We start from the raw sequence: 72089 nt of genomic DNA, 5'->3' as shown, positions 1-72089 counted from the left end.
GTAATTCTTGTCAGAAGGATATAAAATATTCAGGAGAATCACTGAGTTGTCAAACATGTAAAGCGGCATTCCATTATGCTTGCTTAAACATTACGTCGGCGCAGTTTAATAGTAAGCGGCAGGAGTTAGTGAAAACATTTACCTGCCCGAAGTGTAGCTATTCTGCGACAAGGCGTAATAATGAAGAACTGCCGATTCGTGTATCTATCGGACCGCAATCTGAATATAGCGGTAAAGATGACTCCATCAATGTTAATCTGGCCCCTAGGGGAGGTGGATCAAAGGGGGATGATTTAAGCCCTGAACACACTAACCCAGGCGGTGCCAAAGTACAAGAACTGCCCTCGCCAAAATTGAATGATACAAAGACCCCAGTCGACGATTTTTCGGCCAGTATGCAAGTATTTCAGCGGACGGTTAATACTCTTACATTGAACATGGACTCTCTCGTTGCCTCTTTAAACCAATGCCGTGAGGAAGTCTCCTCCTTTCGTAGTGAATTAACAGAGATAAAAGAAAAGTTGGCAAAATTTGAGCAATACGAAGTTGAAATCAAGGAACTGCGTGAAGAAGTCACCGAGTTGCGTACTCAACTAATGCACCGAGATCGTATGGACGTAGTTAACAACATAGAGATTGCGGGCGTCAATGAACACAAAGGCGAGAACTTAACTCATGTGGTGGGAGTAATAGCAGCAAAACTCGGTGTGGATCTCGACCCCCGTGACGTTGATTACGTGTCGCGTGCTGGCGCGACGCAAAGCATTTCACAGAATGACGGCCAGCCGATGCGTGCCCGCCATATCGTGGTGCGCTTTACTCGACGTGCGCCACGGGATGAGATGCTGCGAGCAGCGCGTGTTCGTCGTTCTCTACGTAATGAAGACATCGAGGTATCTGGACCCAATAACAATGTATACATCAACGAGCGTCTAATTAAATCAGATCGTCAGCTTTGGTGAACGACTCGTAAACTTGCTAGAGAGAAAGGTTTCAGATACGTGTGGCGTAAGAACGGAAGAATCCTTGTGCGAAAAGTAGAGAATGGCCCTGTGTTCTATATAAAATCTCAAGATGACTTGTTTCGCTTGGACGTTAATTGATATAGAAAAACCCGCATGTGCTTTCGGTAGATTATTGCACCTGTGTGCACTTTTGCATGTAGCATTGTTTTTATTTCTATTGTATGCTTGTTACTCTTTTCAATCACTTTGCGAAGTATTAAGATTTTGCTCTATTCAAAAAAATGTACGAAACTTTTGTTATACATACCTGTTCATATCTGTTGTAGAAAATATAACAGGACTCGTGCTTGATGAACATTATCATATCTTCTGTGTGTACTTATTGGTGAAAGGGACTTTTATACTCATTAACTTCTGGCTATTTAACAGAGTAACGTGTTTTCTACAGTTACATCTCATTATCTTTTTTGTCAAGTGTCATTGTATTATTATCGTCATAAATGTGTGCACTTTTGAATTATGTAATATACAAGATAGCTGCGCTCTAAACCATAAATGTCTAGTTATACAAATCAATTTTGTATATTGTACACTTCTCTCTCTACTGAGATGCTTATTACTAATTAGCTTTAAACTATATGAAAATGATTGCGAATAAAAAAAAGTTTGCTATTAGCTTATATAATGCTCAATCGCTTAATACATGTGGAGATGAATTTGTATTGGCTGTAGAGCGCTTTAAACCGGATATCATTGCTATAAACGAATCATGGATTAAGGCTGGTTGTGAGGCTTTAGCGCCTGCCATACCTTCTTATAGGCTTAGGATGATACCTAGACCCCTAACCATATGCAGGGGTAGAGGAGGAGGTGTGGCTTTTTATATTCGTGAGGGTATAACGGCAAGAAAAATTAAACATCCTGTTTCAACTGTGGAGCAGTACTGGGTTCGTGCTACTATAAATGGACTTCGTATTGTGATTGGTACCACATACCGTCCGCCAGATCAGTCAGTAGATTTATTTTTGGACGCTATTAGTGATACTATTGCTGCTTTAGCTAGTTATGACCATATTATACTGCTTGGCGATTTTAACATAGATCAACTTACTCCTGAGACAAGTGCATTTCGCAAATTCCAATCTTTCTTACAGAGCACCGGCTTATCTCAAGTTGTAAACGAACCTACACATTTCACGGAGGGCAAGAGATCTACACTGATTGATCTAGTCTGTTCAGACTGTAACGTCAAAAATGTGGAACTATATAATGTATCTAATACAAACTCTATCAACGGCCATCGCATGGTGAACGTTACGCTAAATATAAAAAAACCCAAATTTATACCGAAACATGTGACTTATAGACCTATCAAGGACATAAACGTAGATAATTTTAATCGTGATTTAGAGAGTTTGGATTGGGCTAGCATTTTAACTTTTTGTTCAATTGACGACATGGTAGATCGTTTTAATAGTTTATTTTTTGACCTTTTTGACCTTCATGCACCTTTGAAAACGACTTATATAAAACATAAACCTACTCCTTGGGTAACAAGCAATACGAGATACCTTCTTGAATTGTGTCACGAGGCGCTTGATAGATCACGTAAATCCCGCCTTGATGAACACAAAGACTATTATAGAGGTCTAAGAAAGCATGCTAATATAACTCTGTTTACTGAGAAGAAAGCTTTTTTTACCTTATCACCATAAGGTTCATCATATCCATCTTTGGACTTCGTATCAACAGTGGCTGCAAGTTGTCTTTGATTACTTGTGGCTCTGCCCACCCCATTAGGGATTACGGGCGTGAGTTTATGTATGTATGTATGTAAAGCTTTTTTTAATCAATCAATTAATAGATTGTCTCATGACCCAAAGAGCCTCTGGAAAAACATATACAATAACATATTTTCTGAAAGTAAAGATGCTAGTACTCTACCAGACAACATTAGAGATCCAGATAACATTAACAGACATTTTCTCACTCTCCCCTGTAGCAATTCAGCCCCTCCTCGCGAAATAAATTACTTTGAAAGTAATAAGTTTAATAAAAACGCTGTTTTCAAGTTAAAATTAGTAAGTGAATTAGATGTTTACAAAGCTATACAATCTATTAAATCAAATTCGCAAGGAGTAGATATGATTGACTGTGAAATGATCATGCTTACTTTACCTCATACATTGCCGTATATAACAGCCATTATAAATCATTCCATCTCGACTTCTACATTTCCGCATGTATGGAAGACAGCACTCGTTGTCCCTATCCCCAAAATTATTAACCCCACGGATTTTAAAGACCTCAGGCCAATTAGTCTCTTACCATTTTTATCAAAGGTCCTGGAGCGAATAGTGTGCTCCCAACTCACTAAGTACTTAGAAGAAAACAAGGTTTTACCTGAGGTGCAGTCTGGTTTCCGTCAAGGTGTAAGTACAGCTACCGCTCTATCTGAAGTCATTGATAATACACTAGTCGCGCAAGACAAAGGAATGGCTACTATATTGTCCCTCTTAGACTTTTCCCGCGCGTTTGACTCTATAGATATTCCACTGTTACTTGCTAAAATGTCTTACTATGGCTTTGACCCAGTAACTGTGGATTGGTTCCGCAGTTATTTGTCCGATAGAGCCCAGATAGTTAAAGTGCAAGCTCCTGATGGAAGTATCTCTAGGTCGGATGTACAAGATGTGATCAGAGGTGTGCCGCAAGGCTCTATATTGGGCCCTGTGCTTTTTACTTTATATACTGCCGATATTATTAATCACGTAGCACACTGCAAGATTCATCTCTACGCCGACGATGTCCAAGTATACTTCCACACTAAGCCACAGGATTTGGAATCCTCGCTTTTAAAAGTTCAGTCAGATCTAGACTCCATTGCTAGGTGGTCTAAACGTAATGCCCTCGTACTTAACCCTATCAAAACCAAGGCAATGGTGCTAGGATCAAAAAAACAAGTAACCAGGATCTTATCATGCAACCCAAAGATTACTATACTGGGGTGTAACATTGAATTCGTATCTCAGGCGAGAAATCTAGGAATTGAGATGGATAGTAGACTGCGTTTTGAAAGCCATATCGCTAGTGTGGTCAAAAACTGTCTCTACAGATTAAAGATTCTTTATAAAGTCAAGAATTTGCTTACTGAAGATGTTAGGAAGAAAATCTGTGAGACGCTTATTTTATCCAAGCTTAATTACTGCGATGTCGTTTTGGGACCTTCTCTGCTAGCCTCATCTAAGCGAATGATCCAACGCGTTCAGAATGCCTGCGCTAGATTCTGTTTCAGGGTACCTCCTAGAACCCACATCACTCCGATTTTAAACAATCATGGCATCTTGAATATGGAATCGAGACGAAATTTGCACTTCGCTACCTTCCTGTTTTCTATAGTGAGATCTCAGTGGCCTCCATATCTCTACAAAAAACTGAAGTGGGCAGAGTATTCATATAACTCACGAAGGACAAATAGTTATTTACTCGTGTCTCCTTTTCACAAAACGCGAGCCTTTGAAGGAAGTTTCCGCCATCAAGCGTCAAAATGTTGGAATGACCTTCCTCCTCCGCTAAGGCTGCCTATGTCCAAATCAACTTTTAAAAAGAAATTAAAGTGTTTTATTTTATTAAAACAACAACAGACTTTGACATGATGGTGGTATAATCGTATAACCGTTTATAAATTAAGCATGTTGCAACGATATTTACGGTTCATATATTTTTATGCATGCTTACTGTTAGTCCGATAATTTAAATTATCACAAGTACGTACCTATTTTAGTTATATTGCTTTGATTATTTCATAATTCGAACAGTGTTAATACTATAGTATAGTTTTCTCGGCTTGTGATCTGACTGGCAAAAGGGGTCGACTGAAAAAACAGCGTTCACCTCAACGTGTTGAGATGAACTTATGCTGAGTCGGTTCCTTTTTCACAGTTGTGTCACATTACTCAAAAAATCTACTTCTTACAAAATATATTGTACAACTAACAATCTATGTAACTAAATTTAAGTTTGTGTAGTGTGACATAATTGGGTGAATAAATGATTTTTCTTTCTTTCTTTTTCTTTTGAGAGAAGTTAATAGTGAGACAGTCGTGCCCATCAGTGGAACATTAAATAGGTACTTTAATATCTATCACTTTACTTTTATTTTATTCGAGATAATTTTACGCTATTTGCAAATACAACTTACATATCCCCTATCTCTACCCTTTTGAGATACATGCAGAATTATATGTTATGTTATGTATCTTGATTAATAGTAACAAAAGTAATATAAAATAATGTAATGGGTATAATGAGCGTTCTAATTAGAAATCGTAGCGCACGGCGGTAACACTTGCATCGTTTCAATATAAACATTATTGTTACAGTTCTAAAAAGAAGTCGCGGTCGAGCGCCAACGACGAGGCAGGCGCGACCGCAACGTATTCATCGAGGTATGTAACAAAACCTAATTTTCTACATATTTTGTCTACATTATTAATTTTATAAATAGGAAAGATTTGATTGTCAAATTGTGTATTTGGATCGAATAGACTCCGAAACTTACTGGATCGATTTGAAAAATTCTTTCACCATTAGAATCTTACATTATTTCTGATGAACATAGGCTACTCGTATACCTATGTATTTTGTCCACCCGAGCACCCGTGCGACGCCGGGGCGGACAGCTGGTTCAATAATTGTGTAGATATCTTTATTACACTCCATAATTCATTATACACATTACGAACAATATTATTATGATGAACATAGTTCAAAATAAGGTGACGAAGACGTTTGTGCAGCTATTCCTTTGTTCCTTTAAACCTATATAAATTATTACTTATTCGTATTTTTCGGTTTCCAGTACTGGCCCTGGAGGACTCTTCGGGTTTGAGACGGGAGCAACTTCGGGGACGACGAAGTCTGCAGTGCTGCAGACTTATTTGACCAGCCGCGTCCCCAACGGTCGAGTGCGCCGGGAGCTCGTCAACCTGTCTGGCGAGTACTATATAGAGTTCCGGGTGTATAACACCGAGAAAGCTGTTGCCTCTAAACCAGATCAGCGGTGGAAAGAGGCTGAAGTTACTCTTAAAGTTAGATCGGGGGACTCCGCAGTGGGAGAAAATGCAATCGTTTATGCAGCGGATTCATAATTTATTTGAAGATTGTGAGCCCGTCTTTATAAGCGAATAGTAATAAGTACCTACTACTCAGGTACTTATTACAACCTTTTCTCTCACTGCTGCTGTTCATTGATATAACTTCACTTTAAGGTACTTTCCACTGCATTTTCAACCAAATACCTATGAAATTATAATTGTATATCATTCATTGTGTATATTGCAATTTTATGTCGTTAGCGTATGAAAGGCGAGGCATTTTCTTTGTATATTTAAAGTATACTTATCAAAAATGGTGTTTTGTACAGTTTGTAAAGTCTCTGTAGATCGTGTTCATTGGGTGGGGCATTTACGAAGCACTAACCATAAAAATAAAAATATTTCTCCTTTTAGCGACGGGATTGAATTAATTGAGTCCGCATTTCGCAACCGAATAGCTTCATACAGAATATTATCACCAGATTTGGATGGTCATAATTCTTTAGATCGGTTTCTTGATGATATAAAAAATAAAATCAAAACATTAATTGATTTGTCTCTCAAGGAAAATGACTGTATAAAACTCAATTTTGAACATTTTGCTGTTTTTCTTTTAGTAAAAAATGATTCTCAGGAAATAAAGTCTTTTGGAACTAAAAATTATACTCTCTATCAAAATTATGACCTTGATAGTTTAATGAACAAAGTGAAAATTAGTTTGATGAGAAAAAAATGTGAATTTCAAGAACGTGATAGTGGTTGGACCTTCTTACATAATTCCCATTTAGAATTGCATATTGATGAAATCTAAGGGAATGCAAACAGTGCCTGACAAAACTTGAAGAGCAATGTCACGCTTATTCGTAACGTTCTTGAAGTATAGACAGGCTTGCTCTCTGTCATCGACACGTCATACACGCAAACGTGCGTTAAAACACGCGTTAAAAGAATATCTAATTAAAAGTGTTAATTACAATCAAACGGGGTTTAATTTCATCAGGTTATGGGCCGCCCCATGCCTACAAAGTGGAGTTAGTAAAAAAAAACAGTGAAACTTAAAGTAATTCAAAAAAGTATAGTGACTTAACCTCAAACGCATATCTTCGGAAATCGAATTCTCTTTTTTCCGATATTTCAGCCAAAAATAATTAACTATGGCATCTAATTACATGAGTATTGAAAAGCTAACAGGAAGAGATAACTATTCAACATGGAGTTTTGCCGTAAAAGCATATCTCCAGCACGAGGAATTATGGAAATGTGTTCAAGAAGAAAAAATCACAGATGCGAAGAAAGATATAAAAGCTAAGTCAAAACTTATTCTTTTGATAGATCCTATAATATATGTACACGTACAAACAGCCGAAACCGCAAAACAAGTATGGGATAACTTAGTAACTGCTTTTGAAGACTCAGGGCTCACCCGCAGAGTAGGACTGCTGAGGGATTTGATTAACACTACTTTAGAGTCAAGTACTAATGTAGAAGACTACGTTAATAAACTAATGACGACAGCACATAAATTAAGGAATATAGGGTTCAAAGTAGATGACGAATGGCTTGGAACATTAATGTTAGCCGGCTTACCTGAGGAGTATAAACCGATGATAATGGGGTTAGAGAGTTCCGGTGTGAAAATTAATGCAGATTCGATCAAAACCAAATTGCTACAGGAAATAAAGTCTACAAGTAAGACAGATTCAACTGCTTTTTACACAAACTCAAAATATACTCCGAAAAATAAACCAACACAGTTAAAGTCAAAAGGACCCCGATGTTATAATTGTAACAAATATGGACATTTAGGTAAAAATTGTTGGTTTAAAAATAAGTCGCAAGATAAGAGCAAAACTAATAATGGATTCATAGCTGCTTTTTCAGCCACAAACATGAATGACACAAACAACTGGTACGTTGACTCAGGAGCATCCATGCACATGACCATGCACAGGGACTGGCTTCAAGATGAGATTGCTTCACCTATTAAAAGTATAAGAACAGCAGATAATAAAGCACTGGAAGTTGTGAGCTGCGGAAATGTAATAATAAAATTACCAGCCCAGAAAGCTGCTAGTGAAGAAGTAATTCAGGTGAAAAATGTGTTATTTGTACCAGAATTGTCTACAAATTTATTATCCGTTAGTAAAATAATAAAAAGTGGCTGCAGGGTAGAATTTAAAGATGATGGCTGTCACATTTTAAATCAAAACAGACAAATTATTGCAACAGCTGATCTCATTAATGATACTTACCGATTAAACACACATGTTAAAAAAGCAAAAGCCATGACAGCTGTGACAGAAGAAGACACATACTTGTGGCACCAACGAATGGGTCACCTAAATTTTAGTGATGTGTCTAAATTACCAAAATGTACCAAAATGTACTACAGGTGTGAAGTTTACTCCACAGAAAGAAAATTGCATTTGCATATCTTGTCTTGAAGGCAAGCAGACCAGGCAACCATTCCCAAGTTAAGGCTCCCAGGCACAGGACTTGCTAGAGCTGGTTCACTCTGATGTGTGTGGGCCAATGCAGACTGCATCTTTAGGAGGTGCCAAGTATTTCATTACTTTCATCGACGATTATTCAAGAAAAGTAATGGTATATTTCATGAAAAATAAATCAGAAGCTCAAGAAAAATTTACAGAATACAAAAATTATGTAGAAAACAGCCTAAATAAAACAATAAAAATTCTGAGAAGTGATAATGGCACAGAATATAAAAATAAAAATTTTGACAGGTACTTAAAGCAGTGTGGTATACATCAAACATCCAATCCTTACACACCAGAACAAAATGGGCTTAGTGAGAGGATGAATAGAACTCTCATAGAACGAGCTAAATGCATGATGTTAAATGCTGAATTACAAAATAACTTCTGGGCTGAAGCGGTTGCAACTGCAGCTCATATTGTTAACCGCTCGCCGACGCGCTCGCTTTCAGACATTACACCTGAAGAGGTTTGGACTGGCATTAAACCAGTGAAACACTAGATTTTTGCTACCTATATAAAAGGTAGGTGAATAGGAAATGGTATGATGAAAGTTACATATATGTTTCAGAAAATTTATAAAGTGGTGTTTACCTGAAGGGCACAGCTAGATGTTATAGACCGGTGAGCATGAGACAAAGAAAACTCCCTTGAATTTGTACAATGTATATTTTACAATTATAATTATTAAAGTACAACCATGGGCAGGTAAAAACCCTATGGGGGGAGACAGGTCGCGCTTTGGTCCGTCAGGTTAATTGTCACTCCGTAACAACCATGGGATATCACTATATTTAAAAACACTGTCCGTACACCTGTAGGCACCTCACTTACTCGAGGACCTCCGACTATCAGGCCTACCTGAGGCGTTCCGGAATACCGTACAGGTGATGAGTTGAGGCCGGCTCAGGCCAGGGCGTGCTGGACGATGGCGGCGCAGCGGGCCAACTGTTACGCAGCTGGCGGGCTGCACGTCCACCGGTCAACCTCGCAGACCTTCACCGGGCCTTATCCGGTGTGTTGACAAAAGGAGAGGCGCGGCACATCCACATGCGCGCCGCACAAAGGAAAGCTTCGAAGTGCAAACAACCAAGGCAAGCTCCGCCGTAATGAAGCTTGAAATAACTTGCAAACACAGAAGAAAACAGTAGGAATCTTCATTCACAAAACCATTGTTGAAATCATCTGATCCAATCATAAATTTCTTCTTACTTTAAACTAGCAAAACGTTAGACGTTAAAAACTTGCAAAACGTTAAAACTTTAAAACGTTAAAAACTTAAAGAAAACAAAAACCCCATCTGCAACAAGGAATGGCAATGATTAGCATGTGGTTCAGCTGACAGCGTGGCAAGGCAACTCACGAGTGTAAAACAAAGAAAATAACTTACAGGTTCATCCGGGATAGTTGGGCATCGCTCGGATGAAACCTAAACCCACCCACTGGACCTTCGGCGATGGGATTTCAGTGATGTTGCTGAAAACAAGGACCTCGAGGTTATCACAAAGTTGGTGCAAAAATATGCACGAAGAATTGCGAGGACTCACCATCTCGGTTAAGTTGTTTATTTAAATTGAGACATCGGCTCTTGATGTCGCCGATAAATCGTGGCTTTTAATTTGCCCACATTATAGTTACGGCAGTGGAGTCTCCGGCGCTCTCGCGACGTCCCCACTTTCCATAACCTGTCTCTCAGCTCAGCCAGCTGTCAGTCTGACACAAGAACCACGAACAAAGTTGCCAAACTAGAAAATCTACCAAACCATAAATTCGCCGAATCAACGACAACAATCGATCGACTTGTTTGATCCCAAAATTTAAACAATATAATTATAATATATCAAAAATAAATCTTTAAATAAATGTTGCAGATAATTTAATTTACCAAATTTTGAAGAAAATAAAATAATCAAAAATATTCGGGCCCATCGATAACCCTGCAGCGCCATCTGTGATTTCCTGCGGGTAAAATATAAAAACAACGTTATATCGCCAGAAACCACAAGATGTCGCTACAAGGCTCGTTGGTCCGAAATGCTTCGTTACAATACCCCCCTACCCACGAGAGGTTTCGAACTGGGTGAGAAACACGGCTGCCCTCAGCCATAGAGCCTGGGGCGCACAACCAGTCTAAATTAAAAAAACTGTCTCTAAAGACGACACGACAAAACAATTCATAAAACAAAACGTAACGAAGCACAACTCAAACATCTAAACAGCACAATCCTAAGCACAATAATTACCCCAACCTGTTATTCATCACCATTCATTGATCACCTTTCACTTCTTTCATATAGTAGCACCCAGTATCAATTTCACTGGATGTTACCCACATTCATACCCCTGTTGAGCTGACGACTCTCACAGTGTCACTCCATACCCCAATTCTAAAGACAAAGACAAAAAACAAAACAACAGTTGCTAGAGGCTTATTTAAGGAGTCACTACCCGCTCCGTCGAAAAGGAAAAAAACAATGAGTAACCTAAAGAGGTTTCTAATCTTAATTTAATTTAAAATAATGGCTACCATAAAGCCTAAAAAAATGTTGTCACGAGCAACATGAATAAACTATATTAAATAGTTGGCTATAACCGCCTAAACAAAAAATATGGAACGCTAAAGTGGGCGTTCATAAAAACGCTGCGTTGCAGACGCTAGTGTGTATGGGCCTTATCAGCGCACCATAAACACACTAAAAAAAACATTAAACATAAACAACATAAAACATTTAATGGTAAATGTAGTTATTTTAAAATCAAAAGACTTAATTAATAGTCTTTAACTACATAAAAAAAACGTGTTTGTCATAAACAGGCTGTTACTAGGCCACTTACGACACAAGTAACCACACCATTATTTTATACTAGCTTTTGCCCGCGACTTCGTCCGCGTGGCGTCTTATATAAGAGAGAGATCTTTGTGTGTGTGGGAGTGCATACTTATGCAGTTTAGATGTTTTCATACAATGTTTTTCCCAATAACTCCCATTTTTCAAAATACAGCAAATATAAACTTTATATTTACTAAGGTATGCATGCATGCTAGATTGAATCAATTGATTGAATTGATTTTTTTTTAATTGATTGTTCATTGAGTTTTAATTTTAATACACACTTCCTCTCTTCCCTTCAACGTTGCTGTGCCCTACAGGGTCCATGTTTTAGTTCCTATGCCTATGTAACACCCCATTGTACTACATGGAATGCAATAAATAATTTAATTGAATTGAATTGAAAACATCTATCTTACGCGGTTTCGATTTTTTCATGCAAATGTTTTTTTCCCGCTAACTCCCGTTTCCGTGGGAATTTTGCAATATCCTGTTGCAACTAAGCTTTAAGTTAACTAAGGTACCTGCATGCCAAATTTCAAGCGTCTAACTTAAGCGGTTTAGATTTTTCACACAAAAGGATTTTCCCGCTAATTTCCGTTCCCGTGGGAATTCCGGGAATTCCTTTCTTAGTGCATCTCCACGGTACCTAAGGTATCTGCATGACAAATTTCAAACGTCTAACTTGAGTGGTTTAGATTTTTCATACAAAAGGATTTTCCCGCTAATTCCCGTTCCCGTGAGAATTTTGGGAATTCCTTTCTTAGTGCACCTCTACGGTACCTATGGTACCTGCATGCCAAATATCAAACGTCTAACTTGAGTGGTTTAGATTTCACATACAAAAGGATTTTCCCGCTAATTCCCGTTTCCGTGGGAATTCCGGGAATTCCTTTCTTAGTGCATCTCCACGGTACCTAAGGTATCTGCATGACAAATTTCAAACGTCTAACTTGAGTGGTTTAGATTTTTCATATAATAGGATTTTCCCGCTAATTCCCGTTCCCGTGAGAATTTTGGGAATTCCTTTCTTAGTGCACCTCTACGGTACCTATAGTACCTGCATGACAAATTTCAAACATCTAACTTGAATGGTTTAGATTTTTCATACAAAAGGATTTTCCCGCTAATTCCCGTTCTCGTGGGAATTTCGGGAATTCCTTTCTTAGTACACCTCTACGGTATTTAAGGTACCTGCATGACAAATTTCAAACGGCTAACTTGAGTGGTTTAGATTTTACATACAAAAGGATTTTCCCGCTAATTCCCGTTCTCGTGGGAATTTCGAGAATTCCTTTCTTAGTGCACCTCTACGGTACCTAAGGTATCTGCATGCCAAATTTCAAACGTCTAACTTGAGTGGTTTAGATTTTTCATACAAAAGGATTTTCCCGCTAATTCCCGTTCCCGTAGGAATTTCGGGAATTCCTTTCTTAGTGTACCTCTACGGTATCTAAGGTACCTGCATGCCAAATTTCAAACGTCTAACTTGAGTGGTTTAGATTTTTCATACAAAAGGATTTTCCCGCTAATTCCCGTTCCCGTAGGAATTTCGGGAATTCCTTTCTTAGTGCACCTCTACGGTATCTAAGGTACCTGCATGCCAAATTTCAAACGTCTAACTTGAGTGGTTTAGATTTTTCATACAAAAGGATTTGCCTTCACTACTCTGCTCCTATTGATTGTAGCGTGATGAAAAGTATACTATAACCTGTCCAGGAGTGTGAAGAATAATTGTACCAAGTTTCATTAAAATCCGTCCAGTAGTTTTTGTTTCTATAAGGAACATACAGACAGACAGACAGACAGACAGACAGATAGACAGACAGACAGACAGACAGACAAAAATTTTACTGATTGCATTTTTGGCATCAGTATCGACCACTTATCACCCCCTGATAGTTATTTTGAAAAAATATTTAATGTACAGAATTGACCTCTCTACAGATTTATTATAAGTATAGATTTTCTAAATTAAAAAAAATGTTATGAAGCTAACCATGAAAACAAAATGATGTTACTTACTTTATAAACGTGATTTTTGAAATTGAGCCAAATATACTGATCCAAGCCGGAAAAAATTGTTTTAAAAAAAAAATATGACATGAGGAACACGGGGCAATTTGGAAATTAAATTTTTAAATCTTTTATGTGCCAAGAACCTAAGTTCTTGCCACTAAATGATACTAATTCGTATACCAAGGGCGATAAAACCTTTTTAATTACGCACTGCTCGTATTTTGGGGCAAGTTTCGAGGCTTTAAAATTTGCGGCGTCACTCTGTACGTACGTTTTCCGCCACACTACTTGACCTTCGCGCAAAGTATTGACGTTACGGCGTCGCAGGTTGTAGTACTTCGCGTTTGTCGTGTGAGCCTTCTCGATATTAACCCGAACCTTATTAAAAATATCCCGAAGGACCCCAAATTCACCCGCATACTCGTCCCTTGGCATAGAGACCTCGTATTCCCTTTCGTCATTTTGATAAAAGGAACCGTTAATAATTGGTTCCCGGCCATGGACCAAAAAGAAAGGACTAAACCCAGTGGTTTCGTTCACCGCACTATTTAATTCCAATTGCACCTTAAATAAATTAATATCCCATGCCCTATGATCGTCAGCTACATAAGACGAAACAGCTGTCATGACTGTTTTGTTGTACCTTTCCACCATGTTAATCTGTGGCGTATACCTAGGCCCGTAGTGAACTCGTGGAATATTGTACTTCTTGAGAAGGCCACTGAATTCTGATCCCGTGAATTGAACCCCATTGTCGGTAATTACGGTTTCAGGAATCCCGTGAGCTAGAAGCACTTGATTCTCAAAGTTTTTAGCTACTGCAGCACTAGTCGCTCGACGAATTGGAAATAACATGGTGTACTTTAAAAAACAGCATGTTACTACTAAAAGGTGCATGTAACCCGAACGTGATCGTGGAAGAGGTCCTACCAAATCTACGGATACAGCTTGAAACGGCCTATAACACTGCTTAGGCTGACCCATGATCCCAGGAGTGAGTTTGGTCCTGTGCTTATAAGCAGAACAAATACGGCATTTGTTGACAAAATCAAGCACGTCGCGGTACATTCCTGGCCAGAAATACCTCAAACACAACCTACGGTGCGTTTTAAACACTCCGAGGTGTGCCGAGGTCGGTGGTTCGTGGTTTTCGGACATGACCTGCAGACGGTTTGACTTTGGCACAACAATCTTCCAATCAAACTCCTGAGTCAAGGCATACTTACCCTTGCTGTATCGTAGAAGAGTACCATTTTCGACGCGATAATTGGGATAATTTTTGGGATAAGCCGTACATCCAGAGTAAACCTTATCATACCACTCATCACCGGTTCCTGCATTTGGAGCATTGATGGCATCCACATGCAGCAATCGTGAGAGGGCATCAGGGACGACATTATCCTTCCCTTTCCTATGCTCGATTGTAAAATTAAATTGGGATAACCTACAACCCCAACGAGCTAAGCGTCCCGTAGGATTCTCTAAATTCATGAACCACCTAAGCGAAGCGTGATCTGTTACGACGGTGAATGGTCTACTACCCAAATATGGTTCAAATTTCTCAACCGCGTACACAACTGCTAACGCCTCCCTTTCGGTAGCACTATAATTACGTTCGTTTTTATTAAGGGATCTGCTGATATAAGCGATAGGGCGGTCATGGCCATCAATATTCTGCGCTAACACACCTCCTACGCCAAAATTCGATGCATCGCAGTGAACTGAAAATGGTTTACTAAAATCAGGGCAGGCTAAAATTGGAGCTGAAACTAATGTGTTTTTTAAAGTAACAAAAGCATTTTCTGCGTTTTGGTTCCAAATAAATTTAGTTTTTGAGCTGGTAAGAGCGTGTAAGGGTGCCGCAATAGTGGAGAAATTTCTGATAAACCTACGGTACCAAGAACAAACACCTAAAAAGGATTTTAGTTCCTTCGAACTTTTGGGTACCGGAAACTCCAGAACAGCACGAACCTTATCGGGATCCGTCCTAAGCCCAAACTCATCCACTACATAACCCAGATATTTTAAAGAGCTACGGAAGAATTTGCTCTTTTCAAAGTTAATAGTTAAATTGGCGCTGTGTATCCTTTCGTGAAGCCTTTTTAACAGAAGTATGTGCGTTTCTAGATCCTCAGCAACTACTATAATATCGTCGATGTACACGAATATCATGCCTTTAGTTACGTCACTGCAGAAAGGATGTCCAAACAACATGTCCATGAGCCGTTGTTGGCGAGCAGGAGCTCCGCATAGGCCGAATGGCATAACTTTAAATTTAAACAACCCCCTACCAGGCACTGTAAAACTCGTCTTCTCCTGTGAGCTAGGGTCGAGTGGAATTTGCCAAAAGCTCGATTTAAAATCCACAGAACTGATATATTTGGCATTCTTGAGGCTATCCAATATCTGGGGTATGTAGGGAATGGCATAAGCATCGCCTTTCGTCACAGAGTTGAGCCTCCGGCAGTCCAGACAAAATCGCCATGTACCGTCAGCTTTAGGAACCATAAGGACTGGATTGTTCCAAGGACTCTCGCTCGGGGCGACAACGTCCAACTCCAGCATCTTGTCCAACTCCTTATGTAGTTCCTTCTGCTTTTCCGGTGACATGGGATAAGGTCTACACTTGACTGGTGGCGCAACCCCAGTGTCGATGACATGCTGAGTAAGATGCGTCCTACCTAAACCCTTGCGCTCAAAAGAAATGTCATGAAATTTCGATATCATTAGCTCCGCTAACTCTTTGTGTTCACTGGGAAGACTGTCATAAGCTTGTATAGAGTTGACTGGCATTTCTAAAAACTTTTGTGGACCTCTCATGTAGGAAACACTTTCAAAAATTTCTGGCATCAAATTGTATGCCCGCCAAAAGTCCACGCCTAAAATAACATTTAATTTAATACTGGGTATTATAAAAAATTTCAAAATTTTGGTTACTCCATTAAATGTAATGGGCAACATTAAAAATCCAATTGAAGTACACTGGGAACCATCCGCTACAGTAACATTAGTGTCTTTACCAGATTGTACTGTGAAACCTAATGACTCAAAATATGTATGTGCTCCATTACCTAAAATAGAAATTGCTGCACCTGAGTCCAGTAATCCATAAATTGACAAATCCAGGACATTAAGTTTTAAATATGGTCGAACGTCATCATCATTGGGCTCGAACAAAACGGAAGCTACGTTGTTCAGCTTAAAATAATTAGTTACTACCTGTAACCAATGTTTCCAATCTCCATCTTCGACCTTCGATGGAGGGTCGGCGTTATTGTCCGAGCAACCTAGTTTTTTGGGTTGTTACATTTAGGGCACGACCTTACCGTAAACCCTAAATGACCGCATTTGAAACATTTGACTGTCTTGTCCCTACACCTTGCGGTTGAGTGAGTAGACACCTTACATCTTTTACAAAAAACTGATTTGTTAGCCGCAGATTTTGTATTAGGATAACTACTAGGCTTTTCATTACTTGGCGGTTGTCGCTGCCTAAAAGTTTGAGCCTGAATTGGTGGCTCAACTGCCGAGACATGTTCGGTTTCCCTAACGTCAGCGGATTCGCTGACTGGCATTATAGGTTTTGTTTTGCCTTTGTACCCGAAGTCACTGTTTAAACTAGACTGCTTAGGTGGTTCGACAAATAGCTGTGTCATTTGTCGCGCAGATTCTATTTTACGGCATTTTTCCTTAAGTTCAGCTATCGTAGCTATGTCGTGCAATGCTAACTGCTCTCTAAAAACGGGCCTAATATTGTGCGTTAAAATTTCCAATTTGTCATTATCCGAAAGTGGTCGTTTCAATTGTGAAAACATACAGTTCATAACTGCAAAATAGATGTGTGTTGGTTCATCCTGTCCTTGGGTGCGAGCTCTAATCTCCCCCAGCAAACGATAATCAAAATCAACGGGTGCGAATTCTTGGACTAAAAGCTCACTCAATTCCTGCCAAGACGAAACCTGCTCCTTAACACCTCTGTACCATAGAAGACCTTGGTCCGAAAAGAAACAAAAGGCGGACCTGAAAAGTACACTGTCACTGACCCCGAACGCTGAGGCGCGTTCACCTATCGATTGCAAGAACGTATGTGGACTCATACGGCCGTCGAACTTAATATTCCATTTCATGAGATTAATTGCTGAACCATCTGTCCCTTTTACCCGGTTTTCCTCTTCTGGGTCGATGACGTTTTTTGTTGTCAACAATTTTTCCAATGAGTGACTGCAAGCTTTAAGATTTTTAATCAGCTTCGATTGGATGTCCCTATCGACAGACTCCGTGCATACTACACGCTCAAGACGGTGATGAAGATGATTATATAAAGCCCTAGCACGCATAAGGTGATGACGTTCCCTAGACTTCACTGCTAAATCAAGTTTTGCCTGCAGCTCCTTCAGCTTTTCGGTGATGATTGGGAATTCTGCCTGTGGTTTTCGTTCATCGTCCATTATTTCATCCGGAGAGAAACCAGTGATCAACTCCCTAAGCTGTTTCTTCAAATTGAGAACAGTATCAGCCGGTGCTTCTGCACGAATACTTACTTCATATATTAATTCATCACGGAGCAGTGAATGTAAATAGACAGTTTGGATATCCATGGTTGTGTTTCAGAGTTATAATTTCAAGATTGTAAAGTGGTTTGAAGTAAACTGAAGTAAATTTATGTTTCAAAATGTACCCGTCTGCCTCCAAAACTTATTATCTAATATATGTACAAAATTTTTCATTAAATATAAACCAAATAAGTGTAATTATCACACAACATCAATTCTCAGTCTATCCCTGTAAATAATTTTCAAAACAATAAAAGAAACAACAGTGTTTTATATAAATTTTGTTTTAGGTTATGTTTACTATGAAGTAAATGTTTATTTTCAAGTTGTAATATATGTTATCAATCAATATGTAAAGATGGTAAAGGAAATTTACTACTGAATACTCAATAAAGTTGATGATGAAAGACAGTTCTATAATTATTTCTATAAAAACAAATAAAGCAAAATATTTGCCAAGCAGCGGCACAACTATCAATATGATGATGAAGCAAAGTTACAGAATATCAATTTTTTAACTAATGTCCTGTTATAAATGTATTAATTAAAAACTACAAAGTAATTTATTATAATTGTTTTTAAATGTGAAATTGTTTTTTTTTTTTAATTAAATATGTTAAGAAAATTTTATTGTTGGTAAATTATTATAAGTCCAAATTTTACCCAAAAAAAACAATACTGTTTAAAAAATTACTAGTATGCATCAAATAGTTTTAATAATTGTTTTTAACCTGTAATTTTAAATAAAAGGTTTATAAAAAAAAACAAAAACAAATGTAGTAGGTACCAAAATGACAATAAGCCCTAGACCATTTAGGCCATAAAATTGGGTTTAAACTTACTGCAAATAAAATAAGTACTTAAGTTAGGTCTCTGTAGGAGGCCTAGAACCTTACTTATGCTAAGACAAACACAACTTAACCTAAGATGCAAACAAAACACAAACAATTCACACAAAATCCCATCACTTTTAATAATAAAAAAAAAAATACACTGTTTTCACAAAATTTATTCTTAAAGTTTATGCCAACACCACTTATATTCTAAAATGGTTGTACAGAGCGACAATTTCACCAAGAAGGGCGCCACTGAAACACTAGATTTTTTGCTTATTCCAATAGAATGGACTTCAATAAAAGAGAAGTGGGCCGTTAGGTAAAATATCTCTCTGCAACATACCATGTGCTAGCACTATGTTTAAAACACTATCGTCCGTCCATCTTGAAGGCACCTCACTTACTCGAGGACCTCCGACTATCAGGCCTACCTGAGGCGTTCCGGAATACCGTACAGGTGATGAGTTGAGGCCGGCTCAGGCCAGGGCGTGCTGGACGATGGCGGCGCAGCGGGCCAACTGTTACGCAGCTGGCGGGCTGCACGTCCACCGGTCAACCTCGCAGACCTTCACCGGGCCTTATCCGGTGTGTTGACAAAAGGAGAGGCGCGGCACATCCACATGCGCGCCGCACAAAGGAAAGCTTCGAAGTGCAAACAACCAAGGCAAGCTCCGCCGTAATGAAGCTTGAAATAACTTGCAAACACAGAAGAAAACAGTAGGAATCTTCATTCACAAAACCATTGTTGAAATCATCTGATCCAATCATAAATTTCTTCTTACTTTAAACTAGCAAAACGTTAGACGTTAAAAACTTGCAAAACGTTAAAACTTTAAAACGTTAAAAACTTAAAGAAAACAAGAACCCCATCTGCAACAAGGAATGGCAATGATTAGCATGTGGTTCAGCTGACAGCGTGGCAAGGCAACTCACGAGTGTAAAACAAAGAAAATAACTTACAGGTTCATCCGGGATAGTTGGGCATCGCTCGGATGAAACCTAAACCCACCCACTGGACCTTCGGCGATGGGATTTCAGTGATGTTGCTGAAAACAAGGACCTCGAGGTTATCACAAAGTTGGTGCAAAAATATGCACGAAGAATTGCGAGGACTCACCATCTCGGTTAAGTTGTTTATTTAAATTGAGACATCGGCTCTTGATGTCGCCGATAAATCGTGGCTTTTAATTTGCCCACATTATAGTTACGGCAGTGGAGTCTCCGGCGCTCTCGCGACGTCCCCACTTTCCATAACCTGTCTCTCAGCTCAGCCAGCTGTCAGTCTGACACAAGAACCACGAACAAAGTTGCCAAACTAGAAAATCTACCAAACTGTAGGTGTAATGGGGTCTTACACCTAGCAAATAAAAGACTCCATTCGCGTAGTGAAATGAATTGTTCTTGTTATTTCCGGGATATCTAATTATGTGTACAAAATGTCTACGCAACTAGTGGTAGGTTTGCACATTATAAACTTATTATCTATCAATTAAAAAAGGACAATTTAAAGTAAAATATGCAGTACGCGCATGCGCGGCGCAATCGTTCCTCTGCGCCCGCGCGTCGCTTTCCACCCCGGAAACTTTGCGCGAGCTATAAATACGACCGGCCTGACCGCGTCTCGGTTTTAGGATTTATATTTAGGATTGCTCTGTCTACTCTCCGTGTACGGGAGCCACAAATCTTCGCCTACCCACACACTGACGCCGTTGGCGAAACAGAAGCAGGGGGGGGTATTTTTATTTTAAAAATACCCTCCAGGATTCCGCGGCTCCAATCGGCATCACCGTTGTCGCACCTACCACCCCCGGCCTCCCACCAGCGGGTCTCACCGGGGAGGGTGTGATAACGCGTGCTCTGCCAGGCGGACCGCCAGGCTCCGCACAAGTGGATCAGCAAACAGCCAGTCGCATCGCGCCCATATCCAAGCGGGGTGAGCAGGGCAGGAATGGCTCCCCCAATCGCCGCCGGAGTGACGAAGCGCAGGGCGCGTACCTTCCTACGCACGCGCGTCGTCACGACACCAGCAGCCGCCAACCTACCGCCGCCTCCGCCTCGCCTTACCGGCCTAGGCACCAAAATGTCCCCCTTCCCGCTGACTCCGGGAGCAGGAGCTGCCGCAAGGAGGACCACAACGCCACCTGAACACCAGCGACACCCATCACAGCCTGTGGTGAGGACCACGCCGCCCGTCGCACTCTCCATGCCCTCACTGGACATGGAGACAACGCCACCGCGCACCTTCTCTTTCGCGCCCACCAACCCCTTTTCGCCGCCCTCCATGTCCAGGCCGCACATGGAGACAACACCGCCGCGCTCATACGCGGCGGTGCTCAACACCAACCCCGACTCGCCGCCGCACGCGCCTCCGCGTCCGTCCCTCCGGACGACGCCCACGCCGTCGCCGAAGCCCGTCCGCCTTCAGCCGCCGCTCGCCCCAGCGAGTAAGAAGATTCCGCCCATCGTGGTGGACCAGCTGCCCGACTGGCCGCACCACTTCCGCAAGCTGCGGGAGGTGCTCGGCCACGTCCCCAACGCGCGCCCGTACGGGAAGGGTGTGCGTTTTATGGCGAAGACCAACGAAGAGTTCCGGCTTTACCAGCGCTACCTTGCCGGCCTGGAAAAAGCGACGGGACTCTCCTGGTTCGCCTACGCCCCCCCGGCGGAACGCGCCTTGAAGCTGGCCATCAAGGGCCTGCCCACGGACACCAGCACCACCGAACTGGAGGGAGAGCTGCGTAGTCGCGGCTACGACCCCCAGTACATCCGCCCCATCCAGGGCAGGGTGGGCGGAATCTTCTTCGTGGAGATCAGACGGACACTGGGCTTCGAATCCATCTACGCCACCACCGAGCTCCTCTGCATGCCCGGTATTAAAATCGAAGCCTGGAGGGGACGAAAAGGAGCTCCTCAATGCCACCGCTGCCAGCAGTTTCGGCACAGTAGCCACAACTGCCACCGCCCGGCGGCCTGCGTTCGCTGTGGCGAAAGCCACGCAGCGAAGGACTGCCAGCGACCCCGGGAGGTACCGGCCACGTGCTGCAACTGCGGAGGTGCACACCCAGCCAACAGCCCTTCTTGCCCTGTGAAGTCGCGCGAGTTGCGCAACACAAGGGCAGGCACCGCGCCCTTGACCAGTGCAAGAAGAGCTGCACCTGCGACCTCCATCGTGGACCCGAGCAGCGAACCGACAGCGAGGAGCTCGCTCATGGCCGCGGCGAACGGCCCGAACGGGCCCAAACCGCAAAGGCAGAGGCGCGCCCGTAAAAGGGCAACCCCTGCCCCCACTGCCACCACCACCGCCGAGCCCATCGCCGTGGAACCCGTCCCGCCGCAACCCTCGACGTCAGAGACAGCAGCCGCCGCCCCTCCCAAGGGGAAGAAGGCGAGGCCCCGAGCGGAGGCACCCCCAGCTCCCTCCAGCGAGAAGCTGGAAGTGTTGGAGCAGACCATACAGCTGCTCCACAACATCTTAGCCGCCATTCGCTCAAGGACTGACCCAGTGCCCATCATCGTGGGAGGCCTGGCTTCACTGCTAGGCCAACTCACCGGTGGGCACTGAACACCAACACCGGACTGGACAGGGGCTGCCCACATCCACTACTCCCCGTCGAGTAGTTAGGATTGTGGCCACCCCCCGGGGGATGAGTTGACGCTTCCAGTGGCAGTGGAAGCAGTCCTCTCCCCCCCTCCAGCCGACTCGACACCAGCTGCCCCGGCGACGGAGCAGCTCACCGGACCTGACACCACCGCTAGCTGACGGGCGCTCACTGGGCCTCCCCCAACGGGGAATCACCCGGTGGGCTCGACCTCGCTAGCGGCTCCACGGACTGACACACCATCGGGCTCACGGAGGGGCGATCTCGCCCGCCGTGTCCCACCCCCGTGCCACGCCCGCTTTCGCGGGCGGCGAGTGCGACCACGCCAAGGGGGCATAGCCCCGAGGGCGTCTCCCCGTCGCGGGCTTCGCCCGCGACGAGAAGAAGCAACCAGCAAACCAGCGTCTCGGTTTTGCTCGTCGCGGCGTCGAAGAGTGCGGACGTGCGCGGAGCGCGCCGCTACAGTACACCCCCTCAAGCGAAGCGTACCGGCCTCTTGACAATGCGGCCAGACTGCGTCTTCTTCTCTTCTGTGCTCGATGTAGGTCGATTCGATGGTGGAGGACTGGTATGATGAGCGTTCTTCTCAGGCGATGCAGGTGTAGTCGTATCTTCGGTCGGTTCGTCTTCATTGAGAATGTAGGCCGGTTTCAGGCGGTCTATCGACACTGTTGCTTGTCGATTTGGCAACTGGAGTGTGAAAAACTTATCCGTGCGCGATAGTACACGATAAGGACCTTCATACGGCGTTGTTAGAGGTTTCCTTACGGCATCTACTCTCATGAATACGCTCTCGCAAGTTTGTAGGTGCGGATGGATGAAAACTGCTCTGCTGTTGTTATGTGGCTCTGTAGGTATTGGTCGTAGGTTGTTGATTGCTCGGCGTAGGTCTTCTACGTAGGCGTAATCCATAATGGTAGGTGTGGCTGACGGCGGAGTGAAAAATTCACCGGGTAAGCGTAGTGTGCAGCCGTATGTTAGCTCGGCGGCGCTTACACCGGTGTCGCTTCGTGTGGCTGCGCGTAGTCGGAGTAGCACGGTGGGTAACTCGATAATCCAGTTAGAGTTAGGAGTTAATCGAGCTACTATAGCTGCCTTCATGGATCGGTGCCATCGTTCGACGATTCCGTTCGATTGCGGGTGATAGGGCGTAGTGCGAATTTTCTCTATTCCCATTGTACGAGTGAGACAGGCCATCAGCTGACTCTCGAACTGTCTTCCTTGGTCTGTCGTTATCTTCGCGGGACAGCCAAATCGTGATATCCAGCCGTCGTACAGTGTCTTCGCGGTTTCCTCTGCGGTGATATCACGGACTGGATAGGCTTCAGGCCAGCGCGTCGCACGGTCGATCATCGTGATAACATATCGATATCCGTCGGCTGAGGTAGGTAGCGGTCCGACTATGTCGATGTGCAGATGGTTGAAGCGTTCCGATGGCGGAATTGTAGAAAGTGCGCTCGACGTGTGTCTATGTACCTTCGCACGCTGACAGGGAATACATGTTTTCGCCCATTTGCCGATGTCGCTGTTCATTGATGGCCAAAAGAACCGTTGTTGAAGCATTTTTCGAGTAGTCCGGGTACCAGGGTGACTTAGGTTGTGTAGTGCGTTGAATGCGGCTACACGGAATTCCGTCGGTAGGTATGGACGAATGTTGCTCGTAGATACTTCACAGTATATAGGCTTGGTAGAAGTAGGTAGTAGTATTTTCTTCAGTTTGATGTTATCTTGCTGAGCGAGAGGTGCGATGTTGCTGTCTCTTTCTTGCGCGTCTGCTAGTTCCTCGTAGTTGGAGATAAGACGGGCTTTCAGGGCGTCGTATGGCTTCTCGTCAGGCATATGGTAGAGGAGATCAGCGACTTGCTCAATGTCGTGTTTTTCAAGTTGAGCGACGACCATCTGGGCAAGCTCCTTCTGGCCTTTCTTCAGCTCGTGGGTGACAGCTTCGAAACTTATGAACCATAGTCGTACTCGGTCGCGCCAGAACTGGGGGATAGTCGGAGTTGCAATTTCCGCACGCACTTCAGCTGTCTGCGCACGCTCGTACTTAGTGTTCGTGGAAGTGGCAGGCATCTCCCCCCTTCCGAAACCCCTCGACAAAGTTCGAGGTTAGGGCTCGTTAGGTCCGGCTCGGCCCCCCGACCCGCGACAGGTGGTCGCGACTAAGTGCCGGTGAGCTCCCGGAACCCCACACTTCGGCACTGGTCTGCCGGGTGTGGTTAGGCCGGGAGGGAAGCCGGCGGGAGCGATCGCCTGGCACGGGTAAGATTGGGTGTCGGTCGGCTTCCGAGAGGTTGGGAGGTCTTTGCCCAGCGGGCTGGGGACGCCTGGTGCGCCAGGTGTCCCCCGGTTGTTCCCCCGGCGGGAAAGGAGTTCTGACTCCGCCGCCGGGTGAATCGTCAATTGGGGTGGTGGGGGGTCATGCCGCCCCCCTCCCTCCCCAAACGGCGCCCTAAGCGCCCCAGGGTCTTCCGCAGGAGCGCGGCGGCTTCCCTACTTGGGATTCCGCACCTGCGGGAGACCCTGGCGTCATTGCGCCAACCCGCGCGTGACGCAGTGCGTCCCTCCCCCCCCTCCACGCCGGGAGCAGGGGAGACGTACTTCGACGCGCCCCTCGCCCCCGCGGGCGAGGGCCCCCCGTCACCGGGGCCTCGGCGGACGCCCCCGCTCTCCATGCCGGAGCTGGGGCCGCCGCCGCCGCGCCGGACAGCGCCGCCGCTGCACTTAGTAGCAGCCGCCCCGCTGCCGCAGCGCCCCTCTCGCGCGAGCCGCTCCCCGGCCCGCTCGACGTCCCCGCCGCCGGCCAAGGTGCTCGCCGCCCAGTCCCCGTCTTCGGGAGAGGGCAGGCATGCACTTCGACTGCCGGTGCGCGGAGCCCTATCTCCCCCCCCGTTCCGAGGAGGGTTGAGACAGGTCGCGCCCACGCCGGCGCCACGCCAGTCGCCGGAGGCGATGGATACGCAGCCGTCGTACGCGGCTGTGGCCTCAACACCTCCCGCGACTTCTCCACGGCTAATACCGCAGCGGGACGTACATTCCCCGCTCCAGGCCAAGCCCGCGTCGCAGCCCGCTCCGCCGAAGCGAGAGCGTTACCCCCCTTTGGTGGTGGAGGTACTCCCGGACTGGGCTCGGCACTTCCGAGCCCTCCGGGAGAAGCTCGGACACCCCCCTAACGCCCGACCATACGGGCGGGGGGTGCGCTTTATCCCGCGCACAGGGGAGGAGTACAGGACCATTCAGTCCTACCTGATGGCCCTGGAAAAGGAGACCACGATATCGTGGTTCTCCTACTCCCTTCCGGCGGAGCGCAACCTCAAGGTTGCCATCCGAGGGCTGCCGGTCGACACCGACCCAGCCCTCATTGAGGCCGAGTTACGCCGACTGGGGTACACCCCTGAGTTCGTGCGCGCCATCCAGGCGCGTTTCGGACGACCCGGGTGTATTTACCATGCCCAGCTCGAGCGTAACGCTGCGACCATCCCGGGCATTTATGGAGTCACGGAACTCCTCAACATGCCCGGGGTGAAGATAGAGGCCTGGCGGGGCAAAAAGGGACCGGCGCAGTGCCACCGGTGCCAGCAGTTCCGCCACTCCTCGCACAAGTGCCACCGCAAGATTGCGTGTGTGCGGTGTGGGGAGGAACACGCGGCCAGGGACTGCCCCAGACCTAGGGAGCAACCGGCGACCTGCGCCAACTGTGGTGGGCCACATCCCGCCAACCATGTGGCCTGCCCGGCCTTCGTGCGCGAGGCGCGCAACAAGAAGGCCGGAACCACAGCCCGCACCTCCTCGGGGCAAGCGACCAAGAAGGTCTTGGTCGCGCCCACAGGCGAGTCGAACGCCCAGGGGTCGCTCATGGCGGCGGCCAACGGCCCGAAGAGTGGCCCTACGAAACGGCGTAAGAGGAGGCGCGGCAGGGAAGGAAAAGGTCCCTTCTTGCCCCAAATCCCGCCGCGACAGCAGCCTAAGGAGCCGGCGACATCGTCTGCTCCAAAGACAACCCCCTCCATCCGACCCCCCGCCCCAAGCCAGGGGAAGGGGAAGTCGGCCGGAACTGGCGATCCAGCCGCCGCCAAGAAGGCGGCACTACTGGTCGCCATGGGGGTACTCCAAGATGTCCTGAAGGCACTGGAGCAGGATCTCGATCCTGTTACAGTGCTTTTGGACGGGATGAAGAGGTTGTTAACGGCATAAAATTTATGTCGTTAAGAATCCTTCATTGGAACGCCGAAGGCCTGTCTAGAAAGATAGGTCTTCTACGTGTTCTCTTGAGGGAGCAGAACATTGATGTCGCCCTGATCTCGGAGACCAAGCTGAGAGGCGCAGACCGACTGAAGATCCCCAACTTCTTCGTATACCGGAAGGACGAGCTCAGTGACCTCGGTCAGGCTTATAGAGGCCTAGCCGTCCTGGTAAGAAGAAGGTTGGTGCACCAGCCTCTGCCACCTATCGCTGGTCTTCAGTCGATCTACGCCCTGGGAGTGGAGATCGCTCTCGGAGACGCCCCAACACGTGTGTTTGGGGTTTATAAGCCGCCGGCGGCGCGCCTTGTCCTCGCGGACGTTCAGAAAATTCTGGACAGCCCGGGGCCAACGATCGCGGCCGGTGACTGGAACTGCAAGCACGTTGGTTGGAATTCCACGTGGACCTGTCCAAATGGACGACGTCTGTTCGATGACGCCAACGGGGGCGGGTATGTGGTTCTGGGGCCGGAGACCCCGACCCACTACCCGCACAACCCCGCTCATCTCCCAGATGTGATAGACCTCGCGGTGGTCAAGGGGCTCCGGCCCGATCCCACCGTTGAGACGTTAGACTATCACACAGGCTCCGACCATCAACCAGTCCTGATGGTTATTTCAAACCATCCTACCAGGACGAGGCTGCTGCCGCCGCGGCGGAAGTACTCCTGGGATAAATTCGGCCAGTACATGGTAGAGAACACTCCCATGCGACCAGTCTCGACCCCCACGGATGTCGACGAGTTGGCAACCGAGTTCGCCTCTACAGTCCAGCGGGCATTGCAACATGCCGCGCTCGAAGCTCCCAAACCGGGAGCCGCTCCTCCCACGCCGAAGCATATTGCGAATATGCTCGCGGAAAAGAGGCGACTCCGCAAGCAGTGGAATACCACGCGTTGCCCCACCATGAAGTCCCGGCTGAATGCGCTGGCCGAGAAGATCTCGGCCGCGCTCGATAGTGCCTCCGCCGACTCTTGGCAACACACTATCGACTCAGCCGGCGAGGATTGGACCGGCATCCATAGAGTGTGTCGACAGCTCTCCGGGAAGCCGACACCAGTGCGACCTCTCCTCGCTCAGGACGGGACACCCCGTTTTAGAGCTGAGGATCGAGCGGAAATCTTCGCTGAGTGTCTGGAGAGCCAATTTCGGCCGAACCCAGGCGCCGACCACGACGAAGAAGAAGTCTCCCGAAATCTAGCGGGCTATTTCGGTCAGCCGATAGCCCCTGATGAGGATCCCGTCGTCTTTACGCCCGGACAGGTGCTCCGGGCGATAAGACGGACTCCGCTCCGGAAGGCCCCCGGCCCGGATGGCATTACCAACGAAATGCTGCGTCACCTTCCACCGCGTTCAGTCGCAGCGGTGACGCGCATTTTTAATGGCATCACGCGGACGGGGCACTTTCCGGATTGCTGGAAGCTTGGGCGAGTTATCATGCTCCCCAAGCCCGGGAAGAATATCCTGAAGCCTGAGAGCTTTCGGCCAATCACCTTGCTACCGAACATCAGCAAGGTGTTTGAGAGACTTCTTCTGCGTCACATGATCCCACATATCATGCCACGCGAGGAACAATTCGGCTTTCGAGCCGAGCATTCCACGACCCTTCAACTGACAAGGGTACTGCACGATATGACGGCGGCCCTCAACAAGAGGGAGACCACCGTAGCGGTATTCTTGGATATGGAGAAGGCGTTCGATCGCGTATGGCACCCGGGCTTGGTATATAAGCTGTCCACGTCTACGACTCCACGTCGAGTCGTTAAGACTGTGGCCACCTTTTTAGAGAATAGGCGCTTCCAGGTGGCAGTGGAAGGCGCCCTCTCCCAAGTCCGAAGGATCGCTGCGGGAGTTCCCCAGGGTAGCTGCCTATCTCCGGTTTGCTACGCCAGGTACACGGATGACATCCCCGTGGAGGGAGGGTCCAAGCTGGCGCTTTACGCCGATGACGCTGCCTTCTTCGCGACGTCCTTGAACGCCAAGCACGCCGCGAAGAAGATGCAGCGAACCTTGGATGCCCTCCCTGCCTGGCTGGCAAAGTGGAGATTGACGGTGAACGTGGGGAAAACCCAAGCGATCACTGTGGGACGTGGTCGGCTACACCCTCCGAATCTGACGCTGCATGGTGAGGAGATCGGGTGGTCCTCGCAGGCTAAATACCTGGGTGTGACCATAGACCGCCACCTCACCATGGCCCAGCATGCGAGGAATGTGATCGGACAGGCAGGTGCTGCCACTGCTCTGCTCCGCCCCATTCTTTGCTCGAGTCTCCCGTTGCGCATGAAGCTCGGCGTGTATAAGGCGTACATTTATTTATTTATTTATTTATTTATTTATTTATTTATTGCAACACACAACAGGACATTGACAATACATGATAAAATATACAGTTACAAACAATAATAGTCAGTCAACATCCCAAACAGGGTGCGTTGACAGCATGCAAAATCATATAGCAACTAAAAAGAGGTAAGGAAAAAAAATAAAAATAAGATTACAAATCAAAAAACAAAACGACTTCAGTTTTTGATTGATTTTAGACTTTTGATAATTTGTGTTCTAAATGTTCCAAAATTATTAAAAATATCCAAATTTTTATCCATGGAGGCGACATTATTGTAAAACCGACACATGCGTATGATAGGATTGTTCGAGTCTCTTTGTGTTCCGAAGTTACGCAGCCAGAAAGTGAGGTCACGCTTAGCCGCACGAGGTAAACGAGACGGTGTGGTTATGAATATTTCTGAAAGAAGACTAGTGTGAAGTGACCCATGCAAAATTTTATGTAATGTGCATAAATCTATTTGTTGCCTTCTTAATTGCAATTTAGCTATATTAAAATATGCTAAGCGCGACTCATAGTTTCTGTGCGTACGAATTAAATTAAAACGATAACATAATGATCTTAAGTATCTGGCCTGAATACCCTCAATAGATTCTATATGAGTCTTGTAAAATGGGTTCCAAACTACTGAACAATACTCAAGTTTGCTGCGAACAAGGCTATTGAAGAGCATTATGTAAGTGCCTGGATTTCGGAACCCTTTGCAGACTCTCAACAAGAAACCGATTAATTTGTGACATGAACTTATAACATCATCAAAATGACACTTAAAACTGAGCCCTCTATCGAAGGTCACTCCAAGATCGCAAAAAGTATCCACTTGTTGGAGAGTCTGATCACCAATTGAATATACAAAATCATTGCAACGATCAACTGTCGTTGCAAATTTCATGACAAAGCACTTCGCTACATTTAAAGACATGTTGTTTAGCTTACACCAGTTCGTCAAATATTGCAGATCCTTTTGAATCGCCACGCAGTCATCAACAGAGGACACAGGATTAAATATTTTGAGATCATCAGCGTACATTAAATGTTCACATTTGAGGCCCTCTGTCAAGTCATTTATGAATAAATTGAAAAGAAGAGGGCCCAAATGAGACCCTTGGGGCACTCCGGATGTAACTTTGACAGGGGCAGAGAGATAACCTTTGACAGCCACAAGCTGAGATCTGTTTAGTAAATAAGATGATAACCAGCGCAACAAACTGCCATGCATGCCGTACCTAGCGCCCAACTTAAAGATTAAACGATTATGGTCGACTTTGTCAAATGCCTTTTGGAAATCTGTGTAGACAGCATGAACTGGAGTTTTTTTGTTAAAGGATGTATATAGCAAGTTAACATACTCTAGCAAGTTCGTTGTCGTTGATCTACATCTGATGAAACCATGTTGTTTGTTGGATATCAAAGGGATAACGTGGGAATATATTCGGTCATAGACCAGACTTTCAAACACTTTTGCAAGACATGACAAGATGCTAATCGGTCGATAATTTTCACACTTACTCGAGTCTTTAGATTTAAAAATTGGAACTATATGAGCAACTTTCCAATAATCTGGAAAAATGCCCAGAGCAAGTGAGTGATTGAATATAATCATTAATGGAAAAGATATTTCCTCTGCCAATGACTTCAGGATGTAAGGAGGCAACTGGTCGGGGCCAGCACCTTTATTTGGGTCAAGTTTCTTTAGTATTTTACGAATCTCATCTTCAGAAAGTTCTATATTACTAAGAGTGTTTGTCATAGAACCATCACTGTAGTCGGACAGAGTATCCATACGGTTCGGTTTTTCAAAAACAGATCCGAAGAATGAAGCGAACATATTACATATCTCAGTGGGATCAGAGGAGGAATTAGGTCCTAAATGAATAACATTAGGTATTGTGATTTTGGCTTTTTTACAGTTGACGTACGACCAAAAGGGTTTCGATTCTCCAGAGATCAGTGACCTCTCTATTCGCTTGGTAAAATTGTTGTAACATTTGTCCAATAACAACTTGGCCCTTTCACGCAAAGATGAGAATGTATCGTAATCTCTTGGATTGCCAAATTGTTTATACCTTTTATGATATCTGTGTTTTTCCGCTAATACATGTTTCAAACTTTCGCTAAACCAAATTGGGTATTTGTAAGAATCATTTTTCTTTTTCAAAGGAGTATTTTGAACAAGTACACTATTAATTTTTTCGTAAAACTTAGAAAGAGCCATGTTTACATCATCAAGTTCAATAATATCAGACCAATCCATGTTAAGAAGTTGATTCTTACAATTGTCAATATTAGTCTTTCTAAAATTAGGTATCTTGTTATTTTTCTTCATTCTGATACCGTGCGTCTGCATATCACCAATTCGAACAACGATAGGTGGATGGTGGTCATCAATTTTACATAGAGAATCAGCAAGTGATACATGTACATCTGTTAAGTTAGTTAAGAATAAGTCTAAGATGGTACCATTTTGTTTTGGTATGTGATTAGCTTGACCCAACCCTCCCAAGGATAGAAGATTCGACAATAGAGTGCTTTTTTTGGTGTCTTTAATGATGTTAGCAGATAAAAAATTTGAGTCTTGAAGCTGTGACCATTGTATGTTAGGTAAGTTGAAATCTCCTACAATAATAAATTTTCCGTCATTATCGACAACTATATCGCTACATCGCTTAAAGAAACTCTCCACAGATGACATCTTACAATCAGGAGGTAAGTATACTAGACCCAAGTTTAATTTTATGATAGAACCTTTATGTTGTATATGTTTAGTGACGAAATTGGCAAATCAATGGGTTTACAACTTAGCCATTTCTTGAGGCGGGCAGTAATTAATAATTGTATGCCGGGTGCCTCCTATTTAGACATTTTAAAAAGAATAATTTCATATCAATTCTCACAAAATAGTACAATCATAATCTTGGCTGGTAGGAGAGGTAACGCGAACAAAGAACTACTTACTCATTATATTTCCTTACTTAACAGCCTACCGAATGTAGCACAAGTGATTTTGTTTGCATTGCCTTTCAGCCAAAGTCAGCTAAAAACCGAAAATAAGTTTAGACATGATCTAAACCTGACGTTGCATACTTTAGTATGCGATTATTATAATAAGTTTCAGTTTATTGATACGAATTCCTATGTTAGGAATTTTTATTTGACCAAAGATAGATATTACTATCTATCTAACTTTTACAAAAGACAAATAGCGAAGTCGCTATCCTTTTTTTTTACAATAGAATCAGCCAATTCGTTGGCTTTTAACGCGTCTGCTCCTATTGAGCAGCCTATTTTTATTTCTGACATTTGTAATTTAAATTAAATTTAATGACAACAGAGAAAAACTTTGGCTGTAGTAAGTTAAATGAGGACATATTAAATATAAAATGCAATAAGAAAAATACAAATGTAATCAACCTGGTACACCAAAACATACAAGGAATATTGGGCAAGGAACTTGAAATTGAACTTTTTTTAAACAGTAATTGTGTTGATATTATGTGCGTAACTGAACATTGGCTAAAAAAACATGAGTTCGTTTGCTTCAATAATCACCAGGTTGCCAGCTCGTACAGCAGGGAGACGGCTATCCGTGGCGGTTCATTAATATTAGTACGTAATTGTTTAAAATATAAGGAACGAACGGATATTGTAAGTCTCTCAGTTGAGCGAACTGTTGAGCTAGCCTGTATTGAACTCAGCCGGCTTATTGTATTGAGCGTATACAGACCCCCCGCTTCATCTTATGATCTATTTGAGAAAGTTATTGATGAAGCTTTATGCAAATTATGTAATAAAAGCAAACATGTTATCGTCTGCGGTGATTTCAATATTGATATTCTGGAAAATTGCTCATTAAGTACTACATTCAAATCTTTATTTCTGTGTTATAATCTTGTAAATCTTTTTTCAGAACCAACCCGAATCACGTCACAGTCCGCGAAATGTATCGATAATATTTTTAGTAACTTAGAACCTTGTGATAAATTAATAATTAATAAATTAAAGTCAGATCACTGTGGTCAACAAACATCTTTCAACTTATTTATTGACCGCTCTCTGAAAAAGGATGTTACATGCAATCCCATATCAAGTAGTCGTTTAGAACAATTCAAAGATAATATGTCAAACAAATTACCAGAACTTCCTTACTGTGATGACCCAAATTTGTTATATAACTCCCTATTTAATCTAACAAAATCGGAAGTTAGTAAAGTATTTAAGGCAAAAACAATTAAGAAAGCAGACACACCAATTTTTAGTGACTGGGCGACGGTAGGAATTTATAAGAGTAGAAACAGGTTGTATGAACTTTATGAAGAAAGAACATACAATCATAGCGTAGCTTTTCACGACTATGTAAAACGGTATTCAAAAGTTTTCAAACGTGTTTGCGTTACCGCGAAGGCAATGTTTGTTAGCAGTAAAATTAAAGGTAGCTCAGATATTATTAAAATGACTTGGAAAGTTATAAATAGCGAAAATGGGAAAGTCAAAGCACGCGATCTCGAGTATCAATTACAAATTGACGGTAAACTACTCACAAATGATAAGCAAGTTGCTGAAGCTTTTGAAAAATTCTTTACTGACATTCCATTTTCGACTACCAAGGACTTGAAGTCATCTCCTGCACTCGCTCAATCACTTGTAAAGGAGCACATAGATACGTCCAAAGTAGATAAACTAACATTTACACACGTGAGTCCTAGGGACGTCTTAAGAGCTTTTAAATCTTTAGAAATGAAAAAGACTGCAGATCTTCATGGTCTCTCTGTTAAAGTCATTAACTCCGTGATTGATTGCATAGCTCCCTATCTATCATGTATATTTAATAAATGTGTAGACAATGGTGTGTTTCCAGATTTAATGAAGCACAGTAAAGTCATTCCATTGTTTAAAGCTGGTAGTACTTCTGACCCTACTAATTTTAGACCAATATCTATACTACCCACGCTTAGTAAAATATTTGAAAAAATTTTATTACTGCAATTACTTCAACATTTCAATTTAAACAATTTAATGTCTAATAAACAATTTGGTTTCACAAAGGGTCGCTCAACAACCGATGCTGGTGTTGAGTTAATAAATCATGTTTTTCAGGCTTGGGAGGAGTCCAAAGATGCTATTGGTGTCTTTTGTGACCTTTCCAAAGCCTTCGATTGCGTTTGTCATGATATATTGATCGCGAAACTTCGTCACTATGGAATAACAGATAATGCCATCGCTCTTTTGGAGTCGTACCTTAGTGGCCGCGTTCAGAGGGTTGATGTGCATGGCTCCAGATCGTGTGGATCTAACGTCACTATAGGCGTCCCGCAGGGCTCAATTCTAGGTCCATTTCTATTCCTAGTTTACATAAACGACCTACCTAGTCTTGTAAAACATGAAGTGGTGCTGTTTGCAGATGATACCTCCTTACTTTTTAAAGTAAAGAGACGACAAGATTCCTTTGACGATGTAAACAACGCCATTTCAGAGGTAGTGGATTGGTTTACTGTAAACAACTTGCTACTTAATGAAAATAAAACAAAATATGTTTATTTTACGTTATCGAATGTTAGTAGGCCGCTCGATTCTATTATTGTAAAAAATAAGGAATTGGACCTCACGGATACTGCTGTATTTTTGGGAATTACTTTGGACGCTAAGTTGCAATGGAGTCCTCATATTGATAAGTTGTCCAAAAGGCTCAGCTCAGCAGCATTCGCGGTCAAAAAAATTCGTTTAATAACCGATGTAGAAACCGCGCGATTAGTTTATTTTGCCTACTTCCACAGTCTAATGTCGTACGGCATCTTGCTGTGGGGTCATGCTGCAGATGTGAACAGCATTTTTGTTCTGCAAAAGCGGGCCATTCGGGCGATTTACAAATTGGGACCCAAGATGTCACTTAGAAATAAATTTAAAGAAATTAATATTTTAACTATGGCATCACAATATATCTTTGAAAACTTAATATATGTAAAAAAACATATAGGATTATTTGCAAAAAATAGCGATCGGCACATTGTTAATACCCGGAATAAAAATAAACTTGCTTTACAAGTCAGTCGATTACATAAGATTACTAAATCTTTTAAGGGGCAATGTATACGTTTTTACAATAAGATTCCCATTGACATTCAGAATTTGCCTTTCAACTGCTTTAAGAAAGTAGTTAAACAAAAACTTTACAAAAAAGGTTATTATAAAGTTAGTGATTATTTAGAAGATATGAATGCATGGGATTAACTGTCTGAGAACTGATATTAGGCAGCTAAATTACTCAATTGTATATCAATATTTTATGTTTATTTTATTTTTTTTAAAAAGAACGTCTAGGGCCCTGTGCCGAGGTTTTTCTTGCAGCTTCTTTTCCCCGGCTATACAGGTTGTGAGAAGCTGCAGTAGTTTTAGGCGGATGAGACGTTCGTTATGTAAAAATTGACGATTCAAAGTGTAACTATGTTACCTACTGAATAAAGATATTTTTGAATTTGAATTTGAATTTGAATTATGTATTGACAACCATAGATCCTCGGCCCCGGTTTCCCAGGTCGATAGGCGGACAACATGGAAAGATTTCTTTATTGCCACCATTACTCCACCACCCTCATTCTTGTGACTGTCAGTAGATTCTCGATCCCTCCTAAATATATTGTATCGATTGTCTATAATTTCATTATCGTAAAAACCACTATTAAGATTTGTCTCAGTCAGACATAAAATATCGTAATTGTTTGACAAAACACTTTTATAAATTTCACAAGTCTTAGTCCTTATCCTATTAACGTTTTGGTAAAACATTTGCACCATGATTAACATTCATTAGTCTAAACAGCTTGAACAGTAAATATCATTAAACATTATATTATAAGTTTCAAAGATTCTTCATTCTTGACAAGAATGGGCTTAGACTCTTCACACTTGCGCACGTAGATTTTGCCAAACTTCACCCACACAAACTTGTAGCTCTTCCCCTTTGCTAATTTTCGTGCTTTTGCTTGAAGATTCCGCATTTCAAGAGATAAGTTTTCCGCTACATATATTGGCGTTTTCTCGCCAGCTATACCGACGTCCAGCGAATTTAGTTTGTCATCTTTGTTAGCTTTGTTGTATCTGTAGACATCAGATAGCAGTTCATCTCTTTGGCGAGGAGTAGGCAATGTTAAGAGTATATTACGTGGTCTCGTCGATTTTGGATTTTGTTTAGCCACTCTACGACAAGCTACTATCATTTTATCTGCTGATGGATTGCCATTTACGACCTCGATGATTTTCTTGGCTATAGTGACCACATTCTCACCATCCTTTTCAGGGACACCCTGAAACTCAACATTGCAACTGCGAGATAGTTGCTCCATGACGGTAACCTTCTTTGTCAATTCATTTACCCTGATGTTCAAAGTGAAATTTTCGTTTTTCAGCTCTTTGATGGTATCTTGTTGATTGGACACAAGATTTTTCAGATCTTCATAGGCGTCAGCAAGGAAAGTTAAAGATTTTTCAGTTTCAGATATTGCATTTTTGAACTCATGCGCAAGTTGAGCTCGGAGAGTGGCGAGTTTAGTATCCAGTAATGCTCCCAAATCATCTGTCGTCATTACTGGCATGGTTTGAGCAGCAGGTGAAACGATAGAGGTAGTTTCAGTCTTGTTGCTATCTTTAGTTTTTATTGGGTCAGTAGGACTCTTGATGACTTTGTTCCCTCTCTTGGTTACGTTTGTGCACCCCTGACAGCGATAGTCTCTTCTATAAATGTGATTATTCTCCCTAAATTCACTGGAAGTTATGTTCAGGCAAAGGTAGTGATGATTAGATTTGCATCCCACACAGTGCACCAATTCATAATCATATTTAATTGCTTTGCAACAAGCCGCACATTTCATTTTAAAACTTAAATACAACAACAAACTCGAGTATTTTGTATGACGCTCGATGCCAGGACTGTGAATAAACCGGCCCTGCAGCAAGGTACCTATTCGCCGCCGGTCCGCTGGCCCGCGTTCGTCGCGAGAAAAGGAGCTTAAGCGCCGTGAAATCGCAGGCGCTTACGCGTTTTAACACAACACTTCACTTATGAGTCGTATTTTTAAGTTTAATGCGGATTAAATCTTTATAATCATATAACACTTGTTGAATTCAGTTAATTAAGGTGTCAACTCACAATTTCACAAAAAATCCAATCAATTTCGGCACTATTTCACTATAAAAACAATATTTTAAGACAGAGCAAGTTAAAAAGATGTTGCTAGGACGGTAGTATGACGGTGTTATTAGGTACATTAGGACACGGCTTACCTATGCCGCCCCCGCGTGGTACGCATTGGTCTCTGAGACCCATCGCCAAAGACTGCGGGCACAGCAGTCCAAGGCGTTGCGCACCATCGCGGACGCGCCGAGATTTGTCCGCAACGAAGTAATTCGGAGGGACCTAAAAGTCGAGACCTTGGATGAGTTTATCTCCAGGCTCTCGACTGGGATGTTCGCGCGCGCGGACGAGTCAGATTTCGTGCACCTACGAAATCTGGCTCCATACCACGCGCGACCCCCGGACTGGAAGCCGTATCCTCGCGAGCTGGCTGATGTGGAGGAGCTCGACGAGGATACCTACCCAGCAACGGACTGACCCAAGCCGCCGGTTTGAGGGCAACCGTCATTGTTGACGGTTTCGACCTTGCCGGCGGACTCATCGGACTGACCTCACTGGACTGACCCCGCCGGCTCGAGCTGACCTGGAAACTTCGGGTCAAGCTCGCCGGCCACCTACTATGACGAGACACGTACCGCCTGGCTGGAGTCGCTCACTGGGCCTCCCTCAACAGGGTCTCACCCGGTGGGCCGACTCGCCGGCGGTACCATCCCGGACAATAAATTGGGCCTTCGGAGGCGCGAAACTCGCCCACCGTGGCCCGCCCCCGTGCCCCGCCCGTTTTAGCGGGCGGCGAGAGCTATCGCACCAAAGGGGCCAAGCCCCGAGGGTGCCTCCCCGACGTCCGCTTCGCGGACGTCGAGAAGACAACTGCTTTGCAGAACTTCGGAATTCTCATTTGCAGCGAAATAGCGGAGATTTCTTTCGTCGGTCCTGCTTCGTCGGCTCGTTTCATCTCTTTAGTAATAGGAGATTCCATCGTGATGAAACTTGCAGGGTTGCAGTAGCAGGAAGGTGCGCAGATTCAGACTCGGTGGTCACCAGTGTAGGTGTAATGGGGTCTTACACCTAGCAAATAAAAGACTCCATTCGCGTAGTGAAATGAATTGTTCTTGTTATTTCCGGGATATCTAATTATGTGTACAAAATGTCTACGCAACTAGTGGTAGGTTTGCACATTATAAACTTATTATCTATCAATTAAAAAAGGACAATTTAAAGTAAAATATGCAGTACGCGCATGCGCGGCGCAATCGTTCCTCTGCGCCCGCGCGTCGCTTTCCACCCCGGAAACTTTGCGCGAGCTATAAATACGACCGGCCTGACCGCGTCTCGGTTTTGCTCGTCGCGGCGTCGAAGAGTGCGGACGTGCGCGGAGCGCGCCGCTACAAAACCATAAATTCGCCGAATCAACGACAACAATCGATCGACTTGTTTGATCCCAAAATTTAAACAATATAATTATAATATATCAAAAATAAATCTTTAAATAAATGTTGCAGATAATTTAATATACCAAATTTTGAAGAAAATAAAATAATCAAAAATATTCGGGCCCATCGATAACCCTGCAGCGCCATCTGTGATTTCCTGCGGGTAAAATATAAAAACAACGTTATATCGCCAGAAACCACAAGATGTCGCTACAAGGCTCGTTGGTCCGAAATGCTTCGTTACACCAGACCTAAGTTACATAAAGATATTCGGATGTAAGGCGATGGTGCATGTTCCAAAGGAAAATCGTCGCAAACTTGATGCCAAATCGCAGGAGTTAATTTTTGTTGGTTACAGTGACTGCACCAAGGGCTACAGATTCATAGACCCCAAATCTAGACAGGCAACTATGATAGCGCGACAGCGAAATATTGAAAATCTAAATATTATGTTAACTGTAAACAACACGTGCGGCTAGCAAACAAACAACACCTGCACTTGTTTACGACACACGTGCAAGGTACGGTAGTGGGGACAACCCTTATAAGAAGGCGAGCCGCACGAGTTGTACCATTGGATCGCTTGTCCAACCGCACGCGCACGGAGACCTCGAATTTCTACGTCTACCGACACACTGCTGCCTGACGCAAAGAAGCTGGGGGGGGTGTTTTTATCTTAAAATACCCTCCAGATTCCGCAGGTCCAATAGGTAACACCGTTATCACTCCTATCCACCCCCGGCCTCCCACCAGCGGGTCTCACCGGGGAGGGAGTGATAGCGTGTGCGCTGCCTAGCGGACCGCTCGGTCTCGCGCAAGTGGACAGCACCACCATCGCGCCCAAACCAACGGGGTGAGCAGGCAAGGATGGCTCCCCCGTCAGCCGGAGTAACGAAGCGCAGGGCGCGCACATTTGTGCGCACCCGCGCCGTCACGACGCCCATCGCCGCCTACGCACCGCCGCCTCCACCGCGCCTCACCGGCGCAGACCTACGGCAGTCCCCCTTCCCGCTGCCCCTGCCTCGACTTCCGGGAACAGGAGCCGCGGAAAAGAAGAGGGCAACGACGCCGCCAGAGCGGCCTTCACCGAAACCCAGCGCGAGGACTACCCCGCCCGTCGCACTCTCCATGCCCACACTGGACATGGAGACAACGCCGCCGCGCTCGTACTCGGCCATCCTGAGTACGAACCCCTTCTCGCTTCTCTCCATGCCACCGCCGGACACGAAGACGACACCGCCGCGCTCATACGCGGCGGTGCTCAATACGAATCCAGATTCGCCACCGCACGCGCCTCCGCGTCCGTCCCTCCGGACGACGCCCACACCATCGCCGAAGCCCGTCCAACTTCAGCCGCCGCTCGCCCCAGCGAGCAAGAAGATTCCGCCCATCGTGGTGGACCAGCTGCCCGACTGGCCGCACCACTTCCGCAAGTTGCGTGAGGTGCTCGGCCATGTCCCCAACGCGCGCCCGTACGGGAAGGGCGTCCGTTTCATGGCGAAGACCAACGAAGAGTTCCGGCTTTACCAGCGCTACCTTGCCGGCCTGGAAAAAGCGACGGGACTCTCCTGGTTCGCCTACGCCCCCCCGGCGGAACGCGCCCTGAAGCTGGCCATCAAGGGCCTGCCCACCGACACCAACATCGCCGAACTGGAGGAGGAGTTGCGCAGTCGCGGCTACGACCCTCAGTTTATCCGTCCCATCCAGGGCAGGGTGGGCGGAATCTTCTTCGTGGAGATCCGGCGGACACTGGGCTTCCAGTCCATCTACGGCACCACCGAGCTCCTCTGTATGCCCGGTGTCAAGATTGAAGCCTGGAGGGGACGAAAAGGAGCTCCTCAATGTCACCGCTGCCAGCAGTTTCGGCACAGTAGCCACAACTGCCACCGCCCGGCGGCCTGCGTTCGCTGTGGCGAAAGCCACGCACGTGTTGCAACTGCGGAGGTGCACACCCAGCCAACAGCCCTTCTTGCCCTGTGAAGTCGCGCGAGTTGCGCAACACAAGGGCAGGCACCGCGCCCTTGACCAGTGCAAGAAGAGCTGCACCTGCGACCTCCATTGTGGACCCGAGCAGCGAACCGACAGCGAGGAGCTCGCTCATGGCCGCGGCGAACGGCCCGAATGGGCCCAAACCGCAGAGGCAGAGGCGCGCCCGTAAAAGAGCAACCCCTGCCCCCACTGCTACCACCACCGCCGAGCCCATCGCCGTGGAACCCGTCCCTCCGCAACCCTCAACATCAGAGACAGCAGCCGCCGCCCCTCCCAAGGGGAAGAAGGCGAGGCCCCGAGCGGAGGCACCCCCAGCTCCCTCCAGCGAGAAGCTGGAAGTGCTGGAGCAGACCATACAGCTGCTCCACAACATCTTAGCCGCCATCCGCTCTAGGACTGACCCAGTGCCCATCATCGTGGGAGGCCTGGCTTCACTGCTAGGCCAACTCACCGGTGGGCACTGAACACCAACACCGGACTGGACAGGGGCTGCCCACATCCACTACTCCCCGTCGAGTAGTTAGGATCGTGGCCACCCCCCGGGGGATGAGTTGACGCTCCCAGTGGCAGTGGAAGCAGTCCTCTCCCCCCCTCCAGCCCAATCGACACCAGCTGCCCCGGCGACGGAGCAGCTACACACCGGACCTGACACCACCGCTAGCTGACGGGCGCTCACTGGGCCTCCCCCAACGGGGAACCACCCGGTGGGCTCGACCTCGCTAGCGGCACCACGGACTTGCATCACCATCGGGCTCACGAAGGGGCGTATTCGCCCGTCGTGTCCCACCCCCGTGCCACGCCCGTCTTTGCGGGCGGCGAGTGCGACCACATCAAGGGGGCATAGCCCCGAGGATGTCTCCCCGGAGAAGAAACCTGACGCGACGTTGTACCATTCTTGTGTCGAACTCCGTACAGAGAACATCCAATAAAAGTAACCCGTGACAGTGAACCATTGTTTAACTGGCGCTATGCGTCCTCCACAAAGGTCACTGTTACCTTGGGATCAGAGTATAATATTCGTACTCTAACATCAGAAGTAGAGGATCGTCCTGCTGCCCACCCATTATATTGAAAAAGACGGCCACAAAGGATGAAACTAAGTTTCAAATACTCGTATTATCCTGATAAGATAATAATCGTGGATGGAGTCAGGATCGAGGATAATGGTGCCTACCTGCATTTGAATACTATTGTTACGGTGAGTTGTTTTCATACTGGAACTTTATTGTTATTGACTTCATTGCTGGGTGTATTTTAATTTTTAATAATGAGGAAATTGATTTAAGGTTAACTTGGAAAGTACTATTTCTCTTTATTTTAAAACAAAATTGACGAGACATATTCCCGCAATACGTGTCAATCATAATTCAAACCGCGTTTTCAAATCGGTTTTCATCATCGTCAAATCTTGGTATTTTGGTCTAAAATGTTTTGAATTGGTGCAGACACGCTAACGCTGCGTGGTTTAAGCTGTATTTTCTCACTCCAAGCAATAAATGAACTTTCGTTAAATTACAACGTGATTTGTAATCTACCGTCATTATCAAACCTTTATAAACCGATTGCAAGAGTCATGTGAATGTGATAATACACCTAGTTATTTTGTTTCATGTGACCACTGCTACATGACGACGAGTGAATGACAAACGGCGAAGGCGTTACAGCATGGCACAGTCTGAGAGTGGCAGCCGTGCCGCGTGTGTGCCGTGTGGTGGTGACTTCGTGGCAGCGTATTGTATACTAAGCTGGCGCTTGATTGCCGATAGCCGCCATTTCTTTTAATAGATTATCAGAATGACCGAACAATCTTCAGAAAGCAAGAAACGTTTCAATTCCAAATGTGCTAAAGTAGAATTATTTCATCCAGGAGACTTTGTGCTTTGTAAAGATACCCAATGGTCTAATAACTAGCTAGGTCCTAAATATTTAGGGCCATATCAAATTGTAAAAATTATTGGCAATAATCGATACGAAATACAAAGTCTTCGTCCTGGCCAAAAAAATACTACAATAGCTCATGAACATCTCAGATTAATACCAAACCCGAATTTAGAATGATCCGTGATAGCAGTTTACAATAAATAAAAAAAATGGTTGTAAAGGTCACTTGTCAAAACAAGCCACAAAATAGCCTCTGAGTTCATCGAATATTTCTGAGACTGGAACTGCTGCTAATCCAAGCAACTAAAGCCTCTGAGTTTGGCAAACGTCCCTTTCACCATGATGTTGTTGAAACAAGCTATATTTTCGGCCGCTGAGTTTGACAACTGAACCTTCAGCCAGAACAAGCTTATAAAAATTTAAGCCTCTGAGTCTGGCGAAAAGTAAAATCACCAGAAGCAACAACCAACAAATATCAAAAACAAGCCACAAAATAGCCTCTGAGTTCATCGAATATTTCTGAGACTGGAACTGCTGCTAATCCAAGCAACTAAAGCCTCTGAGTTTGGCAAACGTCCCTTTCACCGTGATGTTGTTGAAACAAGCTATATTTTTGGCCGCTGAGTTTGTCAACTGAACTTTCAACCAGAACAAGCTTATAAAATTTAAGCCTCTGAGTCTGGCGAAAAGTAAAAACTATTTGATTGATTAACATCTTCACCCATTTTAATCCGATCTTTGAACAAATAACGGGCGTAACAATGCAATTTGAAGAATGAAACGATTATTATTGAATTTGCCAATTGTAAGCTCGTGTCGATGCACCGATATAGACTTACAACAACTGACTTAATAGCACAAATACTTAATTACAAATTGAATATGCTACTACAGTGAACTAAAAGATACCCTTGTTTCAGAATAAACGCAAGCTCAGAGCACGAGCTGCGTATCAGTATGGCCGTGATAGCGCGACAGCGAAATATTGAAAATCTAAATATTATGTTAACTGTAAACAACACGTGCGGCTAGCAAACAAACAACACCTGCACTTGTTTACGACACACGTGCAAGGTACGGTAGTGGGGACAACCCTTATAAGAAGGCGAGCCGCACGAGTTGTACCATTCTTGTGTCGAACTCCGTACAGAGAACATCCAATAAAAGTAACCCGTGACAGTGAACCATTGTTTAACTGGCGCTATGCGTCCTCCACAAAGGTCACTGTTACCTTGGGATCAGAGTATAATATTCGTACTCTAACAACTATGAGTAGAAATGTAGTATTTTTGGAAACAACTGTTAAAAGAAATAAAGTCAATAAGTCAATATTTGAAAATGAAACTTCATATCCTGAAAGAGAAATACCTGAAAGAGAAATACCTGAAAGAGAAATACCTGAAAAAGAAAAGGAAATAAATAAATTAATGAGGCAAAATCAGCAAAACAAATCAAATGAAAAACACAAAATAGTTAACTTACCAATGTCAAATATCGAAGAAAGTGGGATAAATAGTTATGAACAACAAAGTGATGCAACAGACACTCCGGTTGTTATAGACAATGAAAGCGATAGCTCACTTACATTTGAAGACCCAAATGATGAGACATACTTACCAGAAGAGACCATACAAATTTCTCCAGAATATCGTAGAAATCTTCGCCCTCGACGCCGTGACGAGTTTATTGAAAAGAGTCCTACCTCCTATGTCTGCATATATGGAGATATGACTATATCTAGTATACTAGACAAAGATCCTCAGGATGTAACTGAAGCATTAAAAAGCAACATGGCAAACATGTGGAAAGATGCCATGAAAAAGGAATACCACTCATTATTAGAAAACAATACATGGTCACTTGTGGACTCACCTGCAAATAAAAAGGTGTTACCCTGCAAATGGGTTTTTAAGACTAAGACGGATGAAAATGGTAACATAAATCGGTAGACAAAGCTAGACTTGTTATAAAAGGATATCAGCAAACAAAAGGAATTGATTATAACGAAGTTTATGCACCAGTGGTCCGATATACATCCATTAGATATCTGGTTGGTTTGGCAGCAAAATATAACCTACAAATTCATCAATTGGATGCTGTAACAGCTTTTTTACAAGGCGATATCGATGAAGAGATTTATATGGAACAACCTCCATGCTTTGAAGAAGGAAAAAAGGTATGTCGACTGAACAAGTCAATTTATGGACTCAAACAAGCTAGTCGGCAGTGGAACATAAAACTAAATAATGTTCTTCTGGAAATGGGCCTCTCGAGGAGTAAAGTGGATCCATGTATTTATTATAGAATTCTGAATGATGAAGATATATTGTTTACTAGCTTTTGCCCGCGACTTCGTCCGCGTGGCGTGTTATATAAGAGAGAGATCTTTGTGTGTGTGGGAGTGCATATCAAATTTCAAGCATCTAACTTATGCAGTTTAGATTTTTTCATACAATTTTTTTTCCAATAACTCCCATTTTTCAAAATACAGCCAAAAATAAACTTTATATTTACTAAGGTATGCATGCATGCTAGATTGAGTAGTATATTATTGGGCATTCTGCCCCACCTATCGTTCGCTCTGCTCACGACCGTTCGCTGCGCTCACTTAGGTGGGTGGAATGCCCAATAATATAAAATAACACATTAATTACCCATCACAAGACAACACCAAGAACAAAATCAAGAATAACAACAAAAATAAAATGTGAAAGAAGTAAGTTATTGAAAAATGTTTTAACAAGTTGAAACAAGGTTCAAGTCTCAACAAGTTTAAACAAGGTTCATGCTTTAATAATTCTATTTTGTATGTACTTACAATAGATGTTGTGAATACTGCCCACTGCAAGATGATGTTTAACACAATGTAAACATGATAAAAGTGTAAGTACTTAATCGTGATAAACAGAATTTTAACTTCGCTAAATCTTTGAATAAGAATCGAATCTGCGTTTGTAATCAAAGTGATCAAAGTAACTAATCAAAGTGATTCAATGTTAATTTGAAGTACTTAAGTATCAGAAAATTTTTATTTACGAGTTTACGAGTGTGTAAGTATTGATGTTAGGCGTAATTAAAGAAAATAAGGTAGGTAAGGCGTAATGCTTTTATTTGTTCAATCGTGTTCAATCTACATGTTTGTCAGAGTAAAATCGTGGTTCATCTTCAAAGTTTTTGTCAATTCGTGTAACTAGCTTCTGTAACAACTTCCACTCATCGCTGTCATCCGGAGTCTGCAGCTTGATTCGTAGAAGAGCCTTGCGCCAGACTTCTCTTGAATCAGTGTTGTTCACGTCGTTGGCATGGTATATCTTCAAGTCCACCACGTATTCGCCATCCAAGCTAGTTGTACGCCGCTCTGACCCGTTCGCCACCTTGTTCACGAAGTACGATACGATCCTCTTGTCGCTTCCTTCATTGCCGACCGTGCGCCCGTGACTTAGCCCGAAGATGTCGTGTGTCTTTGCTTTCTTCCTATAATAAAAAGAAAATATATTTTAGAGTTACAAAGTAATAAAAACCAACTTGCTGTCATATTTGATAATAAATATAAATAGTTAAAACATTGGTGAATGTATGGAATGTAGGGAATGTATACTTGTTCGAGAGATAACGATAACATAAATAAAAACAAAGTGATTCTTGTGATACGTCCCCACAGGGATTCGAACCCGGGGCCTCCGGATCGTGAGCCCAACGCTCAACCACTGGACCACGGAGGCCATAAACAGCAGGAACAGCAGGAGCCTTTAAACTGAGGGATACGGACCGTTCTCGAACGTAAAGTAATGAACCGGATCGTAAATTGACTCGACAGGGAATCGAACCCGTGACTTCTGTTGAAGAAATCAAGGTATCAAGCCAATGCACCACCTGCTGAAAAAAATATTGACATGTCACATGGTTAATTATACTCACTTTGTATTCTCCTGGTCAATCGACGAAATCGACGGAGGGGCTCGCGAACGCTTCATTTGGCGTGCAGCAGGAGTCTTCTTCGGAATAACTTCAAATTCTGAATCGGACCTGAAACAAAATAAATCAAATCAAATCAATGTAATGTACTGCACTGTAACTGTAGAAATTCTTTGGGTGATGTGTACTCCCCACACTAATAGGTGAAGCAGAACTTCTAAGTTAAACCTCCAAAATTATGTGATGGAGAACTTACATAGTGCTCAGAAGTGGAACTTGTTTTAGCTTGAAGTGTTCACTTGCACAGCGCCGGGGTCGACTCAGGGCTGGTAAGCGGTGGCTGGTGTCGCTCAGGGCTCAACTCTCTTCACTGAGGAGCGGGGTTACTCAACTCTTTTCGGCGAGGAGGTTCTTGATCTGCTTCTGATAATTTTTACCAAAGACTTCGCTGTTTTATACCCCAAAACTAAAATTAAGCAAAAATGTTACATCGTAATTTAAAAAGCCTTAAAGCCTATTTAATTCGTTGACATACGTCCTTTTCGAAAATATTTCATTTGGGATACCATGTTACAGCTCACGAAAACCTGCAACGTAAATTGAATAAAGCACTGAAAACCATTTAACATGAACTCTACCTATAATAATAATAATAATAACTTTATTTACTTAAAACAGGGTTCAGACATAATTTCTTAGTATAAGTAACGCATTATAAACTTAGTCTAGTGTTCACTAGTATCTGAACTAGGCCGAGCCTGTATCTCAGATACTAGTCCCTTCCTTGTGTACAATATAAATACAATGCGTAACAAACAGAGTGAGTATAAAGCGCAGTATATGGACCAGGAAAACAATAAGCAAGCATCACAAACATAGAGCATAGAGCAACAGGGACCTCCTTGGTTCATCACAAACAATCATCAGACCATTCTTATTTTACTGTCACAAACAAATTTTCAACCTTGTCATAGTTCTGTTGTTTTAGCCAAACTGTCAGTATTTGCTTATACGTGTAATAATTTTGCGGGTAAAATAATAATATTCTATTTAATTTATTGTAGAGCATGGGGGCAAGAAAGCAATTGAATGTATTAATATAGAATGTTTTGAATGTTATCGTGGGACATACTTTATCCTTTCGACGCAACTGGTTCCGCTCGACATTAAATATCTAATTTGAAGTTTTATTATAAAAACTGCAAGCAAAAGCAACCTAATTCAATTACTGGTCGACCCACACGAGCGTTCGTGCTATACGTTAGAAAAACGATATGGTTCGCGGTCTGAGCGCCGCGTTTGCGTCAAATGTACGTTCGCGGAGTGCAAACGTTCACGAAACGCCCGTGTGAGGTTGACGTAATGATGAGCATTGACAAAAAATATTTAAAGTCATCTTTTTTCGATGAACAAATAGCTCACGGAATATTGCAACATCAATTCAAAAAAGCAATACCAGCATACCTACTTAATACGTAATACTTTTAATTACACGTGTCTAATACTTACTCAGAATTAGGTACCATACATATTTCGTCCGTTGAAGCCCTCGTACGTTTGAACCTCAAGATATATTTCAGAATTACTGTGATTTACCAAAAAGGTGAGTTTGAATTAAAATAAGTTTACCTAAGTACTGTAATTCAGTTATTTTTTTCATAAATCAATAATTATGAACTTATGAGCTAATAACTTTAAATTTCTTACAGCCTACTTATTAAAAATTAAGTAGAAGATCCACGATCTGCACCGATACACAGAGGAAGTTATTTCAACAACTTACAACAAAAAGTGAGTGAGAACAAAATTATACTTAAGTAAATACTTATTTAAACTATAAAAAAATGGTTAGTGAACTAATAAAATTACGAAATATTTACAGGTCAAAAAGGGAATCGCTCTCTTGCTGCGATTCATGAGTGAAAATTCAAGAAAGTACTATTAAAGTCAACGATCACTCTCGAGGTAAGAGTGCACAATATTTATTTTCATACGCACCTAATCTAGCTCAAAAAACCGGTAAACGATGAAGATATTGATTTAATTCTAACTTTCAGATACGAGGTGACTACCATTCTTTATCGACTTGAAGCTAGCCAGATGACGAGTTGATGTAGACCCTTAAATGGTAAGTCTGAATAGTGTCATAATTAAAGTTAGTTTAGGTTATCGACATTTGCCTATTTATTAATATTAATATATAAATGCATGTTTCACAGATTATACTCGGGTTGAACTTATAATCATCTTTAAGGACTCTCCACATCGACGCTACTCGCGCAGTCGAAGAGCTCCTGATTTCCTGCTTCAAATAATTGTATGTAACTACTTTTAATTTATCTCTCTCTCTCTGTCTGATTAAGAGAAAGCCTGTGCCCAGCAGTTTATGTTAAGTTATAATATTAATTAGTATTTAGATCGCCTTATAGTCTATAGGTTTTACTCAATTCGTCTCATAATTAAAACAATATCACAAAAGTGTCTTTATAGATTTTGGTAGGAAGGTTCTTTTTTTTTGAACCATTTTCGATTTTATTTAAAATGGGTTACTGCTCTGTGTGTAATGTTAATGTTAATGGAAGACAGTGGACTGGACATTTCCGTAGCAGTAAGCACAAAAATAATTGTACTGCTCCGCTTTATGATAACGTAGAGATCATAACATCCGCTTTTAAAGGACGTATAGTAAGTTATCGAATTATTGCATCTAATGAAGAAGCAAAAAACTTACCTTCTTTATTTTTAAACAACATTCGTAAACAAATTAGATCTCTTGTAAATCACGCCTTACAAGTTCACACTTCTGTTAAAATTAACTTCGAATTTTTTTTATCTTTTCTTTTGCCTAAAACTGACGTACAAGAAGTAAAGTCGTTTGCTACAAAGAACTTTACAATTCACTTAAATTTTGACTTTGATAATCTTTATAACGAAGTTGTTTCTTTTCTGTTGAATAAAGTAGGGGAATTTGAAGAAAGAGACAGTGGTTGGACATTTTTAAGCAATTCACACCTTGAAATAAATATAAATAAATATCAGCCTTTAAGCGGTTCCAGCTTTATCTCTTTGCCTAAATATATAAGAAACAAAAAAGCATGCCTCAATATACAAAACAAGGATGACTTTTGTTTCTTATGGTGTGTAACCGCTGCTCTGTATCCTTCAAAAAAGCACCCAGAGCGGGTATCATCGTATCCCCATTTTCAACAAGTACTAAACATTAAAGACTTAAATTTTCCGATCACTTTCTCAGATATTTCTATATTTGAAAAAAATAACCCTAGTTTGAGTATTTTTGTTTATGGATTAAAAAATGGTAAAGAAATAACAGGTCCGTTATACAAATCAGAGTCGACCATAAAGAACGATAAACGTAAAGTTGTACATCTTTTGTTCCTAGAAAACGATACATCGTCTCATTTTTGTCTAATCAAAGACTTGACTCGTCTTGTTAGAAACCAAATTACTAAACATCACGAAAAAGTTTATTACTGTGAAAACTGTTTGTTATTTTTCCACTCAGTTGAACGCATCAATAGTCATTTATGCGAAGGAACTGTTATTGTTTTACCAGAAGAGGGTTCATTTATTACATTTAAAAATTACAACAGAAAACAAGACATTCCGTTTGTTATCTATGCCGATTTCGAAACAATTCTGCGACCTATTCAAGACAATGACTGTGATACTGCTAACACAACAAAATTGCAATGTCACGTGCCCGCGGCGTTTGCGTATAATATTGTGTCTTCCATTGATCCTAATTTTAACCAATTTAGAATTTATCGTGGTAGAGATTGTGTTAATAAATTCATAAATATGCTTTTGGATGATGCTAAGGAAATTAATACTTTATTGAATACGAATCGAGGAATGAAATTTACTGAAAGTGATGCTCGTGATTTCGAAAAATCTTTATATTGCCACATTTGTAATAATTTTTTATGGGGGAAAAAAGTTAGAGATCATTGTCATATTACTGGAAAGTATCGCGGAGCAGCCCATCGTCATTGTAATTTACAATTTAAAGTTCCTAAATGTATCCCGATCTTTTTCCATAATTTATCTGGCTACGATTGCCATTTATTTATTAAGCAGTTAGGAGAGGTTCCTGGAAAAATAACAATAATACCTAAAACGAAGGAAAAGTACACCTCGTTTTCTAAATTTGTTCCTATCAACGAAAAAGAGTACATACATTTACGTTTCGTAGATTCTTTTAATTTCTTAGGAACGAGTTTAGACAAACTAACCAAAACAATGAAAACTGAGGATTTTGTTTATCTTCGGCGTCATTTTCCTGAAGAGGAAAAATTCAAATTATTGACTCGTAAGGGAGTGTATCCGTATGATTATATGTCAAGTTGGGATAATTACGAAGAAACCGCACTGCCATCGAAGTCTTGTTTTTTTAATTCATTAAATAATGATCCAATTTCCGATGATGATTACAATCACGCGATGTCTGTATGGTCGCGATTTAGTTTGACTAGTTTAGGAGAGTATACTGACTTGTATCTCAAATCGGATGTTCTTCTGTTAACTGATATATTTCAGAATTTCCGTAAGACCTGTAAGCGACATTACACTCTCGACCCTGCCTTTTACATCTCAGCGCCAAGCCTATCGTTTGACGCTATGTTATTAATAACAGGAATCAAACTTGAACTTATATCTGACATAGAAATTACCCGAATGATTCAAGACGGAATTCGAGGTGGATTATGTATGTGTTCGCATCGCTATGCTAAAGCTAACAATAAATATATTAATGAATACGATGAATCACAACCCGAGTCTTATATCGTTTATGTGGATTGTAATAATCTTTATGGTTTCAGTATGTGTCAATATTTACCATACGCGAATTTCAGGTTTTTGCTTGAAAGCGAATTAAATGATTTTAACGTTTCAAGTATACCCGACAACAATGCCTTGGGTTACATACTTGAAGTAGATCTGTTATATCCTGACCATTTACATCAATACCACAACGATCTTCCATTTTGTGCAGAAAAGTGCATTCCTCCTGGTGGTAAAACTAAAAAACTCGTTCCAAACTTATATAATAAATACAAATATGTGATTCATTTCGTACACCTAAAAAAGTGTATAGAGCATGGTTTAATATTACGTAAAATCCATCGAGTTATTACCTTTAGACAGAGCGCATACTTAAAACAATATATTGATTTAAATACCGAGTTACGCAAAAAAGCAACAAGCGTATTTGAGCAGGACCTATTTAAATTATTTAATAATAGTACATTTGGAAAAACGTTAGAAAATACCGAAAATAGAGTGAATGTCCAATTAGTTAATAGGTGGAAGGATGAAAACAATATAACAAAAAAGTCTACCCAAGCGGAGCGATTGATAGCTAGTCCTTATTTTCATAGTGTTTCAGTGTTCACGGAGAACTTAGTTGCTATACAAATGAAGCCCGACCAGATTGTTTTAGATAAACCAATATACATAGGGTTTACAGTGTTAGAGTTATCAAAATCCCATATGTTTCACTTTCACTATAATGTCATCAAGCCCTTTTATAAAGATAGAGTACAATTGTGCTATATGGATACCGACTCGTTTTTGTATTTAATACATACAAAAGATTTTTATCTGGACATAAAAAGTACTTTTCATAGTTATTTCGATACAAGTAATTACGACGAGCAAAACCAATGGTGCCTTCCTATTAAAAACAAAAAAGTTCCTGGTCTTTTTAAAGATGAGATGGGAGGAAAGATTATTACTGACTTTGTCGGTTTACGCTCAAAACTTTATTGCGTGAAAAATTGTGATCAAGTTATCAAAAAGGCTAAAGGCGTAAAGTCCTCAGTAGTACGTGACTTAACCATTACAGACTATGAAAAAGTTCTCTTTGATAATGAAATAATTAAAAGAAAAAATATTTTGTTCAAGTCGATAAAACATAAAACACAAAGCGTAAATAAAGTTGCATTATCTAACAGCGATGTTTTTTTTTTTTTTTTTTTTGACGTGACTTATTGTAGATTTGCCGCAGATGGCATTAACTACTTGGCCGGACAAATGGGGAGCGCTGAAGGCTCTCACCCGGTACAACGTTTAAGACAACAGGCCTGAGGGTGCCCAGTTGGGCGCGAACCTCGGCTCAGGGCGTCGTCTGAGAGGAAAAATATTTGAAAGAATTAATCGACCCTAGTGGCTCGATAGCGATAAGCGCTGAATGAAGGAAATCGTCGACCACGCCGGCGGGGTCGGTATCGGGGACCTGAAGTGTTTGGTGTCGCGAGCTGATTGGCTGCCTCTATGGCTAGAGTAATCGGGTCGTCGGGATCGTATATTACGTCCTTCGGACGCCGATACTTTTCAGTACCGTCCCTAAGCGGAATGTACTCGGAAGCCGCAACTACCAGGGGATTTGGGTGGTGCGGAGCAGAATCGAAAAAACGTTTGGAAGCTAATTTGAGCCATTGGGCAATGGTTGGCAGACCTAGGTCAATGTGCAGATTTTCATTGCGAAGGAACCACGGAGCTCCCGTGGCTTTCCGCATGAAACGATTTTGTATTACTTGTAGACGGTGAATTTGAGAGGGGCTCGCGTGAGCGAAAACTACCCCTGCATAGGTCATGATCGGACGGATGCAAGTCGTGTAGATTTTCACCTTATTCCTAAGGGACAATTTACTTCGCTTGTTAAGGAGACAATGAAGACGGCCCATTACAAACGCGGCGCGATCACGCACTCGTTTGATATGGGCCTTGAAAGTAAGACGTCTATCTAAGACTACGCCGAGATATTTGACTTGCTCCTCCCAAGGGATCGGCTTGCCAAACATCGTGATGACTTTAAGTTGACGGCGTGACCGTGGCGTGTTATAATAGCCCTTTGAAAAGTACACCGCTGCACTTTTCTCCGGGTTTACCTCGATTCTCCATTTGCGAAACCACTTGCCCAAGGCATTGGCCGCGCGTTGGAGGATTCCGGTCATCATAACTCGACCACGGCACGAAGAATAGATGGCTGTATCATCCGCAAATAAAGCTAATTCGGTATTAGGGGATTTGGGAATGTCACTAGTATATAATGAAAATAGTAAAGGGGAGAGGACGGAGCCTTGTGGGACTCCGGCATGTATCGGGTGCGGTGACGAGAGCGTCCCCTCCACGCGGTAGCGAAAGGTTCGATTTGAGAGGAAGCTAACAGCGATGACAAACGATCGATATGTACCGATAAAATTAGAACCCGAGCTTGGGGAAACGCTTTAACTTTTAAAAACCTAGATTATGAGTAAAACCTAAAGACCATCTCAAATAATCATAAGTAGTAATATAATAAATTACTTAATAATTATTAACTTAAATTTGTATAAAATTGGTTACGAATAATTGTACATTGTACTTATTTCCTAACATAGTTTAAGTTTACTAACAAAATTTACTATACTTATTTAATGTTTTATAAGTACTTTCTAATTTTTTTATACAATAAAATATTATATTCAATATAAATGTTTTTTTTATTTTATCATAAGAAATTTTACCTCCTTACCTATGAAAGTTGTCTCAAGGATACGAGTAATCTCATGACTAATTTCACGAGTGACAAGCAACTAGTGTCTCTGCCTACTCTATTAGGGATTACGAGCGTGATCGTGAGTTTATGGTTGTTGATTACTTGACCTACATTGATGTCATCATTCATCAAGTCAGCGAATTTATAAGAATGTAGCAACTGCTAGCATCAGTGATGTGCCGTTCTCGGGAATGTTCCCAAAGTGGGAATGTTTCCGTTGCAAAAACTTTTTAGTAGTAAAATAATGGTGTGCGTTACCCCAACAAGAAAGTATCTCCTAGAGTTATATGAGTAGAACGTATAGTTGGTGCCTTATCTGCTGTAAATGTGCCCCCACATAAAAAATGTGTGCCCCCTCTCGTTTCGAAAAAAAATCGAAAAAACGATTCTTGCTGGGGTAACGTTTTTCTAGCAGGAAAATTCTAAACGAATGATCGGAGAGAGAAAAACTGTGCATGGCCAGATAGCTTATATGTGTGCCAAAATGTGCCCCCAAAAATAAAATCTGTGCCCCTTCAGATTTTCGAGATATTGCATTTCCTGCTGGAGTAACGTTTTGATGAATAGTATATCTCTAAAACCATTGCATGTGCCCCTGTAGAATAAACATACGCGAGTAGCTCTTAATGTGTGCCCCTTTGTGCCCCAATTAGATTTTAGAAAATATTTATAGTTTTCAAGTTATCGCGGTTTTATGAAAACCCGAAAAAACATCGCAGCGCCTAAATGAGACAAGGCATAACTTCGCTGAAAACTGTATTCGGTCTTTCTTGACGCTAATAATAACCATACAAAGTTTCAAAAATGTTCATGCATGCGTTTTTGAATAATCTTGCTAAAAGTAAAAACGATGGTGTCATAACTTTGACGGCAAAATACAAGGAACTGGCACAATCCCAGATGTGTAGGTGTAAACCAAAATCTTGTGCCTTTAGTCAAAAATATATGGTGAAAATATTGAGCTTCAAATGTTACGCATTAAGTAAATATAAACAAAAAACCAAAATATGTAAACAACGGCTGGTTATCCGACCAAATCTGAATGACTACTAAAAAGCGACGGATTCATACTTAACGAGGACCTTCTTTATTGGACGTATTATACCTAAGCTGTTGTCCTTACAGTCGCGTTCAAAAGTTTTGAGGGCTAATTAAAAAATATATTAAATGCACCTTGTGACTATATAAATGAAACAGCTTGTTGATGTGGAAATTATTATTTACATTAGTATAAAAATACAGGTATGTCACAAAACAGTTTGGTCACGATTTTGAGCATGTTAGTCACATGTACATTTTATTTGAAAATGGCTCTTATAAATGTACTTAATCATGTGTAAGGTCATAGAAACAGCTATTAAAATATAATCCAATAACAACTTTATTTTATTAGTTATTACTTTTCTACTTCAGTGTACTCAGGCACAACACGTGTGAACCGGTTAGTGAGTAAAGTAAAGAAGGTCATCGATATGTATGAATCCGTCGCTTTTTAGTAGTCATTCAAATTTGGTCGGATAACCAGCCGTTGTTTACATATTTTGGTTTTTTGTTTATATTTACTTAATGCGTAACATTTGAAGCTCAATATTTTCACCATATATTTTTGACTAAAGGCACAAAATTTTGGTTTACACCTACACATCTGGGATTGTGCCAGTTCCTTGTATTTTGCCGTCAAAGTTATGACACCATCGTTTTTACTTTTAGCAAGATTATTCAAAAACGCATGCATGAACATTTTTGAAACTTTGTATGGTTATTATTAGCGTCAAGAAAGACCGAATACAGTTTTCAGCGAAGTTATGCCTTGTCTCATTTAGGCGCTGCGATGTTTTTTCGGGTTTTCATAAAACCGCGATAACTTGAAAACTATAAATATTTTCTAAAATCTAATTGGGGCACAAAGGGGCACACATTAAGAGCTACTCGCGTATGTTTATTCTACAGGGGCACATGCAATGGTTTTAGAGATATACTATTCATCAAAACGTTACTCCAGCAGGAAATGCAATATCTCGAAAATCTGAAGGGGCACAGATTTTATTTTTGGGGGCACATTTTGGCACACATATAAGCTATCTGGCCATGCACAGTTTTTCTCTCTCCGATCATTCGTTTAGAATTTTCCTGCTAGAAAAACGTTACCCCAGCAAGAATCGTTTTTTCGATTTTTTTTCGAAACGACAGGGGGCACACATTTTTTATGTGGGGGCACATTTACAGCAGATAAGGCACCAACTATACGTTCTACTCATATAACTCTAGGAGATACTTTCTTGTTGGGGTAACGCACACAAAATAATGGCTGTTTTTCTTTTTCAAATTGTTCTTTTTTGTGCTCTATAATGTTATCTGCGTAAAGGTTAGGTAATAAAGCTCTTTTTATCATAAATTTTCCGTCTTTTACTGCTGGGTACATTCCCTAAGTGGGAAAATTCTCGGGAACGACACATCACTGGTAAGCACAATACGTCATTCTAGCAAATTTTGCAAAAATCGTGCATTTTGTGTATTTTGCATTTTATTTGCAATCTACACTTTAATACCTTCAAGGTGCGTCATTCATTTTTAAAACTCGAAGAGGTTAGACACGACACGAGTGCATCTACTTGGTAAGTCAATATTATTATTTTATTTTTTATTATATTACTTGTATTTTTTATGTATTGTGACGTTAATTCTAAATTATAAGTCTGCAGACCCTGTAAAAACGGAATAACGCTAGGAAGATATACAGATAGTTCTAAATTGTGTTTATTTTAGAAAAACTTTATTTTCTTTTGTATTTATATGTCTTTCTTATCTTATGTTTTTGTTTAACAGATCAACATGACGACGTCATCTGAAGACATCACGTACATGTTCGAACAACATGCGCAAGACCCGCTGGCAAACTTTGATGAAGATTATCCAGAGTTGGCCAGACTCCACCGCGAACCAAAGAAGAGGAAGCCTGCCAAGCGAAATGTTAGCGTGCAGTGCGTCTCAAAAAAAATACGTCATAAGGACACATCATCCTTCGTGCTACAAAACCACCACACCCCGGGCACTCGACTAATTAGAGTCCAAGTTGTCGATCTAGAGAACAGTCCTCAAGTTACTCATGACAACGGGGACCCTGAAGAAAACATTTTAATGAGCGCCCAGTACGTGGTACATAAGGATTCCTATGATGAAGTGTTAACGCAGACAGAAGCACTTATCGCAAACATATCAAAAAGTTGTGTAATTATCATTTCTAGTGCAATAAATATTTTATATTTATTCTGGTGTTTTTATTTATTTTTCTTCTAAAGCAATTTATTAAAGGTAAAAATAAAACTATTTTTTCATTCATTACACAATAAATTTATTATTTTCTATACACCATTTTTTAATACACAATACATTTTTCAAAGCACATGATTTAGAATGGTTTATACAGTTATATTTTTTTTCATTTTTCGTATATTTATCATATAATTTAGAAAGGTTAGGACATTCTTTTTCACTCAAATCGGTCACTTCGCAATTAGAGCCTAATTCTTTTATCCACTTTACTTTTTCTAATCCTTTAGTAAGAATGTTTTTATTTGCTAAATAAGGCTGTATAATACGTTTGAATTCTCGATGATCTATAAATCCTTCACTCCAATATATTTTACGATTTTTTTCGAGCCATGTAACTTGTTTTTTTTCTTCCCTTGTTAGAGTATTATACGAGTATGGAGGTTTAATCAAAAAAGTTTGCGTATAATCACTGGTTGCTATAGCGAGCTCCTTTATTATGAAGTTATTTCTAAGATCCTTAAAACCTTGAACATCAACGATTATTGTTTGCGAATTCATGATATTTTTTTAACCACCCCACAGAGCGGTTTATATTCAACTATGCAATCGTTCAAAATTAAGCAATATGCCGAAGTTAGATCTGGTATTTCGGTATTGGTTTCTATTTCCACTCGCACATTTACTACAGGTCCAGACTTCAAATTATCAACCTGTCTCGAACAATCTATCACAAATAACGGAGCTATTTCTTTAAATTCTTTTGCACTTAGTAATGGTTCTGTTCGGCGTCCATAATAAGACTGTTGAAACCTCGCGTATTGTTCGTATAATAAAGCTATATTATTGTTTGAAAAATTGACATTTAAATTTTCATAAGGGAAATAAGTGGAATTTAGGTATACTTTAACATCACGTAAATTGCAATGGTCGAATCGAGACATGTCTGCGTCACCATTATTTTTTCTATTAGTTTGCAAACCAATTATGACGTATCTAGGTTTTTCGATTTGTGATGAAGTTTTAATTGACCACGTATGTTTTGTAGTTTTTGGTAAAGTAGGATATTCATAAAGGTCCCAGTTTCTAAAAGCTAATTGGACTGGTCTATCCCTTTCTAAATGTTTCAATAAATTAATTTTTTCTTTATCGGATACTTTCACGTGTGGCACACGCCATACTATTTTATTTATCTGAATATCGTTAACAATCTCTCCAGTATTTAATTTTAATGCATTAAGATTAGTATTACTACGTAACAAAATAAGTTCGTGTCTGCAATTAATGATAATTTTCTTATAGTCCTCTGCAAACCCTAGTATATTACAGAGGGGAATAGAAGCAGAAAAAATACCTGAATTTATATTTTTTGTGCCATTAATATCCCACCCCCACACTTTAGACATTTTTGATTCACACTCATTCATAGATAATAAAGATTTTATAGTAGTGGTTACGCCAGCATTTTTTATTCTATCTATTTCGATACCATTCAGTTCATATCGAATATCTTGAAAAAAGTAAAGTAATGGATTGTTTGTAAACTGAACAGACGAAGCTATTTCTTTCGAATCTCTCTTGCCGACGAGCACTTTTCCTTCTAGATATAGAGTGCTGGCTGATGGTAAAACATATAAATCTTGCTGGTTGATCGGGATGCGTATTTCATCGTTCCTGTTGAAACTTGTCACATACGGTTTATAAGAATGAAATTCAATACCGTCAATGCTGTTGTCGTAAGTAGGTGTAGATGATATATCTAAAATATTCATTTTTTTCAAACCAATTTGTTTGAGGAAATTTATATTTTCAGCAGATAAATTATTACACTTCTTAGATGTTCTTTTGTTGATGCCTCGAGAATAACTGGTATTTTTAATTGAAGGAGTCGTAATTTTATTATAGATTATCATGTTTTCTTTAGATGGAAATAAATGTATATTTAATCTATACTTATAATAAATCTGTAGAGAGGTCAATTCTGTACATTAAATATTTTTTCAAAATAACTATCAGGGGGTGATAAGTGGTCGATACTGATGCCAAAAATGCAATCAGTAAAATTTTTGTCTGTCTGTCTGTCTGTCTGTCTGTCTGTCTGTCTGTCTGTCTGTATGTTCCTTATAGAAACAAAAACTACTGGACGGATTTTAATGAAACTTGGTACAATTATTCTTCACACTCCTGGACAGGTTATAGTATACTTTTCATCACGCTACAATCAATAGGAGCAGAGTAGTGAAGGGAAATCCTTTTGTATGAAAAATCTAAACCACTCAAGTTAGACGTTTGAAATTTGGCATGCAGGTACCTTAGATACCGTAGAGGCACACTAAGAAAGGAATTCCCGAAATTCTTACGGGAACGGGAATTAGCGGGAAAATCCTTTTATATGAAAAATCTAAACCACTCAAGTTAGACGTTTGAAATTTGGCATGCAGGTATCTTAGATACCGTAGAGGTGTACTAAGAAAGGAATTCCCGAAATTCCCACGAGAACGGGAATTAGCGGGAAAATCCTTTTGTATGAAAAATCTAAACCACTCAAGTTAGACGTTTGAAATTTGGCATGCAGATACCTTAGGTACCGTAGAGGTACACTAAGAAAGGAATTCCCGAAATTCCCACGAGAACGGGAATAAGCGGGAAAATCCTTTTGTATGAAAAATCTAAACCACTCAAGTTAGACGTTTGAAATTTTGTCATGCAGGTACCTTAGGTACCGTAGAGGTGCATTAAGAAAGGAATTCCCGAAATTCCCACGGGAACGGGAATTAACGGGAAAATCCTTTTGTATGAAAATCTAAACCATTCAAGTTAGATATTTGAAATTTGGCTCGCAGGTACCTTAGGTACCGTAGAGGTACACTAAGAAAGGAATTCCCGAAATTCCCACGAGAACGGGAATAAGCGGGAAAATCCTTTTGTATGAAAAATCTAAACCACTCAAGTTAGACGTTTGAAATTTGGCATGCAGGTACCATAGGTACCGTAGAGGTGCACTAAGAAAGGAATTCCCGAAATTCCCACGAGAACGGGAATAAGCGGGAAAATCCTTTTGTATGAAAAATCTAAACCACTCAAGTTAGACGTTTGAAATTTTGTCATGCAGGTACCTTAGGTACCGTAGAGGTGCATTAAGAAAGGAATTCCCGAAATTCCCACGGGAACGGGAATTAACGGGAAAATCCTTTTGTATGAAAATCTAAACCATTCAAGTTAGATATTTGAAATTTGGCTCGCAGGTACCTTAGGTACCGTAGAGGTACACTAAGAAAGGAATTCCCGAAATTCCCACGAGAACGGGAATAAGCGGGAAAATCCTTTTGTATGAAAAATCTAAACCACTCAAGTTAGACGTTTGAAATTTGGCATGCAGGTACCATAGGTACCGTAGAGGTGCACTAAGAAAGGAATTCCCAAAATTCTCACGGGAACGGAAATTAGCGGGAAAATCCTTTTGTATGAAAAATCTAAACCATTCAAGTTACATGTTTGAAATTTGTCATGCAGGTACCTTAGATACCGTAGAGGTGTACTAAGAAAGGAATTTCCGAAATTCCCACGGGAACGGGAATTAGCGGGAAAATCCTTTTGTATGAAAAATCTAAACCATTCAAGTTAGATGTTTGAAATTTGGCTCGCAGGTACCTTAGATACCGTAGAGGTGCACTAAGAAAGGAATTTCCGAAATTCCCACGGGAACGGGAATTAGTGGGAAAATCATTTTGTATGAAAAATCTAAACCACTCAAGTTAGACGTTTGAAATTTGTAATGCAGGTACCTTAGGTACCGTGGAGGTGCACTAAGAAAGGAATTCCCGAAATTCCCACGGGAACGGGAATTAACGGGAAAATCCTTTTGTATGAAAAATCTAAACCATTCAAGTTAGATGTTTGAAATTTGGCTCGCAGATACCTTAGATACCGTAGAGGTGCACTAAGAAAGGAATTCCCGAAATTCCCACGGGAACGGGAATTAGCGGGAAAATCCTTTTGTATGAAAAATCTAAACCACTGAAGTTAGACGTTTGAAATTTGGCATGCAGGTACTTTAGTAAACTTAAAGCTTAGTTGCAACAGGATATTACAAAATTCCCACGGGAACGGTAGTTAGCGGGAAAAAACATTTGTATGAAAAAATCAAATCTAAATAAAAGGAGAAACTGACTGACTCAGTGACTGACATATCAACGCATAGCCTGAACGGCTAAACGTAGGCATTTGAAATTTGGAAGGGACATAGCTTAGGTACCGTAGAGGTGCACTAAGAAAGGAATTCCCGGAATTCCCACGGGAACGGAAATTAGCGGGAAAATCCTTTTGTATGAAAAATCTAAACCGCTTAAGTTAGACGCTTGAAATTTGGCATGCAGGTACCTTAGTTAACTTAAAGCTTAGTTGCAACAGGATATTGCAAAATTCCCACGGAAACGGGAGTTAGCGGAAAAAACCTTTGTATGAAAAAATCGAAACCGCGTAAGATAGATGTTTTCAATTCAATTCAATTAAATTATTTATTGCATTCCATGTAGTACAATGGGGTGTTACATAGGCATAGGAACTAAAACATGGACCCTGTAGGGCACAGCAACGTTGAAGGGAAGAGAGGAAGTGTGTATTAAAATTAAAACTCAATGAACAATCAATTAAAAAAAAAATCAATTCAATCAATTGATTCAATCTAGCATGCATGCATACCTTAGTAAATATAAAGTTTATTTTTGGCTGTATTTCGAAAAATGGGAGTTATTGGGAAAAAAATTGTATGAAAAAATCTAAACTGCATAAGTATGCACTCCCACACACACAAAGATCTCTCTCTTATATAACACGCCACGCGGACGAAGTCGCGGGCAAAAGCTAGTTCATAAATAATATGGCTTGATTTTCCGTTTATAAATGATCCGCTCACTATATCACATTCAACCCTCACCACAGTCGTTGGTAAAATGTTAACGGGAAGGTGAGACGTGTGTAATATATTTCCCTCTAGAACCTGATTAGAAAATCCCAATAAATGCCCTAAAGAATCATGTTTTTCAAAATTAATATCTTTAGAACAAAATAACGATGTTGTCATTGTATTATTGTTGCATGACAGATTGAATGGTACGTCAATTTTGGTTCTTATATAATCATTTATATCTTGAAGTTCATAGGTACCTTCAGGTATTTCGATGACTTTGTTTTCACCGTAGTATAATTTATTGTTTCTTTTATCAATATTTGGAATAGAATTAAATGTTGCTAAATACAATAGTGCACATTCGTACTCGCCTTCTAATTGTAAAGTTGGTGTATAATATGTAGATAAAAGAGCGGAGTTCCCAGTTATTGATAGTGTAAAAGACATGGTGCAAATGATAAAATAAAAAAATGTTTCCTTACTTTATACATAATTTATTTAAACCAAAAGTTAATTAAAAATTCTAAACACAAATGGCCACATTTCACAGAATTGAATTCTTGAAACCTTGTATAGTTATAAAATAATTCACAGTTCTGAACATAGTATAAAAATTCCAACGGGGGTTTTAAATCCCCATAACTATCAAAGTATTCGCAATAATTGTTTACTTTGACATAAGCTACCCAATGTGTTCCGTTATTTTCAGAGTTATCCAAATTTATAATACCACATTCAATAAGATTAGATTTTGTAGGTAATTGATCTTTCACCTCCTCGAAAATAAGGTATATGTATGGCGAGTTTTAGAATATCCACATTACTAAGTGCACGATTAGGTAGCTTACTAATTAGTTTTTTGCATGATTAATGTATAATCCATTGCCTTTTTTGTACGGCCTAACAAATAAACCTTTCCCTATTTTTCTCATTTCCATTGCCCTATTGTGACGTTCCGTTTCTCGTAAACTCTGTTGGCTAGCTTTGTATTCATTAAGAGTTTTAGCAATACCCGCTGCACCCCCGGCTAAATTCAAATTCAAATTCAAATTTAAAGTGCCTAGTGCCGATAATCCAGCAAAAATTGGAACTAGTGGTAAAATTCCTCCTGTCTTCGGCAAAGGCAAAACGCGAGGCACTCTAATTTTATGATTTTTAGAGACAAGTTTCTTCGCAGCGAGATAAGCACATCTAATCATAGTCTTGTTATCTTTTGGGTTACTGTTTTTTACGTGTTTACGAATCTTGGAAACCAGAGAACCAAATTTTTTTAATCCACTTCCAGTTTTTAATTTAGCCTTCATAACTTTGCTAACCAACCATGAAGCAAGTTTTTCACCTTTGCTTGATTTTTTTGATTTCAGTTGATGTTTAGCCATGTTAAGTAATTGTAAATCTGCCTTATGTCGATTTTTCAAATCAGAATATTTTGAATATGATATGTCGTGAGCCTTACAAGCTTCGTCTAATCCGTTTACTCCTTTATCACCACGCAGTAAACGTTTTTCTAACTTGGTTCCTGGACCGCAGTAATTATATCCAGGTAAATGTAACTCGAACGGTAAATTGTTTATTAAATTATTGAGAAGTCCACTGCCTTGCATTGCTTGTTTTATAATGTTATGGATTTAAATTGAAAATCATATTTATATAAAGTGATTTATTGCACAATAGCCTTATTGTTAATCCAGCTATTATAACTATCACTAAGTCCTAACCATTTTACATACAATTTATTACCAAGTTTCTTAATTACTTTTTCTATAAGATACACATCAGGGTAACATGTTTTCTGAAGTTCTTGTTGATAAAAAGCCCCAGATATTGGTATTTCTCTTTGGTCTTCAACTAAATATGTTACAGGGACAGTTTTATTCACTTTTCTTATCTTAAATATTTCAGTAGACCTATTAGGAGTGTATCCCTTATGAAAGCTACTTTTATATTTTCTTATACGTACGTAATCACCAATTTTAAATTTATTCTTAGTTAACGAAGACAGTTTATTTAGCTTAGACTGAATATTTTCTTTCACCATAGCTGCATTATTACGATTAACTTCAACTGGTTTATATTTAGTAGTACGATGCTTTGTATTGTTGTATGTTTTCACTACAACGTTTAATGATTTGTCAATCCAATTATAACTTCCATTTAAACTAAATAATTTGTAAAGATTATTTTTTAAAGTTTTAATTAATCTCTCCACAATTGATGCCTTTTTGATTGAAAATGAAGAGTAATGGTTGATATCCAAACTTTGCATTAAATTTGAAAACTTGTCATTGTAAAACTCTGTACCCATATCAGTTTGCAAATTACAAGGGGTTCTCTTACTTTTTTCCAATACTTCTTGAAAAGCGTTTGTAACATCTAATTTATTTTTAGTTTTCAGTGGCACTACCCAAGCATATTTAGAAAAACAGTCAATCACGACCAAAATAAAGCTAAACCCTTTATTATAGGGTTTTATGTTTTTAAAGTCTATCAAATCTGCTTGCCATAAGTCGTCTATTCCTTTTAGAATAACGGAGCGACGTATGAAGTTTTTTCGACCTGTCTTATGAATTTCATTCACTATTTGTTGTTTTATCATGTTGAGTAGATTTATTTAACTTAGGTGTATCAAGGTTTTGCAACTTCTGATCTATATATGCAATAATAGTTGCTTTTAAACGATTTATTGCTAGTTGCATTTCAAATATATTTTCTTTCTTGTTTTGTTGAATATAACTTTTTATTTCTTCTTTTGTATAAAAATTACGAATTGTTTGATCCACATATTCTTTATTGACTACATCGTCTGCTTCAATAGGTATCACCACACCTCTTAATCTTTGCGAATGTAAATTAAACTCACCGTTATCTGTTCTTGTAATAGTTTTAGTTAAATCATATAATTCAGGCAGCCGCATTCTTTTATGAACGTGATGTCCGAATTTATCAATATTCATGGTTTTGAAACAGGTGTGGTTCTTTTAATTATTAAGTTACGAATGAAACTATAAATATTTTGTGAAGTATTTTTTTTAGTTTACTAGCTTTTGCCCGCGACTTCGTCCGCGTGGCGTCTTATATAAGAGAGAGATCTTTGTGTGTGTGGGAGTGCATACTTATGCAGTTTAGATTTTTTCATAAGTACAATTTTTTTCCCAATAACTCCCATTTTTCAAGATACAGCCAAAAATAAACTTTATATTTACTAAGGTATGCATGCATGCTAGATTGAATCAATTGATTGAATTGATTTTTTTTTTAATTGATTGTTCATTGAGTTTTAATTTTAATACACACTTAATAACAATAACAAATACTTTATTGCACAAACAGGAAAAAACAAAAAACAAAACAAAAGAGAAATAGAATTAGTACAATAGGCGGCCTTATTGCTAAGTAGCAATCTCTTCCAGGCAACCTTTATCTTCCAGGCAACACACTTCCTCTCTTCCCTTCAACGTTGCTGTGCCCTACAGGGTCCATGTTTTAGTTCCTATGCCTATGTAACACCCCATTGTACTACATGGAATGCAATAAATAATTTAATTGAATTGAATTGAAAACATCTATCTTACGCGGTTTCGATTTTTTCATACAAATGTTTTTTTCCCACTAACTCCCGTTTCCGTGGGAATTTTGCAATATCCTGTTGCAACTAAGCTTTAAGTTAACTAAGGTACCTGCATGCCAAATTTCAAGCGTCTAACTTAAGCGGTTTAGATTTTTCATACAAAAAGATTTTCCCGCTAATTTCCGTTCCCGTGGGAATTCCGGGAATTCCTTTCTTAGTGCACCTCTACGGTACCTAAACTATGTCCCTTCCAAATTTCAAATGCCTACATTTAGCCGTTCAGGCTATGCGTTGATATGTCAGTCACTGAGTCAGTCAGTTTCTCCTTTTATTTGGATTTGATTTTTTCATACAAATGTTTTTTCCCGCTAACTACCGTTCCCGTGGGAATTTTGTAATATCCTGTTGCAACTAAGCTTTAAGTTTACTAAAGTACCTGCATGCCAAATTTCAAACGTCTAACTTGAGTGGTTTAGATTTTTCATACAAAAGGATTTTCCCGCTAATTCCCGTTCCCGTGGGAATTTCGGGAATTCCTTTCTTAGTGCACCTCTACGGTATCTAAGGTACCTGCGAGCCAAATTTCAAACGTCTAACTTGAGTGGTTTAGATTTTTCATACAAAAGGATTTTCCCGCTAATTCCCGTTCCCGTGAGAATTTTGGGAATTCCTTTCTTAGTGCACCTCTACGGTACCTGTGGTACTTGCATGCCAAATTTCAAACGTCTAACTTGAGTGGTTTAGATTTTTCATACCAAAGGATTTTCCCGCTAATTCCCGTTCCCGTGGGAATTTCGGAAATTCCTTTCTTAGTACACCTCTACGGTATCTAAGGTACCTGCATGACAAATTTCAAACATCTAACTTGAATGGTTTAGATTTTTCATACAAAAGGATTTTCCCGCTAATTCCCGTTCTCGTGGGAATTTCGGGAATTCCTTGCTAAGTGCACCTCTACGGTACCTAAGGTATCTGCATGCCAAATTTCAAACGTCTAACTTGAGTGGTTTAGATTTTTCATACAAAAGGATTTTCCCGCTAATTCCCGTTCCCGTGAGAATTTAGGGAATTCCTTTCTTAGTGTACCTCTACGGTATCCAAGGTACCTGCATGCCAAATTTCAAACGTCTAACTTGAGTGGTTTAGATTTTTCATACAAAAGGATTTTCCCGCTAATTCCCGTTCCCGTAGGAATTTCGGGAATTCCTTTCTTGGTGCACCTCTACGGTATCTAAGGTACCTGCATGCCAAATTTCAAACGTCTAACTTGAGTGGTTTAGATTTTTCATACAAAAGAATTTCCCTTCACTACTCTGCTCCTATTGATTGTAGCGTGATGAAAAGTATACTATAACCTGTCCAGGAGTGTGAAGAATAATTGTAATAAGTTTCATTAAAATCCGTCCAGTAGTTTTTGTTTCTATAAGGAACATACAGACAGACAGACAGACAGACAGACAGACAGACAGACAAAAAATTTACTGATTGCATTTTTGGCATCAGTATCGACCACTTATCACCCCCTGATAGTTATTTTGAAAAAATATTTAATGTACAGAATTGACCTCTCTACAGATTTATTATAAGTATAGATAATACCACTTTCTTTGAGTTCTTCTATAATAGAAATTATTTCATTATCTAAACCTGTATTGCCGGCCTCTTGAGAAGCAATCAACAACTTTAATCTTTCAACCAATTCGTTAGGATCATTCCAATACACGTAATCTACGTTTTTATTCCACTTCTTCATTACTGACAAGCCCTTTCCTTTTGGCATTGGACTAAGGTTTGGGGTTGTATTGTTAGGTAACTTGAAAAGAGGTTGTATAATTTGTAGATACTTTCTACCTTTATTGCCGTTTATCGGTTTTTTAGGATCGTAATCGCGCCTGTGAGCATTGGAAATCAAAAGCAGTGACTTATATATTTTTTTATCGTCTTCTGTAACCGAAGACAAATCTGGATTTTTTTTATATAATAGTTCAATTAATCCTGGAGTAGTAGTATATCGGTTTCCATCTATTTTAATGGTCTTGTCTCCTATAGTGATTGGAATTGTACCAAGCATCAATTTTCCTCGTTCATTCCTCACACCATATGGAACATTTGTAAAATCTTCAGGCGTTAATGACCATGAAGACAAATTGTCTTCTGTATCATCGTTCCATTCAACTGTTTTGAACGAGTCGCTACTATTTTCTAGATCAATACTATGATTATCACTATCATTACTTCTTTCATTGTAGTCCTTATCACTGGCACTATTATTGTTTTCATAGTCATCTTCATTAACGTTTTCACAGCTTGCAGTATACGGTTGCGTGATAGTATCTTCATAATTCGGCTTTTCTGTTTTGCGAATCCCATTTTCTGTCAATTTATGGGAGCGTTTATTGGCAATTTTATTTAATGGATTTATTATAGGTCTGAATACAGATTTCAAAGCTTCTTCATTTTCGGTTTCAATGTTTCGCAACTTCTTAACCTTTTTTTTAACAGCTTCTGCTGCATTGACTATTTGGCGTTTTAAACAAGCTTCCATTATTAAAATAAGTTTGTGCTTCTGCTAAATCTTTAGGCAAAATAACGCGATTTACCAAGTAACATCGCATTATATATCAGAAAAATGATATGATCAATTAAAAAATACGAAACTGTCAAATTTATTTCTATAACATCCTTCATTTTTCTGACAATCTTTATTGATCACCAAATAACTATATGGTTCACTCCATATTTTAGAACACATTTCACGGAACTCATTCCAGGACATATCTGTGTTAACGTGTTCATCATAAACGTGTTTCATATTTATTTCATCTTGCTTAAACAAAATAATCAAATTAGCATTGTCTCGTACTAGTTGTTTTGGAACCTTACTGTAAGTTTGATTTAAATAAAACGAATCTATGTTTCGATGCCTACCCATCGCAAAATAATCTCGCATGTTATTCTGATTTTCACACGCTACGTCATCAAATATAATTATTGAATTTGGTTTAGCATCCTGGGGGCTGAGAACTTCTTCACTATCCTTATATTTTGAAAATGAGACACTGGGCACCATGTCTAGGACTTTTTCCAAAAATATGTATTTAGGTTGATCTAATGTTTTTGAATACACGTAAACATTTTTAAAATGCAACCCATCCTTATGCAAAAGAAGACCAATAACAAGATTTGTTTTCCCGCAATTACAAGGTCCGCATACTATACACCTGATTGTATTAGGTAATAGTTTACCATGACGGATATTTTTGTTTTGCGTGTTTAAACAAAAAGTGTCAATTTGCAACGAATCCGGTTGTTTAATAAACTTCATAGTCGCAATGAATGTCACCTGATATAGCTAAAATTATAATGATTAAAAGAGTCGTATAATTTACCTTATATACACATTACGATGTTGATCTTATATTATTGGGCATTCCACCCACCTAAGTGAGCGCAGCGAACGGTCGTGAGCAGAGCGAACGATAGGTGGGGCAGAATGCCCAATAATATACTACTAGATTGAATCAATTGATTGAATTGATTTTTTTTTAATTGATTGTTCATTGAGTTTTAATTTTAATACACACTTCCTCTCTTCCCTTCAACGTTGCTGTGCCCTACAGGGTCCATGTTTTAGTTCCTATGCCTATGTAACACCCCATTGTACTACATGGAATGCAATAAATAATTTAATTGAATTGAATTTGCAATATCCTTTTTTTTTTTTTTTAACGTTGGGAAATGCGTTACGCATAACACGCCGCCCGGGGGGGCAACGTGGTTATGTGGGACTCTCCGGGTGTCGCCACCCGGTATACCCACTAAAACCCAACGGTGTTCCTCCTTGCCGCCGTGTGGCGGGGATACGGGAACGCATTTGCACACAACCGCGTCCCCGCCGGCGGATGCCCTTTGGGGCCCAGCGCCCATGGGAGCGCGTCAAGCGCCTCCCCCTCCGCCGAGGGCTGCCCGGAACACTTGGGGAGCCCTACAGCACGGGACCTATGTTGTGGACAGCGGTCCCCCGACTACCGTCCACAGGTCCCCGTCAAGGCGGCGCTCGATCGATTGCGACCAAGTACGCCCGTCGCCGCCTTCCCGGTCGCCTGCGGCGAATCGGGAGCGAGTCGACAGAGTCTTCCCGCTCCCTCTCCGCCGCTTCCTTCGCGGACATGACTATGTTCGCGAAGGTGGCGACCGCTCTCCAGGCCTGCTCGCTGCCGCTCATGGCCCTAACCATGGCCGGCAGCGAGAGGTCCGCCCCTATTACTGCGGACACGGCAGCGCGAGGGATCGCCCAAGCGGGGCACTCCTCGCGCGTGTGTCGTGCCGTGTCCACTACTCCGCCCACACAATGATGACATTCGGCGGTTGGCTCCCTCCCGACCACCCTAAACAGGTACTCACCAAAGCACCCGTGCCCGGTGAGGACCTGCGTGAGGTGGTAGGTGGGAGCACCGGGGCACTCGGTCCAGTCCCGGAGGACCGGCCGGATCGCCGCCATCAACTCCCGGCTAGCATCCGGGGTCTCCAGCACTTCCTTCCATTGCTGGAAGAGGATAGTGCGGGCGTCCTCCCTCCACTGTGCCACCTCCCGAGGGTGTGGGAGATCGCCGTTGGCACTGACTTCAGCGCGCCGCCTGTAGACCGCCGCGAGAACTCGAGCTTCGGGCTCCCACGGCGGACTGCCCGCTATTAGGCAAGCCGCCGTGTAGGACACTGTCCGGTACGCCCGGGCCACCCTGAGTGCCATGACCCGCTGTGGACGCCGCAGTAGGATCCGGTTTCGGGCACTTAGAGACTCCGCCCATATGGGCGCACCATAGAGCGCCATGGAGCGGATGACTCCGACGTACAGGCGGCGGCATGATCCCCCCGGTCCTCCCTGGTTGGGGAGCACTCCCCCAAGCGCTCCGGCTGCAGCCACCAACTTTGGGGCCAAGCGCCGGAAGTGCTCTTGGAAGCTCCATCTGCCATCGAGGACGAGTCCCAGGTACTTCATCGTCGACCCGATGGCGATAGAGGTTCCGCTAACCTCAATGTGGGCGTTCGGTGGTGGCGCGTTCCGTGGCCCATGAAAGGCCAAGGCCTCAGATTTCTGTAGGGCCACCTCGAGCCCCAGATGTCGGATGCGGTGCACCACCTGTGCCACTCCCACCGTGGCGAGGATGCCGGCCTCCCGATGGGTACTGCCACGGGCCGACACGAGGGTATCGTCGGCGTAACAGGTTACGCCGACCTCTCGCAACGTGGCCCCGCGCAGCACCCAGTCGTACCCGATGTTCCACAGGAACGGTCCCAGGACCGAACCCTGTGGAACACCGCACGACATTACTCGGCGTGCCCAGCTGTTCCGCGTCGGGTACACCACGGCTCTCCCATCAAAATAGTCCCGCACTAGCCTTTGCAGGTGATGGGGGACCTCAAAATAGCTTAGCGCCGCCATGACTGCCTCCCAGGGTAGCGTGTTGAAAGCGTTGGATATGTCCAACGACACAGCCAACAACACGTCACCCCGGGCCACCGCATCCTCCGCCTGCTCCCTGACACGGTTGATGGCGTCCACCGTCGACCGGCCAACGCGGAACCCGAACTGGGCGTCATTCAGGACTATGTGTCCGGCGAGACGATGAACGAGCACACGCTCAAAGAGCTTGCTCAGTTGCGATCGTGACCACATTCGAGTTGGACGTGCTACTGTTTTGTATTAAGTTGTTTGCGCGTCTTATCTCCGCTTATCTTTTGTGAAACTGGTTTTATGGCGTTAGTTCGATGTCGTGCGACGAAGCCGAGAATGAAATAGATTTAAATGACTCAGCGGAGAACAATGCAGTGTCTTCATGTACTACACCTCCGTTAAATGGTTTAACGAATAAAGTTTCGTGTGCTAAGCGTGTGAGTAAACGTAGGAGGGAGACAAATATGGACGAAGTGTGGATGGAGGTGGGACGAAGGGGTAAGGTAGTTGCAGTAAGTGAATCAGGTGAGCAGACGGATAGAAAATCAGAGGAAAAAATTGAAATCAGCTTGTCAAGTAAAGAGAAATTACCGAAACAAATCGCATTGGCGCGAATTTTGAAGGCGGAACTAATTACAGGAGTGACTAGGGTAAAATATCTAAATCCGTACAAAGTGTTGATACAATTTAATAGCGAGGAAGGAGCGGAAAGGTTGATCGAGTGTAAATACTTTAAAGATCAGGACTACCGCTGCCAGAAAACCTTTGAAGTCGTAATGTCGTATGGGGTTATCAAAAACATTGAAATGGAGTTAAGAGACGAAGAAATATTGGAAAACCTCACCAGTGACATCCCAATCATGCATGCTAAAAGGTTGAAACGTTATGACTCGTACACCAGTACATGGGAAGACTGTGAATCTGTGAGATTATGCTTTAAGGGACCTTCCCTGCCAGCTCACATTTTCACTCACAATACTAGAGTGAAGGTTACTCCATATGTG

The 72089-nt window shown here is 41.8% G+C and overlaps 2 protein-coding genes and 1 long non-coding RNA gene across 3 annotated transcripts; 2 read left to right on the top strand and 1 right to left on the bottom strand.

Annotated features, from left to right (window-relative positions):
* The first annotated feature begins 24815 nt into the window (after positions 1-24815).
* Positions 24816-26588, top strand: LOC126381235 (uncharacterized). The gene has a single exon (XM_050030737.1). The coding sequence runs from the start codon at positions 24816-24818 to the stop codon at positions 26586-26588; it is 1773 nt and encodes a 590-aa protein (XP_049886694.1).
* Positions 26589-45517: 18929 nt separating this feature from the next.
* LOC126381205 (uncharacterized) lies at positions 45518-46397 on the bottom strand. The gene is made up of 2 exons (XM_050030721.1): positions 46326-46397; positions 45518-45881 (listed from the first exon to the last, which is right to left on the bottom strand). The coding sequence occupies exons 1-2, from the start codon at positions 46379-46381 to the stop codon at positions 45533-45535; spliced, it is 405 nt and encodes a 134-aa protein (XP_049886678.1). The 5' UTR covers positions 46382-46397; the 3' UTR covers positions 45518-45532.
* A 1171-nt stretch (positions 46398-47568) lies between these two features.
* Positions 47569-49116, top strand: LOC126381220 (uncharacterized). Its single transcript, XR_007568728.1, has 5 exons — positions 47569-47925; positions 48032-48113; positions 48205-48287; positions 48380-48450; positions 48542-49116. It is a non-coding gene; the product is annotated as an uncharacterized LOC126381220 (long non-coding RNA).
* Positions 49117-72089: the final 22973 nt, after the last annotated feature.

The sequence above is a fragment of the Pectinophora gossypiella genome, unplaced genomic scaffold (genome assembly GCF_024362695.1).
Source record: "Pectinophora gossypiella unplaced genomic scaffold, ilPecGoss1.1 Pgos_40, whole genome shotgun sequence".
Classification (NCBI taxonomy): domain Eukaryota; kingdom Metazoa; phylum Arthropoda; class Insecta; order Lepidoptera; family Gelechiidae; genus Pectinophora; species Pectinophora gossypiella.
This window is presented reverse-complemented; position numbering and strand designations above follow the sequence as displayed.

Excerpts from the sequence above, each read along its gene's own strand:
- LOC126381205 (XM_050030721.1), bottom strand. The coding sequence starts at position 46,381 with ATGAAGCGTTCGCGAGCCCCTCCGTCGATTTCGTCGATTGACCAGGAG. Across the intron at positions 45,882-46,325 it reads ATTGACCAGGAGAATACAAA|GAAGAAAGCAAAGACACACG; the intron begins GTGAGTATAATT and ends TTTTTATTATAG.
- LOC126381235 (XM_050030737.1), top strand. The coding sequence starts at position 24,816 with ATGCCGCCCCCCTCCCTCCCCAAACGGCGCCCTAAGCGCCCCAGGGTC.